We start from the raw sequence: 72,089 nt of genomic DNA, 5'->3' as shown, positions 1-72,089 counted from the left end.
GTTATCTTGTGTGGCTGATATGAAACATCGGAGGTATTGTTCTAATGACTGATTAAGCCTTTCAGTCTGGCCATTTGATTGGGGATGGTAACCGGAAGTTAGGCTGCGTTGTATTCCCAATGACTGGCACAAGTTCTTCCAGAAAGCGGATATATATTGTGGTCCTCTGTCGGACAAAATACTTTTTGGTAGTCCGTGTAGACGGAAAATGGTATGTAAAAAGTATTGAGCCATTTGAGCAGCAGAAGGTAATTTAGCCATAGGTATGAAATGGGCTAACTTGGTCAAAGAATCAACGGTTACCATGATGGTGGTGTGATGGGAGGATGGAGGGAGTTCAACTATAAAATTCGTTGAAATCCTTCCCATGGTTGAGTAGGTAGCATTGGTTGGACGAGTTTTCCCATGGATAGTCTTTTGGGGTTCTTAGATTGAAGACAAGTGATGCAGGAGGCAACATATTCTTTAACATCCTTCCGTACTTCAGGCCACCAGAAATAACGAGTAATTAGTTCTTGTGTGGTAGAAATGCCTCTGTATCCTGCCGTTTTGTGATCATGGCAAAGGTGTAGGACTTTCATCCTCAGGTCATGATTTGGAACCTACAACTGCTCGTGGAAATAGTATAAGCCTTCTTCCTGTGTCAAGTTATAATGTCTCATATCTTGTGGAGAAACATCTTTGCTTTGTTTTCGTACTTCTTGTAATAAGGATGACACAAAGTAAATAAAAGGCGTTTAGGGAAACATCCTTTCTGTTTTGGCTGGAATGTCCACTTCACCGGAACTGCGAAACAGGGCATCAGCTATATGGTTGCTTCTTCCTGGAATGTATGTAACAATCATATCGTAAGAGGAAAAGAAATACGCCCAACGGGCTTGCCGACTATTCTGGCACTCGAAATTTTGGAAAGCTCTCAGATTCCAGTGGTCTGTCCTGATAAGAATCAGATGTTTTGCCCCTAGAAGAAGGTGTCTCCATTCTTGGCAAGACCTCTTTACCGCCAGTAGTTCCTTTTCCAACACCGTATAATTACACTCAGAGGGTGTAAGTGTTTTGGACATGTATGCAATAGGATGTTCAAGGCGTCTGGGAGATTTCTGTTTGAGTACCCCACCAATGGCTGTAGATGAGGCGTCTGTTTCCAATATAAAAGGTTGTGATTGATCTGGAAGTCTCAAAATGGGAGCAGAAGACAAGGCGTTTTTTAAGAAGTGAAAGGCTTGTTGAGCTTCATTGGTCCAATGGAACTGAATTCCCTTTTTGAGAAGGGAGGTCAAAGGTTTGATAACCAGGGACAATCTTGGAATAAACTTCCTATAAAAATTGGAAAACCCTGGAAATCTTTGGATATCCTTACTGCTCTGGGGTCTTTTCCATAGTAGTATGGCTTTTACTTTTCTCAGGTCCATTGCTGCTCCGTCAACAGAAAGCATATATCCTAGATAAGGTATGGTGGACTGGTGGAATGAACATTTCTCGAGTCTGGCATATAAGTGATTAGTTTGTGATCTCCTGAGGACTTCCGACTCGTGTTGAACATGTTCTGTCTGGGTTCTTGAATAAATAAGAATGTCATCTAAATAGACTATAAGGGAGTGCAGGAGTAAATCAGAGAAGATATGATCAACAAATCTTTGAAAAATCGAAGGGGCATTGGCTAACCCGAAAGGCATCACCCTATACTCGTAATGTCCAAAGGTTGAGCGAAATGCAGTCTTCCACTCATCCCCTTGTTTTATTCTAATAAGGTGGTAAGCTCCTTGCAAGTCCAATTTAGTGCATATGGATGCTCCTCTGACTGCTTCCTAAATGTCTTGGATCAGGGTTAAGGGGTATTTATCCTTGCCAGTCACTTTATTTAGTCCCCTATAATCTATACAAGGTCATAACTCCTTACAATTTTTTTTAGGAATAAAAAATAAAGAAGCCCCAGCAGGACTTTTGGACTCAGTAATCAAGCCATAACGAAGATTGGTTTGTAGATACTCCTTCAAGGCCTCTTTCTCCGGTCCTGAGAGAGTATACATTCTACCAAAAGGTACTTGTGTCTCGGGTAAGAGTTCAATTGCACAGTCGTCACTGCGATGTGGTGGGAGTTCTTTGAATTCTTCATTAGAGAAGACTATGAAATTCTTGATAACATTCCGGCAATAGATTGAGATTGGAGACAGATTGTGGTTGGGGTTCTCATCTTTCTTGAGGAGTGGTGAATAAGCCGATGGCACCCTTGGATAAACAGTTTGACAGGCATCCTTCGGAGCATAGAAACAATGCGCCTGCCGCCCAGTTAATGTAGGGGTTGTGTTTTACCAACCAGGGTAATTCTAGAATCACAGGATAATGGGCTGCCTTTATCAAATCGAACACAATCCGTTCTTGGTGTGATGAGATTCTCATAGTTAGTTCCATAGTGTTTTCTAATATGAGTCCCGAGCTTCGGGGGGGTCCCATCGACTCCTTCAACTGGGATTGCAAAGGATTTGGTCACACTTTTGATTTGATTTCGTTTGGCCCATTCAGAATCCATGAACAGTCCTGCGGCTGGGACTTTGTTTAATGTGGTATCCTGAAACTGTAAAGTGATTGGTAACACCACCATTCTCTGGGAGTTAGGAAGGCAGTCCAGGGAACTTTTGCAATACCCGTTTATAGTTCCCTTCATGGACGGGTGGAGGCATTTCCCAAACGTCAGCGAGGTACCAAGGTGCAATCGGATAGTATGTGCTTATCAGATCCGCAATACATACATAGTCCCAATGTCTTCCTTCTGAGTCTCTCTTCGGGAGTTAAAGGTCCACGGGCAGTTCCTAGTTGCATAGGTTCGCCTTGTTCGCATCTGGTGGGGGATTTTGTGAAATCATTACGCAGAAGGAAGGCTGGAGGTTTATTCCGATTCTTGCGGCGTTCAGAGTTTCTTTCTCATATACGATAATCCATTTGGAGTACTAGAGAAATAATTTCTGCCAGATTCTGGGGTCGAGCTACCCGAGATATCTCATCCTTCAGTTCTTCGCACACATTTCTTCTAAAGACTGTGATGAGAGCATCGTCGGACCAGGCTGTTTCTGAGGCGAGTTGTTTAAATTGAGTAATGAATGAGAGTAAGTCAGTTTTGCCTTGTTTTAAATCTAGGATTTGTTCTTGAGCCATAACCACCAGTTCTTTCCGGCCAAACATGGCCTGAACGCTATTAACGAATCCTGCCACGGAATCCATCAATTGATTATTGGTGGTAACAAGGGGAGTTGCCCAAGCCAATGCGTTGCCGGACATGTTTGAAACCATGTAGCTAACTTTGGCTCTATCAGTGGGAAAGTAGATGGGTTGTACCGTACATGAGTCCAAGTATTCTTTTACTCTCTTCGGATTACCATCAAACTTTCCCATCGGTAAGGGCCCAGGGGGAAGTTCATTTCGTGAGGCAACCATTTGGCGTAACACATTATTTTCATTTCTTAGCGTCTGTACTTCGGTATTGAGAGACTGGACCGCGGTTATCAGTTGCTGGACTTGTTGATCCATGGCGTCGCTATCTCTTAGACTCTCAATAATAGAGATAAAGATGGTACTCACAGAACTGGTTTTCTTTTTCCTTTGACTTCTTGATTCGTTCCTGTGGTACTGAAGTTGTGGTATGCCTCCCAGAAGGCGCTGAAGAGACCAGAGAATGGGCTCCAAGCGCCTCGTGGGCGACACCCTCGGGAAACTCTTCGGGGAATAAAACCCCATGATGTATCTGGATTCCTCCAATGAAGACGTGCAGGTAGGGAAGGATTCTTGTTAACAGTCCTTTGATCTTGTGCCGTGAGCAGAAGAGTCCAGCTGCCAGTAGTCGTGACACAAAGTGCCTCTTAGCCGAGTCTCTGGAAGGTAGAAGTACGGTACTGGAATTATCTTCAGGAAAGGAATCCGGGAGATGGTAAGTAATCAGGACGCTCAACGGGGCAGAACGGCACCCGGAGCGACGTTGTAATACGTGCTCGGACAAGTTACACAGTGGGGCTGCACGAAGCCCAGTGCGGAGGCAGTGTAACAGAAAGCTCAACGGGGCTGAGGAGCCCAGAGCGGGTGAGCAAAGGAAGCACAGCGGGGCCGAAGTGCCCGCAGAGGAAGGAGGGAGGAGGAGGAGGGCGCGGCAGTGGAAGGAAACAGCCGCAGGAAGGAAAAAAGGAAAGGAGGAAATAACGGAGGGAAAGTAAAAGGTAGACTGAAGTCTGGAGGTTGGAGATGGAAGTTTGCAATAGCGCAGGAGCAAAGGCTACTAAGATGCTACACAGGGTGTGGAGCGAGTAGCGACGCGCCTACCTGTATCAATACAATACAGATATAGCGTTTGGCGTGAGGAGGTCGCCATCTTGGGATAAACTAGACCCGCTCTTAGAAGTGGGATAAACAGAACCAAATAGGCGCCATCTTGGTTTCTGTTGCAGGTAGTAAGGATGGTGTATTTTCCATATTTTACAATACGAACGCTGGGATTTCCTAACACAGACATCAGATCCGTCAATACGGTGAGGGCAGTAACCTGGGGAGGTACTGGCCCACTTAATAACAATTGACAAAAAACCTGCACGCGTAGAACACATTTGTGATACACAAGGAACCCTAGTTTATAGTGAAGAAGAAATAGTTAACATGTTTTGTCACTTGTATCAAGACCTGTACAGCACCAAAAGCACCCCGAGTTCCGAGACACTGCAAAACTTCCTGAACGACACAGAACTATATTGGGTAGCCAGCGAAATTCGCGAACCTCTAAATGCCCCTATATCACTAGAAGAAATCCTAGAAGCAATCAAAAATCTCCCAGATACCAAAGCACCAGGCGCCGATGGCCTCACAGGGGAATTTTATAAAAACTTTGCGGCCACCATTGCCCCACTACTTCTCCAAGGCTACGAAGAAGCCCTAGAACAGGGTATTCTCCCACCCACACTACGCGAAGCCAATGTAATCCTATTACATAAGGCAGGTAAACCCCCGGAAGACTGCGCCTCCTACAGGCCAATTTCCTTAATCAACCTTGATAACAAGATTCTGGCCAAAATCCTAGTGCCACGACTACTCCCTCTCATGCCCGCTTTGGTGCTAGGAGACCAGGCCGGCTTTATTCCTGGGCGCAGCACAACCTACGGCATCAGGCGGCTTTTCGGCATCATAGAAGCACTCGATCCAGCACAGCAAGCAATAGCTGTCTTACTCGACGCCGGAAAGGCCTTCGACAATGGCCCCCGGTCCTACATTACCCTAGGCAACTCGAAATCCCCTAGTATCAGGTTAGAACGCGGTACCAGACAAGGCTGTCCCCTACCAGCCCTAATTTTTGCCTTAATAATGGAACCCCTAGCCTCAGGGTTGAGATCCCACCGACTTCACAGAGGCCTTACGCTAGGACCCCATAAACTAGTGGTTTCCCTTTATGCTGACAACCTTAACCCGATAATGCGGGAAGTAACCAAGTTTAGTAACATCTCAGGCCTTAAAACCAACCATTCTATATCAGTGATATTCCCCTTGATGCCGGGCACCTCTAAGTTCCCAGACGACCACAGTTTTAAATGGGAAAGCTCCAGAGTCCGCTACCTAGTTATTTATATGTCCCTTAACTACAGCGATATATATAAAGATAACTATGCAACAACGTTGAGCTCTCTTCAGGAACTCGTTCAAAGATGGAAGTCACTCCCACTAACACTATGGGGGAGAGCCTCACTGACCAAAATGGTGATTCTCCCCAAACTCCTTTATCTATTCACAAATATTCCACTACTCCTACCACAGTCCTTTTTCCAAAAAGCTAAAAGCCTAATTCTGGAACTATTGTGGGCAGGGAAACCAGCAAGAGTAGCCCATGCAACATTAATACTACCAAAGTCACGGGCGGCCTTGCACTCCCGGATATAGAGAGATAATACAGGGCGGCCCAGGCACAATTTTTAAGTCACTGGTACACAACACACTTCATCCGACCACACGTACAGGTTGAACGGGCCCTCCCGTCCCCTAATCTACTGAGAGCGGTGTGATGCTGGAAATGCATTGGAGGGACAGGGCCTCCCTGTCCTTGTCCTATAGTCCTTTTTCATTTGTGTTCTGCATTGCTTTCTGCCCAGGAGTCCATGTGGGACTCCTGACAGTACAGCTCTTCCTGGTTTTGGTTTGGTGTACAGACTCATGGCATACCCTTATGGCACCCATGGGTGGGGGTACAACCCTGTGCCCCTAGTGTATGTTTTTGGGCACCTGTGTGTGGCCCACAGAGCAGGGTATGGGCTGGTGGCAGCTCCATTCTGAATTTGACAGGTGCTCTGAGTATCCTCCATTTTTGGGATACCCTGGCCCTGCCATTGGAATCAGTTGATTCCTGATAGGTAACAAGATGGCCCCTGTGGTCTCTTGCTTTCTATTGCCTGTTACCTTGTTTTCCCAACGTCCTGGGAAGCCCTGACTCTGTCCCTTCCCCCTGACTGGCTGTTGGGTGGAAGTTCCATATATGGTGTTGTTGTGAAGTCCAGGCCAGACTGGCTGGAGCCTTCCCAGTGACTGTATGTTGTGGGTACACCCTGTGGGTGGGACCTGTGTGAATGGAGTGTGTGACCAATATGCACTTCTTGTTGTGGCTGTCTCGTTTCTGGTATGAGAGACAAAGACTGAGACAGCCCTGCCCTAAACTGGCCTGAATGCAGTGTGTAGTTTTGAATGGCTGGGTACTTGTCCCAATCCACATTCCTTGTTGTGAGTGTCTGAGAGGGAGGAGGATGGCCTGAATGCACTGTGTGCCTGATTGGCTGACTGACTGCATGAATGCCCTTCTGTATGATTGGCTGCTTAGTGTGACCCAGCAGTGTGGATGAGAGACAGAATAGTATATCTGGGGACCTCTCACCACTGGAAATTGTTCAGAAGCTGTGTCTACACTTGAAGAGTAACTGGAACTGCTGATCCTCGACGCCCAGCTGGAAAAACAAGACTTGCTGCTGCATTTGCTTTGACCCGATCCGAAAGCTGCCGACTTCGTCGAGGACTGATCCGAGAGAGGACCTGGTAAGGCGCCCTCTTCCCGTGCTCCGAGGGACCATCGTGCACTGCTAACCTTCGCCGAAGCTCCCTGGAAGTCAGACCCTCGAAAGGCTGCCGACCGGAGACGGGGATCGCCGAGGAAAACGAAGTGAAGCACCCAGACATTGCCGCTGTCGAAGTCCATTGCCGTCGCCCAGGGTTCGGAGTATCGCCGTAACCGCTGGAGGCTGTCGAAGCCGTGTTGCCCCAGAAGAGGGGACCGCTTGACGCCGTGCCGCCGACGACCGGAGCCGCCCGCTCCTTTGCCTAAGACTGTTGAATCGAAGGACTCCCTTGTCCGCACCGTCGACCGCTTTTTCCCGCCGGAGAAAGTCGAGGACGCCGACGCGCCGAGGAGAATCCGCCGGTGGGTTTCCTGCCACCTGAAGGCCACAAAGACTTCGACGACTCAACGCCCTTGTTGGGCCACAGTTCTTCTGAAACTCTTTGCGGTCCAGAACTATCAAACGCTGAGGTGCCCAGCACACCTCATCCTCGCAGGACGTCGCCGACGAGCACCACCTGGATCGATGCCGTGGTCTTGGCACCCTCGAACTTCTCATCGATGCCGTCAACGCCAAGTGCGCCTTCTTCGACGCCTCTCGACGATCCGTGGCTCCTGCTTTAAAGGGAGTCACTCAAGAAGGATCCATCGATGCTTCTTCGAAGAACTCTGCTCCACCAGGTACATTGGGGGGGTAAAAATATTATAGGAGAAAATAAGACTATTGATCAATATATGGACTGGGCTTCTGCTATATCTTTATTTTACAGGTTGCCCAGGTGGGGGGATTGCCACACAGAACTGTGTATCGGTAGGGGCCAGTAATCTGCCAATTGTTCAACCATCTTGCTTTCCTTCCTCTCTCTACTGTTGGTTTCCTCTTTATTGATCTGTGTGATATTTTGACAGTATAGTTGATGCACTTTAATGAGATCTAATGATATTGGTGGTACCACGGTAGACCTGTATATATTTACCATTGTTGATCTTCTGAGTACAAAGTGAGTTATTGTGATAGTGAACATAACCTTGAATATTAATTATATAAAGACTGTCAAGCCGATTCATGGAATCAACGTGCGCCGAAAAAACGGCGCACACGTGCGAAAACGTGCGATTCGCAGAGAAACAGCGAAAATCGCAGTGCAAGTGTGATTATCGCACAGAAAACATCGCACATCAATTCATGGAAGTCCGTGCACGCACGAAATGTGGGATGTGCGCTGAGAAAGTCTGCGGCGCACGCTGGCGCACAAGTCAACGAACGCCGTGCGATAAGGCCACAGCGAATTCGCACATAGCGCGGCGCACATAACAAAAGTAGGCGTAACATGGGGCGTCACACGCAGAATGGGGAACAACTCGTGAAAATGTGGGCGTCACGGGGGAAGTACAGGAGGCAAGTGCGCAGAACGCCCACATGCTCGCCTACAACACGTATTCATGGAATCGAACAGGGAAAAACAGCGCACGGCCAAAGACGCGCACAGGCCCATACATGTCCGCCACACAAAAGCAGGCGGTAGCGTCCCTGCGCAGGAAAAAAATGTGCGCCAAAGTCCTACACGCGCGAGAAGGCCCACACGCGATCGTGCCTGGGGGAGCGCGTGAAGTCCCACACGCGATTGGCCTGTGCGCGTGTATTTCAGGGGTGCGCGAGAAGCTTCTCATATGCGATTGGCCTGGGCGCGTGTATTTCAGGGGCTCCCGTGTGTTATCACCCGCGATCGGGCCTGGGGGAGCGGGGTACGTGTATACCAGGGGCTCGCGGGTGTTTTTACACGCGATCGGGCCTTCGGGAGCGGGGTACGTGTATTCCAGGGGCTCGCGGGTGTTTTAACACGCGATCGGGCCTGGGGGAGGGGGTACGTGTATTTCAGGGGCTCGCGGGTGTTTCTACACGCGATCGGGCCTGGGGCAGCGGGGTACGTGTATTTCAGGGGCTCGCGGGTGTTTTCACACGCGATCGGGCCTGGGGGAGCGGGGTACGTGTATTCCGGGGGTGCGCATTCCAGGGGTGCGCGTGAAGTTCCACACGCGATTGGGCTGCGTGCGGGTATTTCAGGGGCTCGCGGGTGTTTTTACATGCGATTGGGCCTGGGGGAGCAGGGTACGTGTATTCCAGGGGTGCGCATTCCAGGGGTGCGCGTGAAGTTCCACACGCGATTGGGCTGCGTGCGGGTATTTCAGGGGCTCGCGGGTGTTTTTACACGCGATCGGGCCTGGGGGAGCGGGGTACGTGTATTCCAGGGGCTCGCGGGTGTATTAACACGCGATCGGGCCTGGGGGAGCGGGGTACGTGTATTCCAGGGTCTCGCGGGTGTTTCTACACGCGATCGGGCCTGGGGCAGCGGGGAACGTGTATTTCAGGGGCTCGCGGGTGTTTTTACACGCGATCGGGCCTGGGGGAGCGTGGTACGTGTATTCCAGGGGCTCGCAGGTGTTTTTACACGCGATCGGGCCTGGGGCAGCGGGGTACGTGTATTTCAGGGGCTCGCGGGTGTTTTTACACGCGATCGGGCCTGGGGGAGCGTGGTACGTGTATTCCAGGGGCTCGCGGGTGTTTTTACACGCGATCGGGCCTGGGGGAGCGGGGTACGTGTATTCCAGGGGCTCGCGGGTGTTTTAACACGCGATCGGGCCTGGGGGAGCGGGGTACGTGTATTTCAGGGGCTCGCGGGTGTTTCTACACGCGATCGGGCCTGGGGCAGCGGGGTACGTGTATTCCAGGGGCTCGCGGGTGTTTTAACACGCGATCGGGCCTGAGGGAGCGGGGTACGTGTATTTCAGGGGCTCGCGGGTGTTTCTACACGCGATCGGGCCTGGGGGAGCGGGGTATGTGTATTCCAGGGGCTCGCGGGTGTTTTAACACGCGATCGGGCCTGGGGGAGCGGGGTACGTGTATTTCAGGGGCTCGCGGGTGTTTCTACACGCGATCGGGCCTGGGGCAGCGGGGTACGTGTATTCCAGGGGCTCGCGGGTGTTTTTACACGCGATCGGGCCTGGGGGAGCGTGTGCGTGTATTCCAGGGGTGCGCGTGAAGTTATCCACGCGATCGGGCCTGGGGGGGAGCGGGGTACCACTCACCGTCTGCCTTGCGTGTAGAAGAACGCGTAGCCAACACCCGCTGTGAAGTAATAGCGTGTGAACCCCAACGGATGGAAAACACGCACAACACGAAAAGCACGTACAGAGCAGTGTAAAGACACGCGGGATCTCCAAGCCCTGCCAGGGCAACGCCCGTGCGCGAAACTCCACAGACGCGCTTACGCTGTAAGGGCCTTTGGTCCAATGAAATCGCGTATGCGTGCTGACGCGCTTACGCGCTAAGGCCCTTTCCTCGAATTTCACGCTGACGTGCAGGATTTTCACATGCCAAATCACTCCGTATCAAGCTGGCCACGCGAAAACACACGGAAGACCACGCTCCTGCCCAGAAGGCCGAATCACTGCCCCCCAGTGCCCCGAGCAGCCTCCCACGTGCCATCTGCTGCTGCCTGCCTGCCTGCCTGCTGCCACCGTGCCCTGCCATTTTGTGCCTGCACATCAGCCATCTGCAGGGGTCCAGTTGCTGTGTCCACCCCTGCTGGAACAGAAGACTCCCGACTCGGATTACATCGCTCCACAGCCCAGCCCCAGGACCCAGTTGCCCACCCACTCCTGCCCCTGGGGTTGCCATGTCGGGCACATCAACATCTGACACCAGTGGCAACCCCCGGCCAGAGGGGCAGAGGGGCACCAGCTTCACTGCCACTGAAGTTGGTGTCCTGGTGGAGCAAGTCCTGGGGCAGTATGATGCCCTCTTCGGATCGTCCCGCGCCAACAAGGAAGGACGGGAGAGGATCTGGGCTGACTGTGCGGTTGCCATCAACGCGGAGGGGGTGGCAACCCGCACCAACCAGAAGGTCAAGAAGCGCTGGGAGGACTTGAGGTCCAGGACCCTCATAAAGGCCCGGCGCCTCGTGGAGGGGGGCCGGGGCCGCATGAGTTCCATCCAGATGAGGGTCCTGGAACGCGTACACCCAGCGCTCCACGCCCAGGTCCTTGAGAGGGAGACCCGTCTGGAGTTGAGCGGTAAGTGGCCAAGCATTGCTGTGTGAGACAGGGCATGTTGCAGTGTGCTGGTTGTCTGATACTTGCCTGCATGTGTGACATAGGCCATGTACGCATGTATGTGTGCAGGGACATCATGGTAATGCATGTGCGACCAGCAATGTGTGAACCGCACGGTTGTTGCATGTGTTCACATGCGACATGGGGAGCCCTATGCAGATTGCACACATGAGAGCATGGCAGTCTCTGTTCCTGGACATGGGTGGGGGTGAGGGATGGGTGCTAATGCCAGGTACATATATGGTATCCATGTCTGTGTGCCTGACCTGCGTGTCTGTGTCTTGTGAATGCCATGGATGCATGACACATGTCTGAGACAATTTACAGATTCACTGATGCAGCCTAGTCATCCTTGTATGCACTGTGATTGGGGTGTACGGGGCCAGATGGATGTGACTGAGGTGAAGTGTGTGCATGTGATAAGCATGACCCATGATGCATGTGAGTACCATTACATTGTACGATTCGAGAGTCCATTGGACATGTATGGAAATGTCCATGGCATGCACCATGACTGTCACTGTGTGTGTTTTGCCTGGACTGACACATGTGTTGTGGAGTGACATGATGGAAGTGTACTTTGACAGTGGCACTCATCTGCTATTGCTTCCTGTCTAGGGGACCATTGTACAGTACCCTGATGCTTGTGTTCTATGTCTCCCTCTACGCAGCGGCTAGTGAAGAAGAGGGCGGAGACGGTGCTGTGGAGCAAGGCGGCAGGGATGCCCCCACGGCTGCAGCGGAAGGGGTGGGTGAGCCCCCACAGGGGCCTGCTACGGCGGTAGACGGTGAGGAGCCATCCAGGTTGGTGGTTTCCACAGAGGAGGAGGAGGCCGCCACTGAGGCGCACATGGGGCCTGGTGGGGGCATCTCTGCTGGTGCAAGTGGTGCAGTCCAGGGGCAGGAGGCAGCACAGGTCACCGTGGAGGGGCCTTTGCATGTCGCTGTCCCTGACCCTGTGGGTGCACCACTATGCACCAGCAGGGATGCCCCGTCCCAGGCCCGTCCGCAGGTATAGGGGATGTCCATGTCATTTGACTCCCCTCCACCTGCGGACGAGGGGACCCCTGGCCGTATGGAGAAGGTCCTGATTGGGGTCGCGATGCGCACGGCTGTGATTCGTGACGCCGTGCGTGCTTCCCAGGAGGAGCATGCACGTCATCACGAAGAGCACCGTGCCGACGTGGCCCACTTGGGATCGTCCATGTTCGGGGGTTTCCTGCATGTGTCGGCCAATCTGGCGGACCTCTCCTCCTCTGTGGAGACTATACGCCAGTCGTTCTCCTTGCCGTCTTCCGGCCCAGATGCCACCAGGGCCCCCTGTGGACCTGCCCTGACCAATGCAGCCAGCTCGGTGGGGATCCCATCCCTGCCACAGTCGGGAGTCAGAGGTCCAGCAGGGGTGGACACCACAGCAACTGGACCCCAGCAGATGGAGGATGTGACGGCATCATCGGGCAGGGCACGTGCACGACGGCGTCGGTGGTTTCCATCAGCCTGGATGCTGTCGTGCTGGCACAGGCAGTTGCGTCGGAGGCAGCAGCAGGCTCAACGTGGGAGGCATCATGGCTCGGGGCCATCGACATCAGGGGTGCAGGCATCGGCCGGAGGGCAGGAGAACCCTGGAATGGGAATGGCTTCCGTGTGGGAGCGTTTGTGCCAGCAGATAGGTGCGGAGCGGCAGCGGGCAGAGGAGGAACGGCTCACAATGGTCAGGGCGGAGGACTCCATGCGGAGGGCGCTGAGGCGGGCTGAGTGCCTCGAGGGTCTTCGCAGGGAGTTGGAGCTCGACACTGCATTATCCCTGCGGGACCTCGGGGCCAGGGAACATGCCCGCCTCCAAGCCATTGACCAGGAGTTCGATGATGCCCTGGCCCATGACAACAACCAGTGAGCCGTCGGACTAGCCCGGTGCCTTTGTATATAGTTATATAGTTAGTGTTAGGTTTCCTTTAATTTTATTTTTTTATTTGGTTGCGATTGGACAATGCACCACATTTTTGTATATAGTTCAGTTTTTAGTTAGTTGTGATAGTTAGGTTTCATTTGGTTGGGCTCATGGACCCGGGATTATCTTGTATATAGTTATTCAATGGCTTTTTTTATTTTTTGGATTTTTTTCATGGACATTCCTCTTCTTTTGGTTGTTTTGCTTTGTGGTTTTTCTCATTTCATTTCCATTCAAGTTTATTTTTCAATACATTTTTATTTTCATCCTTCAATGGTCATATCATCTCATTGCTTTCATGCACGTCATGTTGGGTGTTTTAACATTCACTTGCAGCCATTGTGTGTGACTGACGTGTTCATTTGCAAAAATTTACATTGGGTGTGTGACATGTAATTGCCTTTGACATGTGGGTGGATGTGATAGTTGGTTGGCCCTTTTGGCAGGGGAGGATGGCCATTACGGACATGATTGGGGATTGTTGGGACCCAGGTGCAGGGGGGCATGGATGGGACATGGGCGAGGGCCTGGTGGAGGGTGCCCCTGCACTGCTGGGGGGTGGGGGTGGTGGGAGACATGGGTGGGGGCCTGGTGGAGGGTGCCCCTGCACTGCTGGGGGGTGGGGGTGGTGGGGAACATGAGTTGGACATGGGTGGGGGCCTGCTGGCAGGTGCCCCACAGTGCTGGGGGTGGGGGTGGTGGGAGACATGGGTGGGGGCCTGGTGGAGGGTGCCCCTGCACTGCTGGGGGGTGGGGGTGGTGGGGAACATGACTTGGACATGGGTGGGGGCCTGCTGGCAGGTGCCCCACAGTGCTGGGGGTGGGGGTGGTGGGAGACATGGGTGGGGGCCTGCTGGCAGGTGCCCCACAGTGCTGGGGGTGGTGGGAGACATGGGTGGGGGCTTGGTGGAGGGTGCCCCTGCACTGCTGGGGGTGGGGGTGGTGGGGAACATGAGTTGGACATGGGTGGGGGCCTGCTGGCAGGTGCCCCACAGTGCTGGGGGTGGGGGTGGTGGGAGACATGGGTGGGGGCCTGCTGGCAGGTGCCCCACAGTGCTGGGGGTGGGGGTGGTGGGAGACAGGGGTGGGGGCCTGGTGGAGGGTGCCCCTGCACTGCTGGGGGGTGGGGGTGGTGGGGAACATGAGTTGGACATGGGTGGGGGCCTGCTGGCAGGTGCCCCACAGTGCTGGGGGTGGGGGTGGTGGGAGACATGGGTGGGGGCCTGCTGGCAAGTGCCCCACAGTGCTGGGGGTGGGGGTGGTGGGAGACATGGGTGGGGGCCTGGTGGAGGGTGCCCCTGCACTGCTGGGGGGTGGGGGTGGTGGGGAACATGAGTTGGACATGGGTGGGGGCCTGCTGGCAGGTGCCCCCGCAATTCTGGGGGTGGGGGTGCAAGGGGACATGAGTTGGTGATCATTAGTGCAAGGAGAAATGTGCCTTTCCTGGGGGGCATGCCCATGTTGGGTGGGCTGCCTGCAGGGGCCGTGGAGGGTGTACAGGGAACACCTGGGAGGACCCACACTGGCACATCACATGTAGGACTCCCCAGCACCCCTGAAATACACGTACCCTGCTGAAATCGCGTGTAAAACTTCCCGCGCACCCCTGTAATACATGCACACGCTCCCCCAGCCCCGATCGCGTGTGAAACCACCCGCGAGCCCCTGAAATACACGCGCCCAGGCCAATCGCGTGTGGAACTTCGCTCGCACCTCTGAAATACACGCGCCCAGGCCAATCGCGTGTGGAACTTCGCGCGCACCCCTCAAATACCCGCACGCAGCCCAATCGCGTGTGAAACTTCCCGCGCACCCCTGTAATACACGCACACGCTCCCCCAGGTCCGATCACGTGTGTAACCACCCGCGAGCCCCTGAAATACACGCGCCCAGGCCAATCGCGTGAGGAACTTCTCGCGCACCCCTGAAATACCCGCACGCAGCCCAATCGCGTGTGAAACTTCCCGCGCACCCCTGTAATACACGCACACGCTCCCCCAGCCCCGATCGTGTGTGAAACCACCCGTGAGCCCCCCCGCACGCAGCCCAATCGCGTGTGAAACTTCCCGCGCACCCCTGTAATACACGCACATGCTCCCCCAGGCCCGATCGCGTGTGAAACCACCCGCGAGCCCCTGAAATACACGCGCCCAAGCCAATCGCGTGTGGAACTTCTCGCGCACCCCTGAAATTCACGCACACGCTCCCCCAGCCCCGATCGCGTGTGAAACCACCCGCGAGCCCCTGTAATACACGCGCCCAGGCCAATCACGTGTGGAACTTCTCGCGCACCCCTGAAATACCCGCACGCAGCCCAATCGCGTGTGAAACTTCCCGCGCACCCCTGTAATACACGCACACGCTCCCCCAGCCCCGATCGCTTGTGAAACCACCCGCAAGCCCCTGTAATACACGCGCCCAGGCCAATCGCGTGTGGAACTTCTCGCGCACCCCTGAAATACACGCACACGCTCCCCCAGTCCGATCGCGTGTGTAACCACCCGCGAGCCCCTGGAATACACGCGCCCAGGCCAATCGCGTGTGGAACTTCTCGTGCACCCCTGAAATACACGCACACGCTCCCCCAGGCCCGATCGCGTGTGAATCCACCCGCGAGCCCCTGAAATACACGCGCCCAGGCCAATCGCGTGTGGAACTTCTCGCGCACCTCTGAAATACACGCGCCCAGGCCAGGTCGTGTGTGGAACTTCCCGCACTGGTACAGGGTTGGCGTAGCCCTTTGCGATGGTTTTGCGATCTTGATGGCTTTTCCTTGCGCGAGGGCGTTCTTGGGGGCGTAACTGGTGCTGCTGTAGGGTCGCTGCGCCACTCTGCGCCACGTCTGCTTTTGGAGGTGGGAATCCATGAATACGCTGTGCGCGGAAATTGGTTTTATCGCACGCGGCTGGCGCAGACATTTGCACGGGCACGCTGTGCGCCAGCCACGTGCGCCACTTTTGTGCGAAAATCTATGAATTACCCTGTGTGTTTTCAATAATACAGTGTGTGGACATTCCTTTGTGGGGGTTTGGGGACAACACTGTACTTAAGAACCAGCCTGCATCACCTCCTGAGAAGCTAGGCCTTGATTGCTCGACCACGTTTACCAATAATAGAGAATCTTGGCTGGGGTCCTCTGTGCCTCTCCTCTACCATATAGAGAGCGGAAATACAGACCCCCCCCTCCAGTCTTTACAAGCGGTCATTATTTATTTATTTTTTTTAATTTGTTTATTGACATTAGTTTTGCAAATAAAAAACAAACTTTTTTGTCAATCCCTCCATAGTTTACATTCTGTGTTCCACTTTGAAGAGACAAAAAGTTCAGAGTAAACAATGAAGACAAGCGGGACTGAGCTAAACCCAACAACTTTCTGTCAGAATTTGGTAAAATCGAATCCATGAAGTTAATAGTTGCACAAGTTAGTTGGGTATTTATCCCTGAAATTAAATAGCTGACCAGTCTTGCATGTTTCTGTTTTTTGGCGCAAATCGTGCCAGATGCAAAGAACGTTGGGCAAGGATTTCTGGGCACTCAGTTATCAAATGTTTAATCGTTTCCACGTCTTTTGAACAAAACCGACAGATGTTACTCTTTGTAATTGGGTCTTTCCTTTGCGTCAAGACCTTGCGAGTTTTATAGAGGTTTAGATGCAATCTTAAAAATTGATTTCTGTGGTGTCGAGAAGGAAATTTCGCAAGGTATCTTGGTAGATCTCCGAGCCTGTTTATTGACATTCCCAGGTCTATTGATGAAGTTAAGGCACTCCGTTTGTTCATATTTGTTATCCAGTTCCATTGATGGAACTTTTGTTTTCGCTACCTGCGGAATCAACAATAACAAGTTCATGCTGATGTTAGCGTCAAGTAGAATTGCCTTCAGTTTTTGTTCCCATTGATTTAATAGGGAGGCTGACGGGTCATTGCTTTTTTCATTCAAGATCTCATAGGGTTTTTCTACAGGTGACAACCACATTTTACGAAGCGCTGATAGTGATTTCCAAACCACTAGGTTGTATAGCGATTTTAGCCCCAGTTCATATCTAATTGCTACCATTGATAGACACTGAGGTAATTTAAGAACTTTCCGCCAGAAAAGCCCCTCAATTTGAGTCCAGAATTCCGCGTTTATGTTCCACCCTGCCTCGCTTCCGAAGCAGACTGCTGGAGATACTTTTTGCACGTAAAAGGATATTATTGGTTGCAGAGTGAATTTACCATATTTTGCATGCAATTTCGCTCTTTGTTGTGCGAAAATCTTCATGCGGGATTGAACATCGTGGGTCCAACTCCACTCTCTGATTGAGGTGTTAAACAGAACTCCAAGGTAACGAATGGCTTCAGTTTTCAATAGAGCTTCATTATTTACTTTCCAGTTAAACGCTGACTTCTTTGCCTGTGACTTTTGGCCGAAGGCGATGACTTTTGATTTCTTGACATTTATTGCCAGATGGTTTTGTGTTAAGTAAATTTGTAAGGCTGTCAAGAGTCTTTGGAGGCCAATTTCGGTGGAATCAAGTAGGACTATATTGTCTGCATAAATTACCCAGCTTAGCTGATGGCCATTCACTTTCGGTGGAAATGACCTTGATTGTGACAAGGCTGCTGGAAGATCTGATATGAACAATTTGAATAGCAGTGCAGCTAACGGGCAACCCTGTTTCGCACCTTTTGTTGTTTCTATTTCATCTGTTAGATCTCCTTCCGCGTTCAAGCGCACACGGATGGTGGTATTCGAATAAAGTGCCGTTACTGGCAACAATAATTGCAGTGGACAGCCCCAGACCTTAAGTTTTTTTCCATAGGAGTTGTCGGTTGACGGTGTCGAAGGCCTGTTTAAGGTCAACAAACGCAAGAAACAGCCTTTTCTTGCGTTTCAAGGCATCAAGTTTTACCAGGTTAAGGAGCAGTAGGTTTAATTCCACTCCCACTCCTTTTGTGAAGCCAGTTTGCCTTTCGTCGACCAGTTTTGCTTCTTCAGACCATCTTGCGAGCTTTTTTTGCAAAAAAGTGGCAAAGATTTTGCCCGTTGTGTCAAGCAACGCAATGGGACGGTAGTTCAACGGCTCTTCACGGTTTCCTTTTTTAAACACCGGTACTATCACTGCTGATGTCCACGAAACCGGGAATGTTAGTGTCACCGCTATTTGATCAAATAGGGCTTTGATGAAGTTTGCCCAGTTTTTACTGTTTGCTTTTAGCATTACGTTTGATATGCCATCTGGGCCCGCCGCCCTTGAGTTCTTTAGCTTTCGGGTGGCGTTTTCAATGGCTTCTACAGTTTCGCTAATGTCCCATTTACAGCTTTCCAGCGACGTTTTTTTGGAGTCATCAGCATCCAGGCTGGTGAAAACAGACGTGTAATATTTCACCCAACTTGCCGCCGTCACACCGTTTGATAAAGCGAATACTTGTTTTAAATGGCCATTGTTGATTAATTCCCAAATATTTCTGGTGTCTTTTTGAGTTATTGCACGCAACATTTGTTCTGCTTGATCTTGGTCTCGGATGCAGTTAAATGGTTTTACCCAGTTTCGGTAGCGTGACCGTCTCTTCGCAATCAGTATGCCTGCATTTACATCAGCTAGTTTCTTTAACCGCCGAATATCCTTTTTTAGCGTCTTCTTTGCTTCAGAAAATTCTACGCTAAAAGGGTGTTTATTTTTTGTCACTTCAATGTTGTGCCTGTTGGAACATGAAGAAAATTGCAGCAAAAAGGGCACGTAATTAATCTAATTACCCAATTTATTTTTGCGAATAAATTCCGCGGTCAGTATGTCAATCTGGCGGCTGTTTATCTTCAGTCGGTTTTGAGCACTGTTTATAGTTAGAGGTGTTTTGTACCTTGGCTGGATGATTTTTTTATCCCAGTCCCAGGATACCATCAGGGCATCAAGATCGCTCTTAGACGATTTTATTGTGGTCAGTTTCGAGATGTAACAGTGCAGACTTTCAGACACCCAAATGTAATCTAAGATTTTTCTCAGAGCTCCTCTGTGCCAAGTGTCAGCAGCGGGGATGTCACCCTTAGTGCAGCCATTCAGCATCGTACAATGGCGTAGACTTAGTTCATACTCCCATTTGAGACCACGATCGGCTGATTCAGTGGGAATTTTAGACAGATTCACTGTGTTGCGTGTTTTATCTTGATTAAACCAGGAGTAATTCAGGTCACCACATATCAGAACGAAAGGATCATCAAACTGCACAAGGCTGGCGTCGATTTGCGCCGTGATTGATGTTAAGTACACAGATTCAGTGATCATTGCAGGGTTCCAGTATGTGTTTATTATCAGAAAGTGTTTTTTCTTTTTAAATTGCGCTTCGCATGTGGATTCTAAAGTTAAGGCTTGCACGAACAGATTGGGATGTGAAATGTTTATCACGTCCCATTCAAATGTGTTTTTTATCAGCGTTAGTAGGCCAGAAAAAGGGCGGCCAAATAGATTTTTTACAGCAGCATTTAGAACAGCGGAATACCCGTCACGGGTCGGTAGATCACGAAGCCAAGTTTCTTGCAGGCAAATTATAGGGCTACTTAGTTCTGCCACAGCTCCTGGTTGAAACAGGTGTGTAAATCCTCGAGTGTTCCATGAGGTTAACAACTGGGTCAAGCAACTTGACCCTTCATTGTCCTACACTTTCCTGCTCTGGTTGTGTGTGTTGGATGAAAGCGATGGCTGCTCTCTAAGCTGTTTCCACAGATCTTCTCTTTTGGTTTTATTAGTTACGGTATTTTTAGGATCGTTTGATTTGGCAGTATGAGATGATAGCTGATCTTCACACGTCGTTAAGTCGAAGCCAAAAAGCAACAGGTCAGCTTTGGCGTCAAGCAGCGGTTTTGCTACATGTCTTGATTTCAAGCGGTCATTATTAGCAATATACCAGTACCATACAACACGATGAACACTGTCCTCTTCACCTATGCTATTTGAAAGAAAATCGCACAGAAATACGATGTAGACCTGAGATTCTCCCCCCTGCTGCCCATCAAATTCATTCCAGGCATACCCCTGACAGCTGAAAAAGTTTTTCATTTATGGGTTAACAAAGTCAACTTCCAATCCCTTGGAGACCTCTTCCCCGAGGGCACATTTATAACTCCACAGTTGGCCAAAGATAGAGGAGGTAATACATCACTTGGTACGTTCATCTACTTCAGGTTACGCTACACCCGACAGTCCCTGTTCCCATCATTCCCTAAACAGCCAGCGACATGGGACCTACTACATAATGTAATTCAGGCGAAAGGAGAGGGGAGACTAGTGTCAATAATATATCAGTCCCTACTAACAGACACGGTAGCCATCGACTTCCGAACGAAAATAAGATGGGAAAAAGCCATCCAAGCTACAATACCTGAAGATGACTGGGCTTACATCCTTTGCCAAACCCAGAAAGTTGCTATAAACACCCGCTTCAAGCAAATTCATTTTAATTTTGTGCATGAAACCTACTATACCCCTGCCAAAAACATAGACATCATCCAGAACTATCGGCGCAATGTGAAAGATGTGGCGCCATGACCGCGGACTTTCTCCACCTCGCCTGGAATTGCCCCAGGGTTTCCCAATTCTGGACCTCAGTCCTGCAAACAATTACCGACATACTAGGAGAGGAGTTGTCCCCACTCCCGACGATAGCCCTCCTAAGCTTGACCAAATATCTGCAGCCCTCGTCGAGGAAACTTGCAGCCCTTCTCCTGGTGTTGGCGCGCAGGAGGATTGCTATGGCATGGGGTCGAGGCCCTGCTCCCACGCTAGCAGCCTGGAAAAAAGATATTTTGTATTGTCAAGATATGGACACTGAATTCACACGGACGCTACCCCTTTATGCACGTCCTCCTGATATCTGGGGTCCATACATCGCATACCTACTTTCCAACTCAGAAACCTCAGACTCTCAAACACAGTCCCCATAAATACAGAGTGTGGGCAAGTACCCATTAGTGGAACTGCACGTGGCGTATTGAGATAACGTGGACAAGTCGGCAATAATAGCCTTTAAGATTAACATCATGGGTGGGGGGTACTAGAGCTTAGAAAACTGAAAGTCGTGACGGTTATGACTGCACCCGGTTGGTGCAAATGTGTTTGTTTATGTATGTAAACTCCAAAAAAAAGTTGAAAAGAAAAAGTAAAAAAGCAATGCCCTACCCTATCCTTTGTCCTGAAATTGTGATGTGGTATATTAGACTTAACACTGCTTGTGTGATACTGCTTATATCCCCAATGACATGTACTTCTAATCTCGCATCTATATTGGGCATTTGCAATACTGTGATTAATCATTTTGCTTTCTCTAATTCCCCCAATATTTTCTCATGCATTTTTCTGCTGTACATGTTCCAGGAGGAATTGATTCTGAATTGGCCCCGTCCCAGATTAGACCTTCGAGGATTCTCTGCTTTTCAGCATCAGCATTTCCTTCTGCTGCCAGTTGTATTGCTGCTGCTGTAGAACAATTAGGAAAATAAGATGCCATTTGAAAGTGTAAGATTGGCAAGAAGAACTGCACAGAGCCAAGGGTCATATTTAGGATTGTCCATCTCTGAGGCTTTATCAAAATTGCCCATTTCAACTGTTTTGTCTTTAGGGGTAGAGGAAGTACTCACTGGATTACAGCTGTCACACAGTGGATATTAATTGTGAAACAGGCCAGACCAGGAAACCAGGTTAACAAAGTGTTTCATTAATAAATATGTACAGGATTGGCCAAAATAAACAAATATTATCTGAATGAAAGAATGAAAGTAATGTCTGTCAGGGTGGTTCTTCTGCTCAGTGGGGGGGGGTGCTCTGGGAAAGCTTCTCCTAAAGGAAGTGTCTCTCTTGAAGTGAAGAGTCACAATGAAAAGCCTGCCAGTGCTCAGTAAATCCAGGGGCTGCATGTCCCCCTGGTAAATCCCCACCACACTTGTGAGTTCAAAGTCCCCTGCTTTCAGAGGTTCCCACACCCTATTTCCCACAGTTCTCTGGGCCATTCTTCTCCCGAACTCCTTGACCTTTTCCTCCACAACCTTCTGGGTCTTGCTCCTTCCAGCCCACTGGGTCTCTTGATCCTTCATCTTTAGTGTCACAGCGCTGTGCTGCTGCATCTGTCCTTGGCAGTATGGGACAAGGGTCAGGCGCCTGCCCTTCCTGTATGGCCATCACGTCGGCGTGATGACGCATTGACGCTCGACCTAACAGAGCATGACCAGGAAATAAGAGGCTTCCGTAGAGACTGATTTACGTCTCAATGCTCTGTGATTCCTCTGAGTGGACACTTCCAGTGAATTTAGTGAGTCCTTGTCCTCGCTCATTTTCTTGTGACCTTCTACCTCCCTTGCCCTGCCCGTCCTAGTTCATTGCTCTTCCCTTCCTGCCTCCTTCTCCTCTTCTAATCCTAGGCTTCCTGCCTGGACCTACAGTAGCCATCTCTCCTTGTTTGTTTTTGTACCATCAAGGAACTGAATGCCTATCAGGCTCATCTACCTTCTTCTTACTTGTCCGAGAAGACTGTCATCAGGCTGGAGGTGTTTTTCTCCCAACTGATTTTTCCTCCACCTTGTCTTTGATTCCTCTGGGTTTCCACTTGTCTGCAGAGTGTTCTTCCAATCAACCTCTGAGACATTGTGGAGTGCCAGAGGGACCGGCCTTACCTCATCAAACCTTACCACCGGACCGGGACCAGGTAAGGCTGGTGGGTGACAGATTGAGACGCCAAAAGGAGACCACACAGATTGCTCAGATGCAGGAGTTGGTGGCTGTAGTGCAGTCTCTTACAACAGAAATGCAGTATTTTAAAATCAAGAATGCTGTACTGCGTCACCACCTTGCTGCTAGAGATGCCTTCCATACTGAAGTACCTTCTCCCCTGCTTGGTACAGGCACTTTTGATGGCACGCCAAAGAAGTTGCAGGCTTTTATTGATACCTGCATGATACAATTCACATTTTGACCACAAACCTTTGTGACTGAACCCTCCAATGTTGTTTTCCTCATATACAACCTTACAGGGAATGCCTTGGCATGGCCACAACCCTGGTTACTATGATGGCTTTTTGACCTTCTTTAAACAGATCTTTGGAAGGCCTGACCTTATTAAACCTCGCCGAGTCCTTACTGGATTTTGACCAAGGAATGCAAGACACTCTAATCTATATAACCAGGTTTAAGCAATTAGCCAATGAAACAACATGGCCAAAAGAGGCGGAATTTACGTTGTTCCAACACGGTTTTCTGAGAAGCTTAAAGATGAACGTGTCTGAGTTACCCCGACCAGCTACATTAAATGTGTTGGTTGCCCAGATGCTGCAACTCCATTTCTGTCTTCAGGAGAGGAGAGCAGGCAGAAAGAAGAACCGTGCACCGTATGCTGGGCTCCTCGTGCCCCATATCCGTTCTGAAATGGCACCATCGTCCATTCCGGCAGGGATTGAATCGATGCAAGTGGGGACTAATGAGAGGACCTCTCGCTAATGAATAAAGACTACGACAATGACAATCTGGTCTCTTCATGTACTGTGCATCTAGTGCAAATTTTTTAAAGGACTGTCCTATTGTACCCCCACAAAGGTCAGGAAACGCTAGTTGCCGGACATAGATAGACCATCTGAACGGGATCAAGACAAAGGCCATGCATCCATGATGACCCAATCTAAGGCCGATGATACCCGGTTATTGCTCCTACTCGTCCCCTTGACCTGTTCCTCTTCCAAGATCTGGACCGTCCCGGCATTAGTAGACTCCAGGGTGACTGGGATATTCATGGATTCCCCATGGGCACAGAACCACCTCATACCTCGAATAGCCAGGCATACACACACTGTGGTAGAAGGTGTCGACCGATTACCTCTTTCCTCAGGACCAGTGATAGAATGTACTGCTCTTCACACCTTGAAAGTTGCTGCAAGGAATCCTTATCTTTCAATGTATAACTACAGCCCACTTCCTGTTGATTCTAGGAATCCCATGGCTCCGGAAACATAATCCCTATATCAATTGGGCCGCTGGTACCTTGTTTCGTGGATCGAATATTGCACTCAATACTGTACTTTGCCTTCAGAAGATGCTGGCACCTTGTTGACTGTCTCTTCATATAAAACCTTACTACAGGCGGCCATAATTCCATCTAAATATGCTGACATTTCTGACATCTTTCTGGACAATCAGGTACAGATCTTACCACCTCATCGGCCAGACGATTGTGCCATTAACTCCCTTCTGGATTAAATTCTTCTCTTCTCTTTGGACGCATGTTCAACCTATCTGAGAAAGAGAAAAAGTATTAAAGGAATACCCTGACACCAATCTCCGAAACAGACTCATCACAGAATATAAATCCCCAGGAGGGGCATCCCTATTTTCCATGCTCAAAAAGAACACAGATAAATTACGGCCATGTTTGGATTTCAGAGGACTGAATAAGATCACAGTCAAAGACAAATATCCTTTGCCATTAACATCAGACATTCTAAGAGCCGTCCAAGGAGCAGACGTCTTTACTAAACTGGATCTTTGCGGCGCTTATCGTTTGATCTGAGTATGGGCCGGTGATGAGTGGAAAACAGCCTTCCATACTCCGGTTTGGTCACTATCAGTTCAGAAATATGCTGTTCGGACTTACAAATGCCCACGCTATTTTGCAACAGTTCATCAACCGTATCTTCTCAGACCTGTTTGCCACTCTGTCGTCGTATACTTAGACTATATTCGGTGCACTCTAAACACAAAGACCAGCATACCGCTCATGTCAAAGAAGTTCTTCATCGTCTGCTACAAAATGAACTTCTTGTCAAACCAGAGAAATGGCCTTTCGATGAACCTTCTGTTTCCGATTTAGGATTGTTTTTGTCCTCTAAAGGTATTGCCATGGACACCAGAAAGGTTGATGCAGTACTAAAATGGTCTATTCCGTCATCCGTCAAGGATGTGCAGCGATTTATCGGTCTTGCTAACTTTTTTCGTCAATTCATCGTGCACATTTCCACCATAACCCTGCCACTCACCAACTTGCTAAGAAGCAGAATCCCCTTTTGTTGGACTCAAGAACCTACACAAGCCTTTGAAAAACTCAAGCGTTTACTACTGCTCCCATTCTACGTCAACCAGACCCCACTCGTCCCTTCATCGTGGAGGCAGATGCTTCCCACCATGCTTTTGGGGCCGTCTTGAAACAAACCAACGAGAATGCTCTGGAATACCCGGTGTCAAACTATTCCGAAACTCACCCAGTCCAAAAGGAATTGTTGGCAATCAAACATGCCTGCAGGAGGGGAGACATCATCTCTTGGGGTTAGACACCCTTTGGAAGTACGATCCGACCATAGAAACCTAAAACAACATGAATGCACCAACAGCAGATAAGCCCTTTGGTTGTACCTCTTCACACAATATGAATTCAACATTTTGTATATCTCTGAATCCGCCAACATCGTTGCTGATGCCTTCTCATGACAATATAAAAATCTGCATAGGAGAACCTGTGTATCCTGGGCGTATACTGGAAGGGAAAAGATTCATAGGCAAGGCAAACACCTTGTTGACAGACATTCAATCTGCCCAAGAGAACACACTTCAGACCCAACTGCCACCTGGATTACTCTGGATTACAAGGTTACTTCTTCAAGAAAGACCAACTCTTCATTCTTTTGATTAGACAACAACTTCAGATACTTCAACTGGGTCATGATTCACCCACTGGGGGACATCTGGGATTGCGTACCACCCTCGATTTGGTGGAGAGGTATTTTTGGTGGCCCTCACTGAAACAGGACGTCAAGGACTACATCGGTTCTTGTTCAGTATGTGCTCAGCATAAGACCACTCTGTTTGCAGATAGGGAAGCTATGCCCACCTGATGCACCGACTGGCCCTTGGGAAGATCGCTAACAATTTGTGGACCTGCCACCTTTTGAGGGGCACACTGCCATAATGGTTAAGGTGGATCGCCTCACTAGACTGGCCCATTTTCATCATTACCCAAGATTCCTACAGCAGACATCCTGGCACAGGTGTTCCTGAAAGATGTCTTTCGTCTGCATGGATTACCGAGGACCATCATTTCCGACAGAGGACCACAGTATACTAGTCAGATTTAGAGTTCTTTTTGTATGTTACTGGGAATCAAAAGGAATCTACCCTCAGGTTTTCATACACAGTCCAATGGCACGAATGAGCGGCTCAATTAAACACTGAAACAATACCGTCAGTGTTTTACGCTTCGGCAACACAGGACAATTGCCCTGCCCTGCTACCTCTGGAGGAATTTGTATATAACAACAGGAGACACAAATCCATATACAATATTCCATTCTTTTTCACGTATGATTACCATCCTTGTGCCTTTCCCTGCCACATTAAGAGAAGCGATACATTGCCTTCAGTCCAAATACATTAATATCTCATTCGTGAAGGGCACAGAAAGGCTGTGGACATTCTCCAGGAAACCAGGGAGATGCACAAGAGAAAGGCAGATGCTCGTTGTTTGCTCTGTCCAATGTGACTTTTTTACCGCCACTTCACCAGTCGTTTCCCCTCGCTCCTCCTTGAGGCCGAGGACTCTCAGATTAATCCTCCTCCCCCCGTTTTCTAAATCATATAATTTCAGCAGGACCTCTTCCTCCTTGGTCTCCAAGTCCAACATCCTGCCGTTGTATCGCATCTCCAACAAATCTGCACTGATTTGATTGTTCTCCATGCCCTCCACCCTGTTTTCCAATGAATCAACTCTGCCCCTCAAGTCTGATGTCGGTCTCTATGTTGCCTCTCAGCGCTTTGATTTCCTGGAGAATGCCCTGTATATCATCCTTCATGGCCATGGCTGAGAGACCTCCCTTTTCACCCTCCTGTAGAGCCATGTCCTTGCCTCCACATGCCATCTTCTGGTCCCTACGAAATTGCTGTAGGGCGTGAACACTTTGTAAGCCTGTTCCCTTCAGCGTACTACCGGAAAATCCTACTACTTTCTCCGCCTGGGGGGTAATCAGACCAATCAGGATCACCTTGTCACGCCGCTTCCAGTCTCCACAACCCACTTTCCAGAACTGGGTCGACAAGGAACTCCCCTAACTCTCCTCTGCTTCTCCTCCAATGTTCCCCACAACAATCTATGAGCCGGGGCACCGTGGTGAAATGGCCAGCTCCCCAACTTTGTTCACTCCACCAAGACTGCACCTTGCCCCACTGCTGATGCCATAAGGACACCCTCCTCCATCCCTGAGAACTCCCAAAATTCTGCTTCAGCAAGGGGGTTACAACACCTATCACAGGACTTCCACCACTTCCTTTGAAGTATCTTGCTCACACCCTCTTCGTCCATCACCAGGGCCCCTGTCACAGGCACCGGAAACCAGCCCGCCGCCTACCTTCTCTTTCGGGCACCATTAGAATGAAGCTGTTCCGTCTAGTGGCCACGACATCTCGGGCTCTCTGACAGGGGAGCAGTGTGCCTCATCCCGTCTGTTAGCCTCCGCCTATGTCCTCTCTCTCGTCGGCCGCTGGGACGGTTGTAAAGACTGGTAGTGGGTGGTCTGTACTTCTGCTCTCTATATGGTAGAGGAGAGGCACAGAGGACCCCAGCCAAGATTCTCTATTATTGGTATGTAGTCGAGCAATCAAGGCCTAGCTTCTCAAGAGGTGATGCAGGCTGGTTCTTAAGTACAGTGTAGTCCCCAAGCCCCCACAAAGGAATGTCCACACACTGTATTACTGAAAACACAGCCTTTATATAATTAATATTCAAAGGTTATGTACACTTATCACAATAACTCACTTTGTGCTCAGGAAAATCAACAATGGCAAATATCTACAAGTCTAAAGTGGTACCACCAATATTATTAGATCTCATTAAAGTGCATCAACAGTGATTTAAAAATGTCACACAGATCAATAAAGAGGAAACCAGCAATAGAGAGGATGGAAAGCAAGATGGTTGAAACAATAGGCAGAATACTGAGTCAGCTACCTAACCACAGTTCTGTGTGGAGATCCCCCCACCTTGGCAACCTGTAAGATAAAGATATATATCACAAGCCCAGTCCATATATTGATCAATAGTCTTATTTCCTCCTATAATGTTTTTACCCCCCCAATTTGCCTGGTGGAGTCGAGAGATCCTTCTTGAGTGACCTCCTTTAAAGCAGGAGTCACGGAACGTCGAGAGGCGTCGAGGAAGGTGAACTCGGCGTTCGGCGTCGGGGAATCGATGACCGTTCTTGAGTGCCCTCCCTTTAAATCAGGAGTCACGGGTCATCGAATGTCCGACAGTGAACAGGGTAGAACGTCGTCGATGAGGTGGCAGCTTCGATCCGAGCGGTGCTCGTCGATGACGGAGTGTTGGCGTCCTGTAAGGAAGAGCCGTGCGGGGCACCTCGGTGACAATAGTTCTGGACCGCAAAGAGTGTGAAGAACTGTGGCCCAGCAAGGGCGTCGAGTCGTTCAAGTCTTTGTGGTCGTGAGGTGGCGGGAAACCCACCGGCGGATTCTCCTCGGCGCGTTGGTCGTCCTAGACTTTCTCTGGCGGGATAAAGTGGTCGACGGCGCAGACAAGGGAGTCCTTCAATTCCAATGTTCTTAGGCAAAGGAGCGGGCGGCTCCGGTCGTCAGCGGCACGGCGTCAAGCAGTCCCCTCTTCTGGGCTACACGGCTTCGACGGGCCTCCAGCGGTTACGGCGATACTCCGAACCCTGGTCGACGGCAATGGACTTCGACGGCGGCGAAGTCTGGGTGCTTCACTTCGATCTCCTCGGCAGTCCCGTCTCCGGTCGGCAGCCCTTCGAGGGTCTGGCTTCCAGGGAGCTTCGGCGAAGGTCAGCGGTGCTCGATGGTCCCTCGGAGTACGGGAAGAGGGCGCCTTACCCATTGGTCGAAGTGCACAAAAAGAAGTAGTGGAACTATGTTCCCTACTGGCCTGCACCGCTCCCCACCAACCCCATTGATGCGCCCCCACCCATGCACAATACAAACCCCAAAACACATGCACCTGATGTTTAAGGGAACATCCAGTGCAGTGCACTGAAAGTGCAAGTTTCAACGTGTTCCTACACCTTTATTTTAACAGAACGGTTTATTTTTAAAATAAAAGTATAAGAACGGTAAAACCTATTTAAAAGAAGTAGAGGAGCACCACTCCCAACCGCTCCCGCCCACTTTGACCACTGGCCGTACCAGGTCCTCTCTCGGATCAGTCTTCGACGAATTTGGCAGCTTTCAGATCAGGTCGAAGCAAATGCAACAGCAAGTCTTCTTCTTCCAGCTGGGCGTCGAGGATCAGCAGTTCCAGTTACTCTTCAAGTATAGACACAGCTTCTGAACAATTTCCAGTGGTGAGAGGTCCCCAGATATACTATCCTGTCTCTCATCCACAGTGCTGGGTCACACTCAGCAGCCAATCATACAGAAGGGCATTCATGCAGTCAGTCAGCCAATCAGGCACACAGTGCATTCAGGCCATCCTCCTCCCTCTCAGACACTCACAACAAGGAATGTGGATTGGGACAAGTACCCAGCCATTCAACACTACACACTGCATTCAGGCCAGTTTTCACGCAGGGCTGTCTCAGTCTTTGTCTCTCATGCCAGAAACCAGACAACCACAACAAGAAGTGCATATTGGTCACACACTCCATTCACCCAGGTCTCACCCACAGGGTCTACCCACAACATACAGTCACTGGGAAGGCTCCAGCTAGTCTGGCCTGGCCTTCACAGCAACACCATATATGGAACTTCCACCCAACAGCCAGTCAGGGGGAAGGGACAGAGTCAGGGTTTCCCAGGACTTTGGGAAAACAAGGTAACAGGCAATAGAAAGCAAGAGGCCACAGGGGCCATCTTGTTTCCTATCAGGAATCAACTGATTCTAAAGGCAGGGCCTGGGTATCCCAAAATGGAGGACACCCAGAGCACCTGTAAAATTCAGCATGGAGCTGCCACCAGCCTATACCCTGCTCTGAGGGCCACCCACAGGTGCCCATAAACATACACTAGGGGCATAGGGTTGCACCCCCCCACCCATGGGTGCCATAAGGGTATCCCATGGGTCTGTACGCCAAACCAAAAATAGGAAGAGCTGCACTGCCAGGAGTCCCACATGGACTCCTGGGCAGAAAATAATACAGAACACACATGAAAAAGGACTACAGGACAAGGACAGGGAGGCCCTGTCCCTCCAATGCATTTCCAGCATCACAGTCGCCCCCCCCAGACTGAGGTGGAGGGTGCCTAATCTCCCACGGGATAGACACCCTCATCCAGACGGTCAACATACCTTCTGGAAAGGCCATCTGCATTATCGTGACTCTTCCCTGGTCTGTGCTCTATGGTGAAGACTAGCCCTTGCAGGCTAATGGACCACCTGAGCAGTTTCGGATTCTCACCCTTCATCTGCATAAGCCACTTCAGGGGCTTATGATCTGTTTGGATTTTGAAGGTAGACCCCGTAAGGTAGGGCAGCAGGAGGTGGACCACTACCCTTATTCCCACCCATAGATGACTTATCCCCATTAGTTTTTTGGGTCTTAGGAGAGGAGGGTTTAGGTTTACCCGACTGTGACTGCTTTTGGGACTCCTCAGCTTTCTGAGAGGCCCCCTTTTCTTTGTCCTTGTCCTTCCCACTGGAGTCCTTAGGGGACACCCTGTGGGAGACCCACTTGTCAGCCAACCTAGCCAGCTTAAAGGGATCCAAAATGTTCTGGTCAGCAACATACTGACGCAGCTCTGGTGAACAGGCTTCAGAAAAATGCTAAAAAAAACAACAGGTGGGACAATTCAACAAAAGATTTCACCTTGTAACCATCAATCCACTGTCATGATGCCTACCTCTAAGGAGCCAGGCCGGGCCCAGCAACCCCAGAGGCAGACATCATTTTCCCCAGGGAAGTCTCAGCGGGCCCAAGTCGGGGCCCTTTGGACTCAGTCCTGGCGCCTTAGGCGCCAGGCTCATAGAAGAGGATATGTGTTTAAGTGCTTGGGTGCACACTTACCTGATGCAGACCTTGCTGCTTCATCCAGGCCCTCTTGAGGCCTGAATGGGACTACTTAACCTGTAGGACTACTTCACCACCCGGGTGTGGTCGGGGAAGGATACATACCTGATTGGTGGAAGGATACATACCAGGAACTTCCTCCAAGGCTATTTAAACCCCACCCGAACAGCCACACATGCTTCGCGTTGTTCTGCACCTAGCAGCTGGACGCTCACCGTGTCAGTTCCTGCATCCTGACTTCAGCCACGCCTGTCAGCACCCTGGAACACCTGCAAGGGGAGAAAGGAAGAGAATAAGACAAGAAAAGCCCTTACCTGCTAAATCTGCATCCCGGAGTCATTTCTCCAACGGCCCTGAAAAGGAAGACATCATTTTAAAGGCATTTCGTTTCGATCGCTGCAGCGCTGCATTTTACTCACCTTTGCAAGGCGCTTCCATCTTCAGCAGCGGTCTTCCGGATTCAGCTACGCCCCGGTGCCTAGAGGAAAAAAGACAAGAACAAAGGTGAGAGGGAGAAAAGGAATAAGGAAAGCTCAGTTTCCTTTTAAGTCTTACCTGTTGGATTATTCCCACTGCATTTCGGGTCCTGCCGCTTCCTGGCATCTCCGGACCCCGGCCCCTATGGGGAAAAAAGACAAAGACATTGAATGAGCGAATGCAAAGACATTACCTGAGCGCTCATCCAGAACTGTTTCACTTCGGGTCGGCGCCATATCTCCGGCACTCCGAACCCCGGCCCCTAAGGGGAAAAAGACATAAGCATTAGCGCTTGCTGCAATTAGACAACGAACATTATTATTAAGCTTGAACTTTTGAACAGAACTTTTACAGCGCCTTACCTGAACAGTCAAGCTTACCTGAACTCCCATCAATCCTCAATCCAGTGAAGTAACTGGGTTTCAACGCGCCCCTGCATCAGAAGCAGGATGGAGAGCTCATCCTTCCAAACCCTAAGGTGAGGCTTCACAGGGAATCGTGGAGGAGGTATCGTGGAGGGTTGGAAGGGAGTGGGAGGTTTGAGCATTGTTCCACAGTTGGTAATACTCCCTTTTCATGCACAGGAGGGTATCCAACGAGCCTGGGAAGCCAGAATAGAGGGGCCCTTCCTGTCCATCTTCATTCAGAGTTCTGCGCCTTCGACGCCGTGCCTCCGTGGGAACCAGGTGAGCGTTACAGAACGCGAAGCCTTACCACAATTTCCCACCTGGGCGCTATGGAGACTTCCGAGACAGATCAGCTGGCCCATCTTTTAGGGGAATTACGGGCAGAAGTGCACTCAGCCCGCCAGGAGACTAATGCTCTCAGAAGGGAACTAATCCTATCCAAGGAAAGAACTGATGATCTGGCCAAAAGGTTATTGCAGGGCAAGGCAGAGCACACTCCTTTACCTGTTTCCGGAGATATTTCTACAACAATGGGTTCGAATAACCCGGTACAAATCAATCTACCTGGACACATGCCTTTGGCCCCGCCGGAACGTTTTGCGGGGGATCCCAAGAAATATGCCGTTTTTATGAACCAATGCCGTTTACACTTTTTATGCAGGCCCGGGGCCTTCCCCAACGACCAGACCAAAGTAGCCTTTGTACTATCTTACCTCAGTGGCTGTGCTGCCGATTGGTCTATTCCATTGGTAAATCAGGATGATCCCATTCTCCGGGATTTCCAGGGCTTCCAGGCCAGCATGGAAAGATTGTTCGCTCGACACTCGCAGGGACAGGCCCTTGACAACGAACTGCTATCCTTACGACAAGGTAATCAGGATCTTTTGTCCTATATCGCCACCTTTAATAGACTAGTTGTGGAAACCGGATGGCCTGAAAATAAAAGGATCACATTGTTTCATCGAGGCCTGCGCGGAGAGCTTAAAGATGTTATAGCTCAGATAGTAGATCCACCCCAGGCCTGCGCAGACTACATAGACTTAGTGGTTCAACTTGATCACAGACTTCAAAATAGAAAAGCAGATCGGCTCAAGTATGAAACCAGAGTACCTATCAAGACCCACGTTAACTCCAAGAGTACTGACGTTTCCGAACCTCTGCAAATTGGCAGTGTTAAAGGACCATTAACGCAGAAGGAACGAGAGAGAAGGCGACAAATGCAACTTTGTCTGTATTGCGGAACTTCCGGTCACTTTCTTCAAAGTTGTCCAGTTAAACCACCCAAGAAGGTGGTTGGGGCCACTGATAACGAGTTATTGACACCTGGTTCGGGAAACGACCTAGCCCGACAAGTGTAGGGGTCCGCTTGCCGAGCTTGAAAACAAACTCTTTGACCTCGCATTTTGTCATGCCAATGGTGCTTGTGAACCCAAAACAGCCTCAGCAGTTGCATGCTATAAAAGCATACATAGACAGTGGAGCTATTGGAAATTACATAGACCGTGAATTGGCTTCCAGGATTAAGCTTCCTCTCCGCCCGAAAGTAACCCAAGATGTAATTACTACAGTTGATGGAACCGAAATAGCCTCAGGGCCTGTAACGCATTCCACAGTTGAAATCACTCTGGTGGGTCAGGACGGACATCGGGAAGCAATCGTGTTTGATGTGATCAAGGCCCCACAATTTCAAGTACTTCTTGGAATCCCTTGGTTAGAAACACATAATCCGAGAATAGACTGGCGAGCAAAGAAGATAACTTTTCCTGATTGTGAACCAACCTGTTACCCAAGGAATCCAGCTATGGGTCTAGCCTCTGTAACTTCCACCCCTGTACAGCTACCATCTGAATACCAAGAATTACAAGACGTTTTTCAGAAAGAGCAGGCTAACACCTTACCTCCCCATCGATCTTACGATTGCCAAATCGACTTGGTACCCAATGCACAACTACCTTGTAGTAGGATTTATGCTCTTACTGAACCTGAGAACCTGCATTTGCGCCAGTATTTGGATCAATACCTGGCCAGTGGTTTCATTCGCCCATCAACGTCACCAGTCTCTTCCGCTTTGTTCTTCGTACCTAAAAAGGAAGGAGACCTTAGGGCCTGTATTGACTACCGCGCCCTAAATCAGATAACGATTAAGAATCGTTACCCTTTGCCCCTGATACCTGAGCTTATCGACCAAGTAAAAGATGCTCGTGTGTACACCAAGCTAGATCTCCGAGGAGCTTACCACCTGGTACGTATAAAAGAGGGCGACGAGTGGAAGACTGCATTCCGCACCAAATTTGGGCTCTTCGAATATCAAGTAATGCCCTTCGGTTTGTGCAACGCACCTGCCGCCTTTCAGTACTTCATGAATGATGTTCTTCGGGAACTTATCGATGTTTGTGTCATCGTTTATATTGACGACATCCTGGTGTATTCCTCCTCAGAATCTGATCACAGAAACCATGTTAGGACAGTTCTTGAGAAATTGCGCCAGCACAAATTATTTGCCAAGCTCGAAAAATGCGTTTTTCATACCACAGAAGTGGAGTTTCTCGGATTCATCCTGACACCTCAAGGAATCCGAATGGACTCGCGGAAAGTGGACGCCATTCTCAAATGGCCATCTCCTAGCTCTGTGAAGGGAGTGCAAAGCATGCTTGGCTTTGCCAATTTCTATCGAAGGTTCATCCCGGAATTTTCTCGAACTGTTCAACCCATCACAGCTCTCCTAAAGAAAAATAAACGCTTTGAATGGACTCTTGAGGCTGAACAAGCCTTTCAGGACCTGAAAACCAAATTCACCTCTGCACCTGTATTGAAGCACCCGCGCCCAGATCTCCCTTACATCGTGGAAACCGATGCATCCAGTTCGGCCATGGGAGCTGTCCTGTCGCAAAGAGACCCAGAAACTAACCAACTACACCCTGTAGCCTTTTGGTCCAGAAAATTCTCTCCACCTGAACTCAATTACGCAATTACCGACAAAGAACTACTGGCTATTAAATCAGCTTTCAAGGCTTGGCGTCACTATCTTCTCGGTGCAAGACACACCATCACCGTAATTACGGACCACAGAAATTTGCAGTATTTAAAGACGGGCAAAGCTCAATCTTCGCGACAACTCCAATGGGCTTTATTCTTTGCGGAATTTGATTTTGTAATTACCTATCGCCCTGGCTGCAAGAATGGTAAGGCAGATGCCTTATCCCGGATAGGCATGGAAGAACCCAATTCGAGTTTAGAGCCTGTGCCAATCATACCGGAACAAAGAATTCTGGGCTTGACTTCATTGCAAACCATTGAGGACATCCAAGCTCAAGTAAAACAGCTTTTTGACTCTTCTGCTTTACTGGAATGGAGTCAAAAGGGTCCTCACTACACCGTTAAGGATGATTTACCCTGTATGGTCACCATCCTCGGACCTCTGACCTAGAGCCACCTCTGACCCTGGAGATGCCTGCAGTAAATCACCTACATTCCACAATAACCCAAGCCTTCAAAGAAGCTACAACCCACTTACAGCAAGCCAAGAAAAAGTATAAAGAAAACGCTGATTTGCACCGAAGTAAAACTCCTCCTTACCAAGTAGGAGATCAGGTATGGCTAGCAACTAAACATCTACCCCTCAAGGGTCAGCGAACTTTTAATCCCAGATTCATTGGGCCTTACCCCATCAAAGCTATTATCAACCCAGTGGCCTTTAAACTCGATTTACCATCCAATATGCGGATTCATCCCGTTTTTCACGCATCTCTTCTAAAACCAGTACAACCTGGAACCAGACTGTCTGAGCCCCCAGGCCCTGTCCAAATTGATGGAGAATTAGAATTCGAAGTGAAAGACATTTTAGATTCCAAGATAGTTAAGTCGAAACTCTTCTATCTTGTTGATTGGAAAGGATATGGACCTCAGGAAAGATCTTGGGAACCCAGTAACTATGTTCACGCACCACGATTAATTCAAAGATTCCATCGAAGATTCCCGCACAAACCAAAACCCCCGGAGGAAAAGACCTTGGGAGGGGCCTTGAGGGGGGGTACTGTCATGATGCCTACCTCTAAGGAGCCAGGCTGGGCACAGCAACCCCAGAGGCAGACATCATTTTCCCCAGGGAAGTCTCAGCGGGCCCAAGTCGGGGCCCTTTGGACTCAGTCCTGGTGCCTTAGGCGCCAGGCTCATAGCGGACCCCAGTCCTGGCGCCTTAGGCGCCAGGCTCATAGAAGAGGATATGTGTTTAAGTGCTTGGGTGCACACTTACCTGATGCAGACCTTGCTGCTTCATCAGGCCCTCTTGAGGCCTGAATGGGACTACTTAACCTGTAGGACTACTTCACCACCCGGGTGTGGTCGGGGAAGGATACATACCTGATTGGTGGAAGGATACATACCAGGAACTTCCTCCAAGGCTATTTAAACCCCACCCGAACAGCCACACATGCTTCGCGTTGTTCTGCACCTAGCAGCTGGACGCTCACCGTGTCAGCTCCTGCATCCTGACTTCAGCCACGCCTGTCAGCACCCTGGAACACCTGCAAGGGGAGAAAGGAAGAGAATAGGAGAAGAAAAGCCCTTACCTGCTAAATCTGCATCCCGGAGTCATTTCTCCAACGGCCCTGAAAAGGAAGACATCATTTTAAAGGCATTTCGTTTTGATCGCTGCAGCGCTGCATTTTACTCACCTTTGCAAGGCGCTTCCATCTTCAGCAGCGATCTTCCGGATTCAGCTACGCCCCGGCGCCTAGAGGAAAAAAGACAAGAACAAAGGTGAGAGGGAGAAAAGGAATAAGGAAAGCTCAGTTTCCTTTTAAGTCTTACCTGTTGGATTATTCCCACTGCATTTCGGGTCCTGCCGCTTCCTGGCATCTCCGGACCCCGGCCCCTATGGGGAAAAAAGACAAAGACATTGAATGAGCGAATGCAAAGACATTACCTGAGCGCTCATCCAGAACTGTTTCACTTCGGGTCGGCGCCATATCTCCGGCACTCCGAACCCCGGCCCCTAAGGGGAAAAAGACATAAGCATTAGCGCTTGCTGCAATTAGACAACGAACATTATTATTAAGCTTGAACTTCTGAACAGAACTTTTACAGCGCCTTACCTGAACAGTCAAGCTTACCTGAACTCCCATCAATCCTCAATCCAGTGAAGTAACTGGGTTTCAACGCGCCCCTGCATCAGAAGCAGGATGGAGAGCTCATCCTTCCAAACCCTAAGGTGAGGCTTCACGGGGAATCGTGGAGGAGGTATTGTGGAAGGTTGGAAGGGAGTGGGAGGTTTGAGCATTGTTCCACAGTTAGTAATACTCCCTTTTCACGCACAGGAGGGTATCCAACGAGCCTGGGAAGCCAGAATAGAGGGGCCCTTCCTGTCCATCTTCAGAGTTCTGCGCCTTCGACGCCGCGCCTCCGTGGGAACCAGGTGAGCGTTACATCCACCCCATCATGTTCATGTGCGCAGCACTCACCCAGTCAACCCAAGACACCTTCTCTCTTTTCTTAAAATCCCTGAACCTTTTAAGGTATTGGGTAGGTGTCTTGCCAAACTTGGCAATTAAAGCAGATTTCAAACACTCATACTGACCCCTTTCTTCCACACTCAGCTTCAGAATACAGTCATACCCAGTCTGAGGCACTCTGCTTAACAAACACTTAGCCCAATCTCTTTTGTCAACATCATGAATTGCACATGCCATTTCAAACGCTTCAATCCATTGGAGGATATACGAACCCTCCACAAACACACCAACCAAATCTTTCATAAACTTGGTGGCTGGGGACCTGACACTCTCACTGGGTTTAGCTGAAGTCTCCACTCTAGCTTTCTCTAGCTGGATTCTATGACATTCAGTATCCTGGTTCTTGAGTTCAAGGTCCTTATTTTTGAGTTCAAGATCCCTATTCTTGAGCTCCACTTGTTGAGCCAACTCCTCCTTCTTAAGCTCAGCATCTATTTCCAACTTGATATATTCAAAGGCCAATTTCATCCTTAATAACTCAAGCTCCAAGGAATTGCTGGGGTTCGGAACAGAGCCAGCAGGAATGGTAGCATTCCCAGAAACAGATTCAGTAGAACCCCCAGGGGCGAAGTCCTCATTGGTTGCATTCCCCCCTCATCAAGAGTTTCACCATCCGTCTGGTAGTCCACCAGGGAAGCTATCAGCTCAGCCCTAGACTTATCCACAAAGTCTAACTCCCTGGCTTCACAAGCACTCTGGAGAGCCACTAAGCTCATCGTAGTCAATTTACCATTTGCAATGGACTCCATTGCTTGTAATGCAGTTATTTGGTACACAACTAAACATTAATTTAATAAAGTGCAGATATTTTGTAAGTGGCACGGTTATACACTGATTCTTAAAACCATAAGCATCCCACTGCTGCCACCAGTGCAAAGTCTGGTAGGGGGTGGTCTGTACTTCTGCTCTCTATACTGTAGAGGAGAGGCACAGAGGACCCCAGCCAAGATTCTCTATTATTGGTAACGTAGTCGAGCAATCAAGGCCTAGCTTCTCAAGAGGTGATGCAGGCTGGTTCTTAAGTACAGTGTAGTCCCTGAGCCCCCACAAAGGAATGTCCACACACTGTATTACTGAAAACACAGTCTTTATATAATTAATTTTCAAAGGTTATGTACACTTATCACAATAACTCACTTTGTGCTCAGGAAAATCAACAATGGTAAATATCTACAAGTCTAAAGTGGTACCACCAATATTATTAGATCTCATTAAAGTGCATCAACAGTAATGTAAAAATGTCACACAGATCAATAAAGAGGAAACCAGCAATAGAGAGGAAGGAAAGCAAGATGGTTGAAACAATAGGCAGAATACTGAGTCAGCTCCCTAACCACAGTTCTGTGTGGAGATCCCCCCACCTGGGTAACCTGTAAGATAAAGATATATAGCACAAGCCCAGTCCACATATTGATCAATAGTCTTATTCCCTCCTATAATGTTTTTATCCCCCCCAATGTACCTGGTGGAGTCGAGTTCGTCGACAAGGCGTCGACAGATCCTTCTTGAGTGACCCCCTTTAAAGCAGGAGTCACGGATCGTCGAGAGGCGTCGAGGAAGGTGAACTCGGCGTTAGGCGTCGGGGAATCGACGACCGTTCTTGAGTGCCCTCCCTTTAAAGCAGGAGTCGCGGGTCGTCGAACGTCCGACAGTGAACAGGGTAGAACGGCGTCGATGAGGCGGCAGCTTCGATCCGAGCGGTGCTCGTCGATGACGGAGCGTTAGCGTCCTGCAAGGAAGAGGCGTGCGGGGCACCTCGGTGACAATAGTTCTGGACCGCAAAGAGTGTGAAGAACTGTGGCCCAGCAAGGGCGTCAAGTAGTTTGAGTCTTTGTGGTCGTGAGGTGGCGGGAAACCCACCGGCGGATTCTCCTCGGCGCGTTGGTCATCCTCAACTTTCTACGGCGGGATAAAGTGGTCGACGGTGCGGACAAGGGAGTCCTTCGATTCGAATGTTCTTAGGCAAAGGAGGGGGTGGCTTCGGTCGTCGGCGGCACAGTGTCAAGCGGTCCCCTCTTCTGGGGATACACGGCTTCGATGGGCCTCCAGTGGTTACAGCGATACTCCGAACCCTGGTCGACGGCAATGGACTTCGACGGCAGCGAAGTCCGGGTGCTTCACTTCGATCTCCTCGGAGGTCCCGTCTCCGGTCAGCAGCCCTTCGAGGGTCTGGCTTCCAGGGAGCTTCGGCGAAGGTCAGCGGTGCTCGATGGTCCCTCAGAGCATGGGAAGAGGGCGCCTTACCAGGTCCTCTCTCGGATCAGTCTTCGACGAATTCGGCAGCTTTCAGATCAGGTTGAAGCAAATGCAACAGCAAGTCTTCTTCTTCCAGCTGGCGTCGAGGATCAGCAGTTCCAGTTACTCTTCAAGTGTAGACACAGCTTCTGAACAATTTCCAGTGGTGAGAGGTCCCCAGATATACTATCCTGTCTCTCATCCACACTGCTGGGTCACACTCAGCAGCCAATCATACAGAAGGGCATTCATGCAGGCAGTCAGCCAATCAGGCACACAGTGCATTCAGGCCATCCTCCTCCCTCTCAGACACTCACAACAAGGAATGTGGATTGGGACAAGTACCCAGCCATTCAACACTACACACTGCATTCAGGCCAGTTTCGGGCAGAGCTGTCTCAGTCTTTGTCTCTCATGCCAGAAACCAGACAACCACAACAAGAAGTGCATAATGGTCACACACTCCATTCACCCAGGTCCCACCCACAGGGTGTACCCACAACATACAGTCACTGGGAAGGCTCCAGCTAGTCTGCCCTGGCCTTCACAACAACACCATATATGGAACTTCCACCCAACAGCCAGTCAGGGGGAAGGGACAGAGTCAGGGTTTCCCAGGACTTTGGGAAAACAAGGTAACAGGCAATAGAAAGCAAGAGGAACAAGAGAAAACAGCTGAGTGGCACTTCCACTGAGCTTTGGAGACGCCTGTTTATGTAGTAAACACTACTTCACTTGTATTATAGTTTTAGATTTGATTTTAGGTATATAATACTTCTTTGGTGGTCAATCATCCATGTGAGGACCCCCGTTGTATGCTTGCTATTAAATCACTTATGCATTGTTGTTTTGCAAGTTTTCTTTATTGTATTTATTGTGGCAGAAGCCCTTGCCGATGCATTTCGGACAAAGTCCTTCCTCAGGGCGAGTTTCTGCCCAATTGCAATGTATTTTTCTCTGCAGTCTATATCAGAAATTCACACGCTGCGGTAGCCGTAAGCTATTATTATAGAGAGCTTCTGTGTAGTGTCACGTATATATCAGCCAAAGTATGTTAAACTGAGGAGCAGTTTGAGTGGTTGCTCATTGTTGTAGAAGCATCCTTAGAGATTCTCCTCCAGCTGCCGGTGAGGTATACCATTGATTTGATCCCTCGAACAATTCTCAGGGCTGTATATTCCGTCCGACTTGTTCTATCTGTTTCTTCTTCTTTACGCGGTCGCGCGCAGCGTTGTGGTGTCTGTGGCAACGGATGTTTCCCCTGGCCCACAGGGGCCATCTTGTTTCCTATCAGGAATCAACTGATTCCAAAGGCAGGGCCTGGGTATCCCAAAATGGAGGACACCCAGAGCACCTGTCAAATTCAGCATGGAGCTGCCACCAGCTTATACCCTGCTCTGTGGGCCACCCACATGTGCCCATAAACATACACTAGGGGCACAGGGTTACACCCCCCACCCATGGGTGCCATAAGGGTATCCCATGGGTCTGTACACCAAACCAAAAATAGGAAGAGCTGCACTGCCAGGAGTCCCACATGGACTCCTGGGCAGAAAATAATACAGAACACACATGAAAAAGGACTACAGGACAAGGACAGGGAGGCCCTGTCCCTCCAATGCATTTCCAGCATCACAACCGTCCCCTCCCAACCTGCTTGCACCTTCTCCAAGGCCTGCGGGTCTAGCAATTCCAGCCCCCTTCAAGCCTTCCACCTCCGTTCCATGGTTCCATTCACGGTGCCGCTCCTCGTCGCCCATCTGTCTCTTCAAGTCAGACTGATTGATCCAAGCGAGGACCAGGGTCACCACCCTCCTCGCGCTGCTCCAGTACGGGGGGGTCAATGTCACACCAGTGTATCTCCAGATGTGGAATTCTCGGAGCTTGGCTTCAGCCGGCCATCTTAGCCCACGCCTACTAGCAGTCTCCCCACGATCCTTTTAAATCTATGGGTTTGGCTATTTTTACGGTATAATTCGAGATGTGATTATTTGGAAAACTTTCCATGGAGGCATTTGATGATAAGGTTATATGAAAAGAGGTGTTTTCATTGTTTTTTTCTTGTCGGGAAGGTTGCTTAGGGAGCTAGCAAAAATCCAACTATTGAAGTCGTCATGCCAAGCCTCTCATTTAACCAGATACTCCTTCTTATAGCCACTACCCTGTGCTGCAATCCTCTTTTCCACGTGGTACACGCTATCAGGATAATTGTTTATTTTCTGCAACTTCTCTGCATGAAAAATACCTTTTAAATTCTCGTTGTTCTAGTCCTTCAGACAGTAGATGGGTACCCACTCCGTGATGTCTACTTTATCTACTATAAACAACTCTGTTGTATACGTTTGCATGTATCCCTTGGTAAATACACCTCGCAGCTTTCAGATCCTCAAGTGGTTCCTTTTTTAAACAACATTACAGGCTTTCTTGAGTTGCATTTTGCAGTGTAAAGGTTTCCGCCACACGGTCAAAGCGTTATCGAGTGTCACCTGCTGAGTGGACATTTTGATAGACCTGTGGTATTTAGCATTATACATCCGTATACACATCTGTAAGACGTCTTTGTACATGTAGCTATTACTAACGCCACAGTATGCTTTTTAACTTTCTACTAAAGCGTTCAACTAAAGGGGCTTTGACGTCGGTATGCGTCACTATGTGCTATATGTCTGGTTTCTTTAGCAGGGCTCTAAATTACTTGTTCAAAAACTCTTTAAGGTCATTAGTCTGTACTTTTACGGGTATCCGTCCCTGTTTGAAAATTAATTTGAAGCATCAGTCAAGGCGATATCCAGCTTGTCTTTCAGAATCTCTGAAAAAACGTACTTGGATAAGACATCTATGACTGTCCGTACATAGTTATAACCGTTGTTATGTTTTTCTAATTTGCTCAAATCAATAAAACCTGCTTGAAATTGACGGTTTAAAACCCCAATTATTGTAGCCCTGCAGGGATAATGCCTTCTAGTGGTTTATGCAATATGTAAGAATCCTCCCTTTATAACCACTCTAGGGGTTCGATACCCCTGTAGCTACCCACTAACTCTGCATGGTAGTAGATTTTGCGTAACAGCGTGTCCGACATCTTCCTCTCCCAGCAGTAAATCCACAGGAGACGTTTCACACTTTGAGACTTTTATTTTATAAAATGTTCTCAGAAGTAACCAAGTTACATTCTTTAGGATTCGGGGTTACATTTTGTGCTAGATGCAGTGCTGAATTTATTGACAGTTTTATAAAAGACCCCCCTATCATTCTTTTTGTAGGCCTGGCTAAATAATACACTAGTAGCATTCAGCAGATTGTGCAATCAATACCAGTACAACAAATGCCCATTGACCTTTCACCCAAATGCCCCGCATGGGTGGGGGCTCCCGTCTAATCATATGTCTTCGGGCAATAAAACGACATTGATCCAAAAAAACATGTTCTATAAAAAAGAAATCAAATTAACATTCATATAAAAAAAAAATTAAATTAAAATAATATTCAAAAAAAATAAAAAAATCAATCCTTTTTTTATTTACAAACATTCATTTTTGATTAAAAATAAATTAAAAATGGCTGGGGCAGGTCATCATGCCTTTGGGGTCATCCCCCTAGGGACCACCTGTCACGTTTGATCAATATTATCCCTATATACTATTTTGGTACATTGGAGTTGCAGGGGCTCTTTCAGCCACAATCTCCAGTCTTCTGATTACAATCCACAAGTCTCTCCTCATTTGTGGAATGCTCATCATGTAACAAATTGATTCTCTAGGAACATGTAATTCACATATGTCTCAATGGACCACCCAGTCTCATCTGTATTCCTCCCACATCCCGCCATTATACAATACATTAGAGCACACGTCGCTGGAACATGCCCTCACCCATTGAAGATACACCACCTTGTCTCGCTGTTGTAGTGTCATTTGGAAAGCTTCCATGCTTTCCTCAAGGGCCTCAGCATCACTGAGACTCCCGAATCTTCATTTGATGCTATAGGCTGGGACTAGTGCTTGACGTCATCACAGATCCATCTCAGCTGGACATCCAGGTAATCTTGCCCTGCTCGGTAAACAATGCCACTGTTTGCCTGATACTGCTTATATCCCCAATGACATGTACTTCTAATCTTGCATCTATATTGGGCATTTGCAATGCTGTGATTAATCATTTTGCTTTCTCTAATTCCCCCAATCTTTTCTCATGCATTGTTCCACTGTACATATTCCAGGAGGAATTGAAAATAAATTGGCCCCGTCCCAGATGAGTCCTTCGAGGATTCTCTGCTTTTCAGCATCAGCATGTCCTTCTGCTGCACCAGTTGTATTGCCGCTCCTGTAGAACCATTAGGAAAATAAGATGTCATTTGAAAGTGTAAGATTGGCAAGAAGAACTGCACAGAGCCTAGGGTCATATATAGGATTGTCCATCTCTCTAGACTTGTTTCTTTGTTCAATGTTCTGTAGAAGGGTGTCTGAGCCTTTATCATAATTACCCATTTCAACTGTTTTGTCTTTAGGGGTAGAGGAAGTACTCACTGGATTACAGCTGTCACACAGTGGATATTGAAACAGGCCAGACCAGGGAATTAGGTTAACACGCTGTTTCATTAATAGATATGTACAGGATTCGACAAAATAAACAAATAGTGTCTGAACGAAAGAATGAAAGTTCAGTTTGTCAGGGTGGTTCTTTTACTTGGTGGGGTGGTGCTCTGAGAAAGCTTTTCCTAAAGAAAGTGTCTCTCTTGAGGTAAAGTGTCACAATAAAACGCCTGCTCAGTAAGTCCAGGGGCTGTATGTCCCCCTGGTAAATCTGCACCACACTTGTGAGTTCAAAGTCCCCTACTTTCAGAGGTTCCCACACCCTATTTACCACAGTTCTGAGGGTCACTTCTCCTTGATTCTCAGACACATGTGCTAGTCCCATACTTGGAGCCTATGGGTGGAATCTGTAATTGAGGCTATGAGGGGTGGGACTTTCCAGAATGATTGATGCCAGAGTATTGCAGGAGGCTTCCCTACCTTTGGGACAGGGTTCTTGCTAAGTCCCTACCTCTCTGTCAGGGTTCTGCTCCTTCAGCCACCTACTCCAATCTCTAACTTCTCCAATGGGCCTCCAATTGCCTCGTGCCTTGCACTCACAAAGCTTCTCAACTGGTTACCAGCCTTCCTCGGTGTACCCCTCTTGCTTCACATGGCTCTGTACTACCTCCTCTAGTCCTTTCCTGGTCATTGACTTCACCTGTTCAGTTCTGTTTACTGTCTCCTTCAGGTTACCCAAAGTTTACCCTCACTTCTCTCAGTCACAACCTCTTTTCCTCCCTGAAGTTTCTCCACTTCTCCCCCTCTTTAAACACATTCTCTACTATCTCTTTTTCTTTTTCTTTCCTTTTTCTTTCCTTACCTAGCCGTGAGACACATGAAGGTGTTTCACAGACTAGTCCCCTGGGATCTGTCACCCAGGTGCCCAGGACATGGCCATTGCTATTGGATCCAGTTCCTGGGGGTGGATCAGTGCGGTAGGATCACCTGGATAGGGGGTCCTTGAGGAGTGGAAGTGGGACACAGACGGGTGAGACGCGGTATCCCCTTCTTTACAATACCTTTTCCCCAACCTACTCCATAAAAAACTTAAAACCTCAACCCCCCTTTCTTAACACAAACACTTTCTCACAGACCGAATACCCTGAAAGACAATGGACTAACACCAGAGCCGTATACCTGACATGTCCCAACTCAAGGGTCAGGCAGAGTCAGGCAACTGCCACTGATTTCACACACCTGACTGCCCTTTCCCTTCCCCATAGGGATAAAAGGCAGAGCACGAGAGCACACTCTGAGCAAGACGGAACATACAAGGAAGCAGCGATTCCAGGACAGCAGTTCAAACCGGTGCGACCTGAAAGGACGTCAAGTAGGAAATTGCCCTTTCCCTTTTCAACCCAGACCCACGAAACCTCTAAACAAAGAAACGTAAGACCGGTAATCGCAGCTGGCCGAATGGTGTGACGGATGTCAGCGGTACATGGAACCCTCCCGCACTGATAGCCAGGGCGGGGAGACAAGGTCACCATTGTGGTACCATCCTTGACTCCAGCGGCAAAAGAAACGCCAACGAGTTCAGCACAGCCGGTGAGTTGGGACGGAACCTGATAAGAGCCGGACTGTGTTAAGCTTAAGGTTGCAGAAAGAAAGAAGATTTAAAAACTACAAATACCAAGAGGCCATAGGGAAGGCCGATGGGAGGTGTCAAGTTGGTCATACAAGGTCCAGCCAAATCCCTTGTACAATCGAACTTCCTTGACACGATGTTAAAGTACAAAGAGTTGTGCAATAGGCACTTGCACCCAGCTGAGGGGAACGCCGTGTGAACTGTGTGAAGCCTGACTAGGGGCTAAGAGGAAGCCTTATGGGGGGCTGAGAGAACACCTGACTGGGGGCTAAGAGAAAGCCTGACTGGGAGCTGGATAAGCTAAGGGAAGTTAATTCCCCAGTGTAGAAAAGGCTGCCTGAACTGCATTGTGGGGACAAACGTGAACCGAACTGAGGGTTGTCCACAGTGCTATTGTTGGTCTGAGCCCGACTGAGGGAGACTAATGTTGAGAAACCGATCGGAGCCCGGCTGAGGAGGATCCACGGGTGAAAAGTAATTGCCCGATGTGAACAGTAATAAAAGGAACTTTTGTTTTGTTGTTTACGATGCATCAGGCCCTCTGAAGTAAGAGACTTTGCTTGAAGGAGTTGTGGACACAGAAGATCCCTGATATTGTTGATAGGAACTGTGTACTCGTACAGGAGAGGCCCAGGAGTGTGCTCTGCTTAAGAGTTCCGCCTTTGTCCCGTGCTAGAAAACATGAGGAGGGGAGACCCGGGCCATATCATCCTCACTTACCATTTTGTGAACACTTATTTCTTTTTTCATGAACACTTTCCCACATTGTTTTATAACTTAGCGGTAATGATTGGCAATAGGTTCCTTTAGTATAGGCCCTTTTATTTTGACAAGACGCCACTAGGACAGCCTTATTTCTATTTGATGGTCGTAGCATGCTCCGATCTTAGGTTTAGGTTAGGCGTTTTTCTCACCCATTTATACAGTTTAATAAACACCCTTGAACTGTGATCATTTGTGTCTGTCTTTACTGTTGCCACCATGAGGTCCTTACATATCCCTCATCACTGTTTTCTTGTTGCAGCTGTCTATTCTGCTCTCCACCTTCTTATTCCCTTTGGGCATCTCTTTCAACTCTTTGGGTGTGTCCCAGAGAACAATTCAGGCTTATCAATTTCTTGTTATCTCCCTCCTCCATTACCTTGGGCATCCCCCTTTAAAGTAATTTCAAATCTCCAGTTCTCTACTATCCCCGTCTTCTTCACCACTTTGAGCACCTACTTCACCTCTTTGGGTACCTTTTTCCCCCACTCCTCTGGGACCTCATCCTCCTTGCCCTCCAGGACATTCTTCTCCCAAACTCCTTGACGTTTTTCCTCACAATCTTCTGGGTCTTGCTCCTTCCAGCCCACTGGGTCTCAAGATCCTTCATCTTTAGTGTCACGGCGCTGCGCCACTGCACCTGTCCTTGGCAGTATGGGACAAGGGTCAGGCACCTGCCCTTCCTGTATGGCCATCACGTCTGCGTGATGACGCATTGACACTCGACCTAACAGAGCATGACCAGGAAATAAGAGGCTTTGGCGGAGACTTTGCTTTGCGTCTCAATGCTCTGTGATTCCTCTGAGTAGACGCTTGCAGTGAATTCTAGCGAGTCATTTTCTTGTGAACTTCTATCTCCCTTGCCCTGCCAGTCCTAGTTCATTACTCTTCCCTTCCTGCCTCCTCCTCCTCCTCCTCTTCTAATCCTGAGCTCCTTCCTGGACCTGCGGGCGCCGTACCAGCAGTCTGAGGGGGGGGCGTCACACCAGCAGTCTGAGGGGGGGGGCACCACACCAGCAGTCTGAGGGGGGGGTGCCGCACTAGCAGTCTAAGAGTCCTTATCTATTAATACTGTTTGTCACTTGTGTTGTGTACATGTACGTTTTTACAAAAAATGCGCCATACACAGGGTGACTAAGTGCATGCAAAGAATCTCTCTGCATTCCAATTTCGTCCTCTCCTGCAAAGCCAGGCACCGGCCACCACGTTGATTTGTATTGATGCTACTAAGCAAGGAGCCTCGGGCAGGAAATAGCAACATTTGTTGCTTTCACTTCCCCCGGGTGGCACCAGCCAGACCCCAGGCCTGGCTGCACCACACGTGCCCTCCTGCACTAACTCAGGGGGTTGATTGATTGGGCAGCCTGCCCTCGTGTGACCCAGTTGCCGGAGGAGGAGGTGGGATCAAGACAGAAGGACGTAGGAAGGTGCCCAGCCAGGAGGAGCCCAAGTACAGAGCCTAGTAACCACCTTGTGCCGGGCCGGCTGCCACTGTGCCAAGTTTGTCATAACGCAGTTAACCATTATAATTGGTAAGTACTCCTTACCGTTACCTTTCCAATGCTGACATTGAAACACTACATCAGCCTCCATCAGCCACTTTGAGAAAGGTTAGCTGCGAGTCTGTGATTTCTCAAAACGCGCAAGTGTTCTCTTCATATGCGACACCTTCAATAATGAAATCCATTGGTGGACAAGCTTTCACCCTGAATGCTCTTAATGTATTAAGGTAAAACACATCTTCATTTCATTTTGTGCTGATTTGATGGATCGGACTGTAACCTGATAAGGTAATGAAAAGGCAACCTTATGTTGTATGCAGTGTTGCTGTGCATTGATTGTGCACAGTGCAGTGCTGATGTTTCAGTTACGTTCTAAGTTTTGACTGCATGCTCACAAGAAGAGTGTTTGTAAAACAGTTTGAATTCGAAGACCTACAGTTCATGGACACAACATCAGTCATGCTTGAATTGTGTGTGGGTAGAGGTGGCATGTGTCCAGAGAGCTAAAGCCATAGCACCCAATAAAAGTCCATGTCTGGGTGTGACATCTTTTAGAAGGGCCCAGGTCCCATAGGGCTATGAAGGCTTAATAATCACAGGCATTTTCTAAGGAGCATGTTGTCTGTGGGACGTTGGTCCAACATATGCAAAGGTGTTCTTTCCAGGACACCTGAAAACTAAGGATAAGGCCGGAAAATTATAAACTCTTTCATTAGCTGCTGAATGCATAGAGAACTAGGGTCTTGCAGTCTGGACTCCACACGAGTCCTTGGACTTGAACGTGATCGAAATGCTGTGACTTGGAGAAGTGAAACAATCACAACGTTTACAGAAGTGTACTGTCTTGGGTTCAGGCAGCTTTGCTTTTGTAACATGGGTACCATTTGCGCACCCTCTTCCTGCAGAGAAGGAAACAAACAGCCTCTTCCAAAGGGTAGCAGCTGTAAGCAACCTTCTAAGGATTTCTTTTGCAAACCTCCAAGCTGCTGTTAGTGATATAAAGTCTATAAACAATGTTCAGGTGATACTGGAACTTAAATCTTTGATCTTTCTTTTTGACGTAACAAGTTGGGACTTCTGTGCCAAGACCTTCGGAATGAGGGGTTTATTGTTGGCCGTTTTAAGTGATATTTTATTAAGCCCAATTTTACTGTCATTACAAGAAATGATGTTTGTTGGCAGCCTCCTCCTAGTTGTGTTGGTACAGGCAACAGGAACAACAAAGCTAATGAACGCTGGAGTGTCTATGCAAAGGTTAATTCATTGGCTGTTTAATCTTTAATTGGAATGCCAATTTACTTACTGCAGCACACAGCCCCTTGTGTTCTCGCGTGAACTACACACCCGTGGTGGAGTGCATTCAAATTAGGGCTCTGAGTCTGGCCCGTGGCGAGTGCTGCTTTGTGACTAAGGGCAGACTTGCTTTACACACTTCTATAAAAGAATACTATCTAGCTGTTACCCTCTTAGAAGGGCCAGTAAGGAGGACGCGCACACGAAGTGGATGTAACAACTTCTTTATTCATCTATCCTCTAATCGGAACTGGCGCCTTCGCGCCTTACCCAGAACTCCCCGTTCCTCCTTCCCGCTCCCCAATACAATAACTCCGCCTCCCCAACGGCGGGGGCTGCACTCATTAACTCTCGAGTGCCTGGCAACACCACCCCCGAACAATATGTCCAAATATCAGAGTCAACACTCTTCAACTAGTCTCACCGGCTTCTTGACGACTCTCCGAGGCCTCTCATCAAGGGCGCTTGGTCCCGGGGTTTCCGGGGCACCTTCTTCCTGACTCAGCCCGTCCGGGTCTCTTTCCGGGGGAATCCACGGATCGTCCCGCGGCTCTCGAGGTTCTGGAGAGACAGACCTTTGGGGCACTCCTAATCCCTCTCGTCTGTTGTAATGTTTGAAATGTTGACAGTTCCTGGTGACAGCTCGGTGTTGGTCCTCCGCTGTCACCATAGTGCCATTGACTGCGGTTACCCTCATGGGGCTTGGGGCAAACCGCGGATCTGTCTTCCTGAGGGTTGGTTGTTGTACGAGCACTTCGTCCCCTATGTGGAAGTCTGGCAACGTCGCATGGCGGCGTGCGTCAGTGTCCCATCTCGCTTTTTCTTTTGCCTCTGCATCCTTTTGGAGCACCTCCATGTCAGGCGGTTCTTCAGGTGACAAATTGTGAGGTATGCGGGTTCTCACCTTGTATCGAAGCATTAGTTCAGCAGGCGTCTTGTTCGTGGCTTCGTGTGGGGTGTTTCTATAATCCCTTAGGAGTCGGCACACCGCCTGGTGAGGATCGATTGCCTCCAGCATGGCTCTTTGTCGTGTTTTTTTGATAGACGCCATGAAGCGTTCGGCCATGCCATTTGCCTGTGGGTGGCGAGGGGTCACCTTCATGTGTTTAAACCCTAGGTGTTCCGCTAGTGTCCTGAATTCGTGGCCACAGAATGGCGGTCCATTGTCAGATTTGACCATCTTCGGGATCCCCCACTCGCTGAATGCCTCTTCTATCACCGCCGCTACCTGTGGGAATGCAGTGGAGGTGACGCATTTGACTATCGGGAACCTTGAGTGCTCGTCTATGAGAAGCAAGAGGTAATCGCCAACTTCCGTCGGCCCGTAAAAATCCATTGCCACGCGCTCCCACAGGCGTTCTGGGATCTGTGTATATTGTAGTGGAGGAGGGTGTTCTGGAGGGGCGGTGCACTGACATGCATGGCAGTTTCTCACCCATTCTTCTACTGCCGTGTCCAAGAAGGGGAACCAGACATGGCACCTCAGCTGTTTCTTTGTGTTGTCCGCGCCCCTGTGGCCCTCGTGTGCTATGTGCACGACCTCGTTCCGTAGCGTGGCGGGGATGACGATCTTGCACCCTCTGAGGAGGATGTCGTTGTCCTTCACAGCCAGCTCCCTGTGTATCCTGGCCAGCCGCTCAATTTCCTGTTTGCACACCCCCGGGTGCGCCAGCATCGCTCTGCGGTGGTCGTGCCACTTGTTGGCGGAGGTGAGGCTGATGGCGAGGGCCATGGTCGGGTCGGCCGCCGATGCGGCTGCAACTCTCTCGAGGGACATCGCGGGTGGCAGTGAGTTGGTGGAGATGAACTGTACGTAGGCGACGTCACCCTCCCGGGTCACTGGCGCCCCGACGGGGTGTCGTGATAAGTAGTCAGCGGGGTTGAGGTCGCCCCCGGGGCGGTGGACTATGTCATAGTTGTATTCTTGCAGGCGGATGCCCCACCTCTCGATCCTGGGGGGCATCTTGGTGTGAGGGTTCCCAAACAGGGACAACAGGGCTTGATGATCAGTGATGAGCGTAAACTTTTTGCCAATGACGAAATTGTGGAAATGTTCGCAGGCCCAGACGGCTGCCAGACTCTCCTTTTCCGCCTGGGAGTAGGCAAGTTCCGGGGCGGACAGCGCCCTGCTCGCATAGGCGATCACGTGTCGTGGGTGAATGTCCTCCCCGCTGGTCTGGGCCAGGATGGCGCCGAGTCCCACCGGGCTAGCATCCACGACGATTTCGGTGTGCCATGACGGGTTGAAGTACGCCAATCGGTGTGCCTCCGCCAGGGCACGCTTGATGTCAGAGAATGCCGCACGACACGCAGGGGTCCACTCGAAGGCTGCTTCCTTTTGCAGGAGTTTGCGTAGTGGGTCCGTGAGGGACGCGTAGTGAGGTATGTATCTGGCACAATACCCGCCATGCCGAGGAACGAGCGGACTTCGGCTGCTTGCCGCGGCTCGCTCAGGTTGGTAATGGTGTCGACCTTGTCAGGGTCCGGGAGCATCCCTTCACGGGAGAAGATGTGACCGAAGAATTTCAGCTTCGATTTACTGAATCTGCATTTGGAGATGTTGAGGGTGAGACCCGCGTCTTGGAGTGCCGTGCACGTGGCAAGGAGGGCTCGGTCATGGGCCTCTTTCGTCGATCCGAACACGAGGATATCGTCGCTGTAGTTTAGGGTTCCTTTGATGGGTCTGATTACCTGCCGGATGGCCTCCTGAAAAATTTCCGCGGCGGACGAGATCCCAAAGTTCAGTCGCCGGTATCTGTAGAGGCCATCGTGGGTGGCGAATGTGGTGATGGGCCTGGACTCCGGATGCAGCTCCAGCTGATGGTAACCTTGATTGAGGTCGAGCTTGGAGAACATCTGGGCGTTGTTTAGTTGGACAATCATGTCCTCGATGCACGGTCCTGGATGTCTCTCCCGTTGGATGGCGGTGTTTGCCACCCTCATGTCAACACACAGACGTATCTTGCCCCCTTCCTTGGGCACGATCACAAGTGGTGACACCCACGGCGTCGGCCCAGTGGCTGGTTCGATGATGCCGTCGGAGAGCAGTTGGTGAAGTGCCTCCGACACTGCCGTCTGTAGGTGAAATCCAACTCTTCGAGGGTGCTGCGGGACGGGGGTCACCGAAGGGTCGATGTGTAGCCGGATGGGGGGGGCCTTGAGCTTGCCCAGGCCTTTGCACAGCTTCGGGAAGCCCCTCGCAACGTCGGCCTGTGTGATCACATTTTGCGGTTGATGGCACGTGACAGTGCCGACTGAGTCTCTCGGGTTTAGGCTGTCCGAGATTGCGGCGATGACGTCTCCCGCTCCCACGTGGATTTCGATTAGCCCCAGACGAGATGCCGTGTGGTAACTGAGGAGGCATCGGCTTTTGGTGAGCGACCGGATGACGTGGATAGTCGTGTCGATCTGCCGGCCGTTCAGGAGAAAGCGTTGTGTAAAACATCCCACAGCCTGTAGGGGCGTTGCGGCACCCCACTGGAAAATTCTGGAACGGGGGGCCGCCAGTGCTGGTGGGTTCAGAATTTTGGCGTAGTCCTGTTCACCCATGATATTGACGGTGGCACCTGAGTCGATCATGAAAAGGAACTGTTGATTGCCCATCTTGACAGGGATTTTGGGGGCCTCTTCAGTGTCCTGTATCAGGTTGCCGAATTCATCCTGGTCATACATGTCGTATGGCGGATCGTATGCCGCCTCTTGCACGTCATGGTAGGCAGTCCCGTATCTGAAGTCTATCGGGGGGTGGTCATATTCGTCGGTGAGAGCCTGTGGCTGATCCGGTAGTTCAGGCTGCATCGGGTAACCTTGGGTCTGATACTCGTCGATGGCTCTGATGTAGCGCCTCTGTCCCCCTCCTGGTTGGCCGAATCTGGGCTGGTGGTATTGTGGGAACGGCGGACGGAAAGGCATCCTGGCCTGTGTGAGGGGTCTCACCGGCGGGAACGGTATGCCCTCACGGCATACGGACTGGAAATGGCCCTCTCTCCCGCAATTCGAGCATCGTTGTGACAGCGCTGGACACGCTCCGGCATGGGGGAACGACATCCCACACCGATAGCACTGCCGCTGTAGACGAGGAGCTTGTGCGGGCTGCGTCCTGTATGGGTGTGAGCCTCTATCTCCCGGGCGGGATGGCTGCAACGCCGCAACAGTTTCAGCAGTGTCCAATTTGGGGTGGGCCGGATTGCACATGGATGTGGCCTGGGCATCCACCCTCTCGTGAATGCGGGCTAGTTCACTCACCTCTTGGATGGTGAGAGGTTTCTTCAGGAGTTGTTTCTTGAGGGCCGGAGACAGGCACCCTTCGATGACCCTCAATCTTATGGCTTCTTCCAGTGAATACGCGTCAAATTGACAGTTCACTCCTTTTACCCGAAGGCGAGTGATGAACTCATCTACCGTCTCTTGCGGCATTTGGGTGCACTTGTTGAATAGGTAGCGTTCATAGTCACGGTTGACTTCAATTATGAGGAGCTTGTCTAGCGCCTTAATCAAGTTCTTGAAAGTGTTTTGTTCTGCAGCGGGAATCGTTTTCACAACGGTTTTAATCTCTCCCCCCACCAGATTGAGAAAGATGTCCCTGATGTTGGGCGATTCGCCATCGCCGGACCCCCGTACATAATGTTGAAAATCCTCCATCCAGTCAGTCCATCGCGGCCCTTTTGTGGACTGCGGGGTCATGGTGAAAGGTGGGGGTAGGCGTAGTTGAATCGGTTGCGTCGTACGGGGCAGTTGAGGTGAACTGGGCCCGGACCCCGAAGTGGAGCCCCTTCTGCTCATGGCGACGTGCGATGGTAGCTCGTCGGGGGGAGATCAGTCAGGCCGTGGCGTACTTCAGTTGCCGGAGGGCACGTGGTAAAATCCCCGATGTAGCGGAAAGAGGAAGGTGGTGGCACGTGTGCGGCCACCGAAGGAGCAGGAGGAGGTGCCTGCGGCGGAGGAGCCGGTAGGCCTGGCGAGCACGAGTGTGGCGGATTGCCAAGGAGGAGGAGGACTCCGCTGTGCGCACTGGAAGACCTCGTCGCCAGTGTTACCCTCTTAGAAGGGCCAGTAAGGAGGACGCACACACGAAGTGGATGTAACAACTTCTTTATTCATCTATCCTCTAATCGGAACTGGCGCCTTCGCGCCTTACCCAGAACTCCCCGTTCCTCCTTCCCGCTCCCCAATACAATAACTCCGCCTCCCCAACGGCGGGGGCTGCACTCATTAACTCTCGAGTGCCTGGCAACACTAGCTAGAGTCACATTCCACAAACAAAAAATAGAGCAAATCTTCCTTAATAAAATGTGCTTAAGTAAATTAATATGTTGGTCATTCAAATTGGGCCACAGCAAATGGGGCAAGAAGAATAATCCTGCACTTATTTCACAATAAGTGAATGTGCAACGTAGGCAAACATGTACAATTTCACCTAACGCTACATGTTGCTTCAATCTTAGAATGTATAGGTTAAGACATGAATTGCCTTGCACAGCGCCTACCTCTTATTGGACACTCAGCTAACACAAAAAGTGCATTTAAAAAACCTAAGGCTCTTTGAAATTTACCACATGTTGAAAAGGAGAAAAAGAAGAAAAATAAAAACATGTAATGCCAGAGAGTCAAGAAATGCTCGGATTACTTACCGGTAATCTTCATTACTCCTAGTCCTATTCTACCTCTTCCCAGTACTTACCTGACTCGTGTATTTTTATAGCATTCTAAAATGCATCCTGGCTTTTTAATGGAACAATCAACTAGAAGGGCCAACATACGATGAAAAACAAGCATTATCTCTCAGAAGACTGCTATGAAAACCCCTGCAGGCCCCTAACAGAACCAAGACTGATGTTACTGCTGGACAGAGTGAAGTGAAAGAGATCAAAATATTTTGGGTGGGTAGGGGCAGGTTTTGGGTGGGAATGAATATAGGTGCTAGCATAGCTATGGGCGGTCACTGGAGGTGGGGAAATATACATACAACACACACAAGCTGTACTGTACGTCCCTCCTCATATCTCCTCTATTTCCATTCAACCTTATAGGTACACTTCCAGTGCCACCGAATAGTTACGAATGACTGGGTAATCGTTGCCTGCATGGAACGGGCATGTTGCTAATCGATGCATGTGGAAGTGTCTCGGCATATCCAGACATTAAACATATACTCATGAATCTTTCAGTTGTGCTATTTTGCATCAATATCAACAGACTCATTTCAATATTCCTAACTAGCAAGTGTCCTCATGCCATGTGTGGCATGTTGAGTCATTCCCAATGCTTTGGCCAACCCTACTTCCAATGCTGAGATTTGTATATATATTGGGGGCAATGAAACTGCAAGTCTTAGATTCCAAAATAGACTGAAAAGCCAGCCCCCTCCCATAGTGGCACATATGACACAGACGTTACGCTTATGATGCTCTGGCGATATACTTTTGTTGTGTAAGGCTTGAAAAGAGCAAAGCATTTTGCATATAGAGAATTGTGTTCCACTGTCTGAGGGAGGTAGCTGGCCTGCCCCCCGCCCCGGGCGCATGGAACCCGGTGCCGTACCCGTGCCAGGCTACCACCGGGTTGTGCAACCTGGCATAGTGGCATAATCCTCAGTGCCTGGCATAGTGGCATACTCCTCAGTGCCTCTCACCTCCACCCCCCGTACCCATTCTGCAGGGCCTGCCCGGCCTGGTGTAGGTCCCAGTAGTAGCCTGTGACGCATCTCAGTCGCTGCCTCTAGGCGTAGGAAATGATCCTCTCCCTTCTCGGCTCTCGCCTTCTCAACCCTGACTGCGACAGGTATGCATACCGTGACAGTGCGTGTGTACATTGCATAGCAGTACTTGTGCCCCATTTAGTTTAAATGTCCATGTTCAACACGTGTCATTCTAAACATACAATTTTTTGGTTGTCATTTTTGGGGATGGGGTGCCAAAGATGCTTCCCGCCAGGGGTGCAATCTGGTGTAAGACCGGCCATGACTAAAACTCAGTGCAGCCATTTCAGTCTAAGTGTATAAAACGTAGAACGTGATTCTAAAACTAAGGATAACTCGCAATCTGTGCGTTGTGTGTGCACTGGTATCTTTTCTACAAAGAGAGGGCACGAGAAAAAATACGTTTTTGATGACCATTTCCTATTGTAGAACTTCCATACAGCCACTTAACTCTCTCATTCCAGAACAGACAAAAACCGAAGCACAGGCTGCGTTAATGCACATTTTTATCTGGTGTGTCACATTTTCAGACTCAATGATTTCAAGCAAAAGGTCCTAAATATTTCCTATTCTGAAAACAGTTTGTATTAAATGCGGCTTTGTAACCCGAGATCCTTCTGAAAGATCTCCAGCAATCGGTGTCCATTTTCTAAGTTTGGGGCTGGTGAGCAACATGTAGTAGCCGGGCTTTGACATTAATGGCGCTGGAGGGTTGTGTGGTGTTAGCCATGCGGGGCATTAAGTGCTGCGGGGCATGGTAAAGTATTGTGCATGTAGTGTTAATGTGGGTGAAGTTAGAGCGGAAGACCAGCAGAGGGTGCTCTATGGCCAGGAGGGTTTCATTGCGGTCTAGCCGGCGGAACACCCCGTTTCGGCCAGTTTGGCGCGACTGCTTCGGCGCGACAGCGTTTTCGGCGCAGAAGCCTTTCTGGTGCCGTCAATTGTGAGGCTCGTTTGGACGTGGCTGACATTGCAGCCACGTCTAAATGCCCTCACGCCAAATACAAATGGGTTACTTGCCACTAATGACGCTCATTGACAGGTACTATACCTGTTAACATGTTTCATTTGTTACAATTATTCGTTTAATGCTGGGGCATTTCCTTGTGCATGTGCAAATGTGCTGGAGGAGCAACAGCAACCCCAAGTCATTGGAAGATGCAAGGGGCAGAGACATGGTGGTGGTGGAGTGCACAATCCTCTAAGTGATGAATGGCTCACGCCTGGACTAGTAGACATCCCTGACTTCCCTATAGTCACCACCTGTCCCGTGCCGCCACGCCTAGACTAGTAGACACCCCTGACTTCCCTATAGTCACCACCTGTCCTGTGCCGCCACGCCTAGACTAGTAGACATCCCCGACTTCCCTATAGTCACTACCTGTCCTGTGCCGCCACGCCTAGACTAGTAGACACCCCTGACTTCCCTGTAGTCACCACCTGGCCTGTGCCGCCACGCCTAGACTAGTAGACACCCCTGACTTCCCTATAGTCACTACCTGTCCTGTGCCGCCACGCCTAGACTAGTAGACATCCCTGACTTCCCTATAGTCACCACCTGTCCTGTGCCGCCACGCCTAGACTAGTAGGCACCCCTGACCTCCCTATAGTCACTACCTGCCCCGTGCCGCCATGCCTAGACTAGTAGACATCCCTGACTTCACTATAGTCACCACCTGTCCAGTGCCTCCACACCTAGACTAGTAGACACCCCTGACTTCCCTATAGTTACCACCTGTCCCGTGCCACCACGCCTAGACTAGTAGACATTCCTGACTTCCCTATAGTCACTACCTGTCCTGTACCGCCACGCCTAGACTAGTAGACACCCCTGACTTCCCTATAGTCACCACCCGTACCGTGCCGCCACGCCTGGACTAGGAGACACCACTGACTTACCTATAGTTGTCAGTATAAAAGATAGGTATTACATGATTGATGAGCAATGTATAGATTGGCCGAAGGCCAACCACCTCATGTGCAGATCGCTCGGAATACAGGTCTTCGAGCTTGACCAATGTGCGGCCATCTTAATGTGACAAGTATCGCCATCTTGTTTTTCTAACGCTTGCTCATTGGCTTCTGTTTAACCTGCTTCGCTGAATACATATTCTGCTTATTCTGCTTAGGTCGCTTATCCTGCTCGACTGTTACATTGTTTTTCGAAATGTGAAAGAGCACAGCCGCGAGGCCGTGAGATGTTCATTGAAACGCAACGTAGGCAGCCGTGGAGAGGAATGCCCAGTCCCCTCCTGCATGTAGCCTTGGAAGACAGCAGCAGGGCATTTAATCATTTCACAGATGCCAACCAGTCTCTTTAGATGGTAGAAAATGTTAGAATAATACAGCTAAAGGCTTGAATTATGCTCTTCTTACGGCCCCCCTTCTCTAAGCCCTGTAGAGCGTGACGGCTCCCAGGACACGAATAGCAGCTAAAAGATAACAAGGCTAGGAATGTGACTCTTCCCCCGTATGTAGCTCACTCGCGAGAACAGAAGCATTGTGTTCTGTTCAACAAAGAAAGATATCTCAAAAACTTGCAATGTTGCATATTGTTGCTAAAATAGATATTTGAAGGTGTCATCTTCGTCATATTCATTGAAAATGAAACCCAGTTCAAAGAAACAATACAAAGGGTGTGATTAAACGTGTCACAACTGATTGTAAGACATGCATTTTGTATATATGTAACTGATGTATGTAATTCGCTCTCTTGCGTCCCTCGAGGTCTGAAAGCACACGTCGCGGGGCGTGAGACCGAGTTGGCCAACTGAGACTATTTGCTTTGCAATAAACCCTAGCTTTTGGGAATACAACCTCGTGTCTGGCGTATCTGTCGTATGTGGTGATTTGCCTTGTTTCCATAACGCGAGGGACCCCTAGGGGCCCCTTTCATAGTCACCACCTGCCCCCTGCTACCACGCCTAGACTAGTAGACACCCCTGACTTCCCTATAGTCACTACCTGTCCCGTGCCGCCACGCCTGGACTAGTAGACATCCCCGACTTCCCTATAGCCACTACCTGCCCTGTGCCTCCACGCCTAGACTATTAGACATCCCTGACTTTCCTATAGTCACTACCTGCCCTGTGCCACCATGCCTAGACTAGGAGACACCCCTGACTTCCCTATAATCACCACCTGTCCCGTGCCCCCACGCCTAGACTAGTAGACATCCCTGACTTCCCTATAGTCACCACCTGTCCTGTGCCGCCACGCCTAGACTAGTAGACATCTGTGACTTCCCTATGGTCACCACCTGCCCTGTGCCACCACGCCTAGATTAGTAGACACCCCTGACTTCCCTATTTTTTTTTTTTAAATTGTTTTATTGGTTTATTCCAAACCTTTAAAAAAAGACGAACACAACACATACATTTTTTTTTCCAAAGTCCATACATTCCAACTCTTCGTCATCTGATCAGTTCATTTTCATTTTAGTACACAGGTTCCAAATCACACATGCATGGATTAGATCACCTTAGACTTTGACTTTCACTAGGCTTCGGTTTTATAGTCGCAGCGTCTAACCCGTCCTTTAACACACGAATGAATGCCACTAGAGCATATAGGGCAGGTCGGTTAGAGCCATCAAATAGTGCTCTCCACCAATCCTCCTCCGTCAGGGTTTGATATTTACAAGTTATTGGACCAAAAATGATTGTTCTTTGATGAACAAACCCAGAGCATGACATTGTCAAGTGTTTTAAAGTCTCGATTTCAGTATGACAGAAGCGGCACTTTAAATCCAAGTCAGCATATTGTGCCCAAAAGCTTAAACGTTCCTTAGTTGCCAGAATGTTAAGGCTAAAGTGTATATACAGCGCTCTGCTGTGTTGGTCAGGAAAGCAATTTAGGTAATTTTGCAACTGCCCATATGCTCTAGTTTCCACTGGGGCGTCCTTCATTGTTTTCGATTCAGATCTTGCAGTGCATGTTTTGATCCAGTCCACTCTCCACATCTTCTTTTTAGCCTGGTCTGGATTGTCCATCAGGCTCTGTATCGAAATGTCATACATTTCTAACACATCGAGACATAATCTATTCCATTGGGATAAAATTGTTTCGGATTTATCGTCTCCCAGTGACTGTATTATACGAATTTGTGGCAGCGGAACCTTTTGCCTCGTTTTCCTGAACAAACTTAGTAGGTTCCAGGCGACACGTGCTTGTATCGAGATGTAGGAGAGTTCGGATCTTATGCAGATTGTGGGCGTCCCCTTTGGTAAACGTAACACTTTGGACCAGAAGATGTTTTCCAATGTGTTCCACAACTCGTAGCCACAACCAAAGGCATTTTCACCGCCATATATGAGTGCAGGCACCACTTTTTGTTGGAAAAAGGTCACAGTAGGTTTCAAAGAAAACTTACCAAATTTTCTGTTAATCAGGGAAGCCTGACAAGCCAACTGGCGGCATTTGTTTTTAGTCGCCTCAACCTAGGGTGCATCGTTTCTGTTCACATTGATTTTCATACCTAGATATGAGGTGTTCTTCACAATCTTAATCCGTTCTTTATCAAGGAACCAGTTGAATTTGTTCACCTTCCCATTGTTGCCCATTAGTTTTTCCAGTACCAAGATCTCACATTTTTGTTTATTTATTAGCAGACCATTTGCCAATAGATATTTTTCAAGAATGGTGAGTTTACGCTGAAGACCTATAGGTGTAGAATCCATAAGAATGAGGTTGTCCGCATAAACAAGATAGTCAATATGCGTACCATTGATTTTCGGTGGGAAGGTTGATGAGTCATTAAAGATCTCCTTGATATCCGATATGAACAGATTAAAGATGAAGGCTGCTAGTGGGCACCCTTGTTTGACTCCTCTATGTGTGTTGATAGGAGCCGATAGTGAACCTTTGAGATCTAATCTGATTTTAATTGTGGTGTTAGTATGTAGCTCACGAATAGCCGCCAGCAAGCTGGGTGGGCAATTCCAAGCGCTCAATTTTTTCCAAAGCAAGTCTCTATTTATGCTGTCGAACGCGTGGGATAGATCAATTAAAGCCATATAAACTTTAGATGTAGATCGATGTGCTTCCAGCTTCAACAAGTTTATCAGCAGAAGGTTCACTCCACAACCCACCCCCTTGACAAATCCTGTTTGTCTCGGATCCACCCGATTGGAAGCAGTGGACCACTTTAGTAGTTTTTGTTGCAAGAGGGTGGCATTGATTTTTCCCAAAACGTCCAATAGAGCAGTAGGTCTATAATTTTTGGGATTGCGTCTGTCGCCCTTCTTAAAAATTGGAACAATCACCGCAGATTTCCACCATCTAGGTGTACTACAGCCTTTAACAATCCTGTGGAACAGTATTGTACAGAAGTCTGACCATTCATCCGGATGTTGTTTGATGGAGAAATTGGTCAGGCCATCAGGGCCTGGAGCTCTGGAGTCGTGCAGCTTTTTAATAACCTGGAAGATGTCATCTCTAGGGAATTCAATATCCCAATGTGTAAGAGTTGGACCAACCCATTCTGGAGTTGTAGCATCTTTACAGAAATGATCTGTATAAAAGGACGTCCACTCTGCTTCAGAGGCTAAATTTGCTTGGAGGGCGTGCTGTGGAGCTAAAGTGGTGTTTATTAGTCTCCAGTATTCGCTGCCATTGTTACTCACCATTTTGGACAGCATCAGCTCAGCATCGTTTTGTACCATAATCGCTTTATGAGATTTAAGCCAGTTCTTATATGCTTGTCTCATTACTCTTTTTTCATTGTTAATGTTGGCGTGGTTTTGTCTGCGTGCATTTCTTAGGTCACGACGTAAAGCTCTTTTATGTTGGAGAATTTCCAGGTCGATTCTGTGTTTATATGAGAAGTCAGCATGTTTTATTTTATTTTTTCGTTCCTCGAATTGCGACAGCAGATGGAAATATTCCGGTGTCTCAGAATTTTTTTGAAATTCAGTGGTGATGTGAATTAACTCTTCAGTTTCAAGATGTAGCCGGATTCTGCAAGCTCCACTTCTCACTGCATGCGGCCACTCTGTTATTGCACTCCATAGTGTTTTGAAAACTTAAGGTCACCATATCATGATCGCTATGGATCATTTTGGTGATCTCCAGACGAGTTGCCCTCATGTGTAGGTTTCCGGAGACAAACATATAGTCGAGAGTCGAGCTCTGAACACCTCTTCGCCAGGTCGGTCGGGCAGGAATATCACCTGCTGTTTGGCCGTTTAACATAGTTAGCCCACGTAAATCCATTTCCGTGCACCATTGATTTATTATCTTCTCTTGGCGGGTATTAAATGTCTTTTTGCCGCCAGGTAGATTTAAATGTGTGATGCAGTCAATGTTAAGATCACCGCAGACGATTAGCTCGGACAAGTTCTCATTTTCTGTTAAATCGTCAATTGTTGATGCAACTAGGTCAATAAAGGACTCTGAGCCAGCAGCCAAATGGTTCCAATATAGGTTTATGATGTATAATTTGGGTGCAAGAGCGTTCTTTCCCACAGGGAAGCTGATCACCACAACTTGTATAAAAGGAGATGGATTAAAAGATTCATCAATCTTGAGACCCGGCGCTATCTTTGCCGCCACTAAAAGGCCAGCCATAGGTCTGCCCTTGGGCTGTTTAATGGCCGGATTAAACACAATTTCAAAGCCTTCAAAGATGGGGGTCTCATTAAGCCATGTTTCCTGCAAACAAATGAGGTCCAGATCGATGGCCCAAGGAGTGTTGAACAAATGCGTAAAACCCCTCGTATTACAGGATCCCATTGTGCAGGTCTGACGGTTCCCTTGGGCATGGCATTACTTGTCAACTTCGCTGTTTAGGGTGCCGGCAAGCCAAGACCAATCATTGTCTGGAGCGGCTAAGTTAGCAACTTCCTCTGTCTCACCACCAATAGTTGGTAGCCTTACATCCCCTTGAATTGTTATCCTTATGAGATCATTCATGGGTATTTTATCCGTCGAGTCAGCTTGTAAACTGCACATTTGTGACTGCGCTGTTTGAGGTTGTGCAGCGGTAATGACATGAGCATTTAATTGGTTAGCTTCATTGACAGGCACACAACTCGGGCCGTTTTCGAAGGGCCCAGACACAGGGTGATTTACTACTACTGATATGTCAAACCCTAGAGACATTAACACCGGGCCCGCTTCCAATAGAATGTCTACTATGAGTTTTGATTGTAGATGGAGTATGACCACGTCATTTTTGTTTTCATCAAAGAATTCGACGGTTTTCAGATCTCCTGATTCAATTGCTCTAAGGCTTGGCTGTCACGCACTCCACTCCCTCTGGGGGTCCCATTCCTCATCCCCGTGCCCCGAACACCCCTTGCCCTCTTGCCCGGTTCCGGGACTCACAGGTTGTCTCTTCGCCCCAGTTGCCACGGCGCCGACTGCCACAAAGCTTGGGTCGGCATGCTCTTTGCACGTGGAGACGTCTACCTCCCTGGCGTCTTCCGTGGCGGCTGCTAGACCGACATCTTCCGCGTCACATGACCGCCGCCTTCCGCTCACGTGTTCCTGGACTACACTCACGTGATGCGCTCGCGGGTCATGTGACTGGCAGGAATTAGCAGCGCCAGTATTTAAATGGCTCTCTTGCGGGGCTTCGGTGCTTCACAGCTGTTTCTTCGGATTCCTGTACGGCGCTACATACCTTTTGTTTCTCACCTTTTGGATCTTGACCTCGGATTTGTTTCACGGACTGGCAACGGATAACCCTTGGCTTTGGTACTTGCTTTTGGATCATTATTACGACCACGGACTGCTTCACGGACTCCTTCTACGTTCCGCCCTTCTTGTGCGGATTCTGGCATCAGGTGGGCCCGGCACTTGCAACCTTGCTGGGAAACTTACATTCTGGAAGAACAGCTTTGCTGGGTCTCGGAACCTTCCCATAGGTTAAATCGCCACTCCACAGACACCTTTTGGTAAGACCGTTCCACTTACTTGTTGATTGGTTGTTGAAACTGTTTTGGCTTGGCACTTAACCAGTCTTTCCTTTACAGTGGTTCGGGGTTCCATGAGTACCGCAGTTCCGGAAAGAACATCTCCCACCTGTGGCCTCAAAGGCGGCACAGAGAGTGACTTTGATTCTCTCTGTGCGGCACTCGTGAACAGAGGACTCTTCGGCTACATGACAGTCAAGACACAACAGACTGTGAAGCCATCCTGTCGTGTAGCTATGGAGGGAGCTGCGGATGACCCCTTGACCACTATGGTTCAGGCCATAACCGTGTTACGTGCGGACATGGCCGCAGCTAATACAGCCATTCACCAACGCTTGGATACCATCCAGAGTTCTAGACATCCTCTACCCTCAGATGCTGAGTTTGGGGATACCCCACCAGGCCCCTCGCCTGTCCAACCTCCCGTTCCACCCCTTCCTAACCCCATCCCCGTAGTACTGCCCTCTCCTTTTCCTTTGGCTGCACCTGAGAGGTATCATGGGGATCCCGGCAAGTTTAGAACCTTTTTGAATCAATGCAAATTGCATTTTTTGTGTAGACCCATGGCATTTCCAGACTCCACCTCTAAGGCAGCTTTTACTCTTTCTCATTTAGCAGGCACTGCTGCTGCCTGGGCCAATCCACTCCTGGAAAACAACAACCCAGCCCTTTACGACTTTGATTTATTGGTCACTGAGATGTCACGAGTGTTCGATAAGCGCCATAAGGTCCAGTCCCGCGACCTGGAACTCCTGGACCTGGGGCAGGGTAGGGGGTCTTTGATCGAATACATTACTAAGTTCAATCAGCTTGCAGCCGAGACTTCCTGGCCTGAATCCAAAAAAGCCGTTGTGTATTATCACGGCTTAAACAACGCCATGAAGGATGCCCTTGCAGTTGTTCCCTCATTACCGACCTCTTAGCATGATCTAGTCGATTTAACTCTGCAATTGGACGCTAGATGTTCTGAATGTAGGGCTGAGGCCTGTTTCCTGCACACCACTGTCCCATCTCCTTCCACCTCGGCCCCCTCAAACACCAGTTCCGAACCCATGCAAATCGGGGGCATCAGGAGCCCGATCACACCCATAGAAAGGGAACATAGGAGGGTGGACAATGCTTGCTATTATTGTGGTCTACCTGGCCATTACGTGAAGGAGTGTCCTCGTCGCCCCAAGCTAAAACCATCAGGTTTTTGGAGTGCTCGACCCTAGACTCGGGGACCGGGTTGAGCGCTCCCTGTCATACCCCGAACCCTGTGTTTGCTTTTGGCCGCATCAGACCCATATATGTGCCGGCCATTCTACAACCCACACCTGCCATCTCACACCCGCTACGATTATTATAGATTCCGGGGCTACAGGTAATTATATGGACATCACACTGGCCCAAACCCTGAACCTACCTCTGCTAGCCAAAACCCGGCCGGAACCAGTACAGGCAGTGGATGGGACTGCTCTGGTTTCCGGACCAATCAGACAGCAGACTGCCCCTATGCTCTTGACCATACAGGCTATACACAGGGAGACCCTGAGTTTCGATCTCATCTCAATGCCCCAGTTCGGTGTAATTTTGGGAATACCTTGGCTACGGGAGCACAACCCCTTAATTGACTGGAAAGAGGGTTCGGTGCATTTCGAATCCGATCTCTGTCAACATTTCTGTCTAACCGCAGCCACCACTATTGAGACACCCGCTCAAGCATTGGGGGTCATGGCTCAATTATCTCTAGAGGATTCCCTTGCCCCCTCCACAGAACACCACACGGTTGGACTGGTCTCCACACTCATTCCGGCCCAATATCAAGACTATCTAGAAGTGTTCGACCATGGTTCATCAGAGGTTTTACCGCCACATCGCCCGTACGACTGCCCAATAGATCTGGTTCCGGACAGCACTATCCCCACAGGTCGTATCTACTCCTTGTCTCCTACTGAAGATCTAGCCCTCAAAGAGTACATTCAAAAGTCCCTCCGTCTGGGCCAGATACGTCCTTCTACATCCCCGGCGGCGAGTCCCATTTTCTTTGTCCCCAAGAAAGAGGGTGACATACGGCCTTGTGTGGACTACTGCAGACTCAATGCCATCACCAAGAAAGACTGCTACCCCGTTCCACTAATCACGCCCCTATTGGACCGTCTCACACATGCCACTGTCTTTACCAAATTAGACCTCCGCGGTGCCTACAATCTGGTCCGTGTGCGTTCCGGGGACGAATGGAAGACGGCTTTTTGTACTCGCTATGGCTTGTAGGAGTATACGGTCATGCCGTTCGGTTTGTGCAATGCTCCGGCCACGTTCCAGAGGTTCATGAACGATATCTTTTCTGACATCCTGGATGTTTTTGTGGTGATCTACTTGGATGACATCCTGATATTCTCCCAGACCATGAAGGACCACGTACAGCACGTCAGGGAAGTATTGTCTCGCCTACGGACGCACTCCTTGTTTGCCAAACCCGAGAAGTGCCAGTTCCATGCCGATTCCGTAGAGTTTCTTGGTTTTCACATCTCGTCGGGAGGGCAAGCCATGAACAATTGCAAGGTTCGCGCAGTGCTGGATTGGCCGGTCCCCGATTCATTGAAGGCACTCCAGTCTTTCCTTGGTTTCGCTAACTTTTACAGGCGATTTATCTCTGGGTTTTCTTCTTTGGTGGCTCCCCTCACTTCTCTGACTAGCCCTCGCACACCTTTTCTATGGACGGACACACATCAACAGGCCTTCGAGGCTTTAAAGACAGCATTCACTACTGCCCCCATCTTACAGCACCCAGACCCAGAACTGCCATTCATAGTGGAAGCTGATGCTTCATCCTTTGCCTTAGGTGCTGTATTGTCACAGACTTGCCCTACCTCAGGTCGCCTTCACCCTGTGGCCTTCCATTCCCGTAAATTCACAGATGCCGAATCCCACTATACCGTGACCGAAAAGGAACTACTGGCGGTCATGGATGCCTTCCGCGTTTGGAGGCATCACCTCTTGGGTGCTAAGCACTGTGTCACGGTTTATTCTGATCACCAGAACTTACAAGACCTGGCTTCTCTGAAGTGTATCAACAGCAGGCAGGTCAGGTGGCATCTCTTCTTTGCGACCTTCGACTTTGTGATCAAACATCGCCCGGGTAATACCCATGGTAAAGCCGATGCCTTATCGCGTTCCCCTGGGGGGGTGGCCTTGCCGACATTTCCAGACACCCTTCTGGACGTCGGCAAAGTGGTTTGTTTGTGTACTCCAACTCTGCCCTTACTTGACGCGATACGGGGTTGGGTTACTTCACACCCAGGCCAGTTGTCCGATTGGGATTTGGTGGTTCACGATGGTCTCCCCTTTTAGTTTCTGATCGTCTATTCATGCCTACGGTAGACACCCGCAACATGGCCTTGGAATGGTCTCACGACGCCCCGGTTCATGGTCATCCTGGGCAGAAACGCACTTTGGCACTGCTGAGAAGGTGGTGCTGGTGGCCGTCTATGAGAAAGGATGTTGAATCTTACGTCAACGCATGTGCAGTTTGCGCACAGTGTAAGCACCGTAGGGGTCGCCCTGTGGGTCTCTTGCTTCCTTTACCTGTTCCTCCCAAACCGTGGCACACCTTGACCATGGATTTCATCACTGACCTACCCCAGATCCGGGGCTTCGATACCTTGTGGGTGGTCATCGATTCCTTTTCCAAGATGGCTCGTTTTATCCCTTGTAAGGGCATTCCCTCGGCACCTACACTGGCCCGGTTGTTCTTTGAGAATGTCTTTTGTCTTTTCGGGCTTCCCTCGGTTCTCATCTCGGACAGGGGTTCACAATTCACTTCACGTTTCTGGCGGGCCCTGACTAGGTTGCTCGGGATGGACGTTCATTTCTCCTCAGCATATCACCCTGAGACGGACGGTCAGACCGAGCGACTGAACCAGATGCTGGAGCAGTACTTACGTTGTCTGACCCTACAGCTGCAGTCTTCCTGGTTGAGCGTACTGCATCTTGCGGAATTCGCGTACAACAACGCTGTCCATTCTTCCACTGGTTTCTCCCCGTTCTACGTACTTTATGGTCAGCACCCTCGTGTCTTGCCCTTCACGGATTTGCCTACTTCTGCCAATCCAGCTGCCCTTGCATGTGTTAGGGACCTGGCCTCCGTCCACGCTCGGGTGTCGACTCATCTTGTCGAAGACCAGGCGTCCATGAAGACGCAGGCGGACAGGAAACGGGTGATGGCCCCGTTGTATACTGTGGGATCCCGCGTTTGGTTATCCACCCGACATCTGCACTTGGTGGGTTGTCGCAAGCTTCTACCTCGCTTTGTGGGTCCCTATACGATTACTCGTGTTATCAACCCTGTGTCTTATCGACTTGCTCTCCCAGGTTCCTGGCGGCTTCACCCTGTTTTCCATGTTTCTCTGCTCAAGCCCTGTCCCGCTCCCACACGACTTCGCTCTCCTGGGGCCCCAGTGTCTCTATCCACTCCGGATGTTATTGAGGTCTCTGCCATTCTGGGTTCCCGTATATCTAGTGGGTGTCTCCAGTACCTTGTTGATTGGTCCGGGTATGGCCCCGAGGAGCGGTCCTGGGTCCCGGCTACTGATGTCCAGGCTCCCCGTTTGGTGGCACGGTTTCATAAGGACCATCCCTCGTGCCCACGGAGCCGTGGGCCTTTGGGGGGGGGGCTCTGTCACGCACTTCACTCCCTCTGGGGGTCCCATTCCTCATCCCCGTGCCCCGAACACCCCTCGCCCTCTTGCCTGGTTTCGGGACTCACAGGTTGTCTCTTCGCCCCAGTTGCCACGGCGCCGACTGCCACAAAGCTTGGGTCGGCATGCTCTTTGCATGTGGAGACGTCTACCTCCCTGGCGTCTTCCGTGGCGGCTGCTAGACCGACTTCTTCCGCGTCACATGACCGCCGCCTTCCGCTCATGTGTTCCTGGACTACACTCACATGATGCGCTCGTGGGTCATGTGACTGGGAGGAATTAGCAGCGCCAGTATTTAAACGGCTCTCTTGCAGGGCTTCGGTGCTTCACAGCTGTTTCTTCAGATTCCTGTACGGCGCTACATACCTTTTGTTTCTCACCTTTTGGATCTTGACCTCGGATTTGTTTCACGGACTGGCAACGGATAACCCTTGGCTTTAATACTTGCTTTTGGATCATTATTACGACCACGGACTGCTTCACGGACTCCTTCTACGTTCCGCCCTTCTTGTGCGGATTCTGGCATCAGGTGGGCCTGGCACTTGCAACCTTGCTGGGAAACTTACATTCTGGAAGAACAGCTTTGCTGGGTCTCGGAACCTTCCCATAGGTTAAATCGCCACTCCACAGACACCTTTTGGTAAGACCGTTCCACTTACTTGTTGATTGGTTGTTGAAACTGTTTTGGCTTGGCACTTAACCAGTCTTTCCTTTACAGTGGTTCGGGGTTCCACGAGTACCGCAGTTCCGGAAAGAACATCTCCCACCTGTGGCCTCAAAGGCGGCACAGAGAGTGAATTTGATTCTCTCTATGCGGCACTTGTGGACAGAGGACTCTTCGGCTACACGACAGTCAAGACACAACATTGGCACAAGATGACATAACCATAACACATTGTGGCGATTTAAGATTAACTCGTCCGATGATTCTATGCGTTCCAGGAGAACTTGATACCGAGCCTGTGATTTCAGAACATTGCTTATAGCTTGTTTATCCTTTATGGATTGAGAGATGTTCTTGCTATTTTCTGCCTTTGGCTTGTTTTTTGTAGAGGCATCAAAACTGTGACACTGCGGAGCACCACAGGTGCGCTCCGATTGCTTGTTTTTCAGCACGTCGGATTTTGAAGGAGCCACAGATTGGAACTCATTAAGACTAACTACCTTCTTTTGAGGTGCTAATACATTCCGTTGGCCATCTGTGTTTAAGGAGAGGGCTGCCAATTTCATACGTTTCTCGTCCAATGTCATGAAGGTTGGCATGGATTTTGCAGCACCAGCTTGAGTAGAGATAAGTGGATAAAGGACTTGACAGCTTCTTTGTGCTTTTTTGCAATGGATTTGGCTTTTTCCTTCACTCGTAGTTACTTTCCCAGCTATTTCAGCGGTGCTGTGTACTTTCACTACAGGTTCAGTCATAACAGGCAAATCAGAAGGTTGAGGAAGTTTTGGATCCGTGTTTGTCGCACACACCTCTTTAGGTTGTTCTACCATAACACGTCTTGGCATAATCAGAGCAGGTTGGCAGTCGACAGTAGTCGCCGCATCATGGGCGCTTGGTTCATGATCGTCGACTTCCTCATATGTTGACAAGTTCAATAAATCTTCGGATACACAACTGAGACCTGAATGCAGCTCTAAGACTTCATCCGGCACCGTTGTTACATCTTTTGAACAAGCATTTGTGTCACGACTTTTTCCTTTTACAATAGTTCTGTTTACCGTCACATTGACGGTTTTGATGTTTCTTAAGAACTTGCGTGAGTCGTTTCCTCGTTTTATTTTTTTTATAGATTGATTTTTCAGTTTTTTGTCACAGATGCCCTTTGAGATGTTTTTGCCCTTCAGTGGCCCTTGATTGATCGTAGGCTTCTTAAATGTGTCATAGAGAGTTGATGCATTAGCATCAGGATCAGGGGGTATCAGCATAGCGTCCTCACTAACCGATTGAAGCTGAGCTCCCAGATTGGAAGTGGAAGCAGTTTGTGGATCTAGAAGGGCCAAGTTACCAGCGGCTTGGCTTACAGTGAGGATATCAACAAACTGCGTGGGCAGCACCTTCTCATTGGAGTGTGCGATGAGAACTTGTGCAGGTGCACTAACATACGCTTCCTTGTCAAAGATCACATCCAGCAATTCACTCTCCGGTAGCCGCGCCCTTGCTTACAGTGTAGGCTCACAGACTAGGACAGCTCTTTGACGTGTCACATCAGTTGGTGCCGTGTTTATACTTGGAACATGTGAGATGTCCAAGGCATTTTCGGTTATAATTGGACACATACAGCCGCTCGGGGCCATTACACAGGCAGTTGGGGCTCCGGCAATGCACCTTTCAAAGTTTTGTTTCTCCTCAGATTGTCTTTCGTTTCTTTTTTGAAAAAGGTTTAATGCTTCTTTAGCCACCTCTGCCAAAAGTTTCTTATCAAGATTGGCATTTTTAGTGCATTCAGCTAAAGAATCGAGAGCTAACTCATATCTCTTTTGGGCACCCCGCAATGACTCTTTATACGAGCTATGTGCATTTTCCATTTTCCAGAGTTTCAAGTTCATTGTTGCAACCAGACTAAAAAGATCTTTCGTGGTGTCATTCAGCTGTTCATACATCTTCAAAAAAGGGGCAATTGCCAGTGTCATCGATGATATTATGATAGCTTGCAAGTCTTTCGTATTTTGCTCATGGCCAACTGCCTTAACCTGAGGCACTTCCTGGCGTCCTCGGCGTCTTCGACGGTAAGGCAGTCGTCTGATTTTGGGAAACGGACATTCCATTAGAGAAGAATTGGAAATGGACAGGTCCGATGAAGAATCGAGAGCTGAGCATGAGCCACCAGGCGCCTCTCCGTTTAAGTGCATATCATCATGTAAACCGTCTGAGTTGGATTTTGACATGTTACATGACATTTTGCTTTTCTTCATCTGGGAGCATCTGATACTAGGTGAGATGCTCGAGTCCACTCTCCTGCGTTTAGAAAGGCTCCTCGTTCAAGGGATTTGGCTATATTGTTTTTTGGCACCAGAAAGATTGACAGTTTTGAGAGGCTCATTAAGTATGCCCATTTCCTCGGGTAAAGTGTTGTTTAATGATTTGTGAGTTCTTTCCTTGTTTAACTGAGTCAAATCAGTAAGCAATTTATTGACAATGTCCAGTGAATTACGTCGGTTTTCATTATGATGCAGGACATTTCCCTTGCCAGTTAAGACGGTCTGCGGTAGTCTGACTATGTCATGTGCTGGTAGGCCACCCACCTCCGTATCATCAGATGTAGGAAAAAAAACATTGTTTTCATCAACAGATACTGTCGCTGCTTTCAAAATATGCAAGGGGGAGGGACCCAGGTGCTCAAGGGAACT

The sequence above is a fragment of the Ambystoma mexicanum genome, chromosome 13, assembly GCF_040938575.1.
Source record: "Ambystoma mexicanum isolate Mex_15411 chromosome 13, UKY_AmexF1_1, whole genome shotgun sequence".
Classification (NCBI taxonomy): Eukaryota; Metazoa; Chordata; class Amphibia; order Caudata; family Ambystomatidae; genus Ambystoma; species Ambystoma mexicanum.
This window is presented reverse-complemented; position numbering follows the sequence as displayed.